The 72,089-nt window shown below is 37.9% G+C and overlaps 2 protein-coding genes across 2 annotated transcripts in view; one reads left to right on the top strand and one right to left on the bottom strand.

Annotated features, from left to right (window-relative positions):
- The window catches only part of UHMK1 (U2AF homology motif kinase 1), a 23,849-nt gene extending 13,747 nt beyond the window's left edge, over positions 1–10,102 (bottom strand). The window contains exons 1-7 of the mRNA XM_001363163.4: positions 9,600–10,102; positions 6,899–7,191; positions 5,751–5,942; positions 3,800–3,894; positions 2,213–2,289; positions 1,938–2,036; positions 1,026–1,114 (exon numbers count right to left, since the gene is read on the bottom strand). Of these exons, the coding sequence (XP_001363200.1) occupies positions 1,026–1,114; positions 1,938–2,036; positions 2,213–2,289; positions 3,800–3,894; positions 5,751–5,942; positions 6,899–7,191; positions 9,600–9,867 (1,113 nt within the window). The 5' untranslated portion in view covers positions 9,868–10,102. The remainder of the gene's footprint in view (positions 1–1,025; positions 1,115–1,937; positions 2,037–2,212; positions 2,290–3,799; positions 3,895–5,750; positions 5,943–6,898; positions 7,192–9,599) is intronic.
- Positions 10,103–31,220: 21,118 nt separating this feature from the next.
- On the top strand, positions 31,221–69,351 carry SH2D1B (SH2 domain containing 1B). Its single transcript, XM_001369689.5, has 4 exons — positions 31,221–32,119; positions 52,414–52,477; positions 66,293–66,452; positions 67,294–69,351. The coding sequence occupies exons 1-4, from the start codon at positions 31,986–31,988 to the stop codon at positions 67,332–67,334; spliced, it is 399 nt and encodes a 132-aa protein (XP_001369726.2). The 5' UTR covers positions 31,221–31,985; the 3' UTR covers positions 67,335–69,351.
- Positions 69,352–72,089: the final 2,738 nt, after the last annotated feature.

The following is a 72,089-nucleotide window of genomic DNA, read 5'->3' as shown; positions in this document are numbered from 1 at the left end:
AAATGAACATTATCTATGTTTTACTATGACTTTATTTATTATGTTAAACATCACCAATTAAACTTTTCATCTGGTTCATGTGGCACTCAGGAGTCTCATGACCTATCAATTTGATACCTCTGGCTTAAGGATCGTGCAGGATAAAATAGAACCATATCATCTTAGCTTTCAGACCTCTCTATAATATGTTTCTAACCTGTCTTTTCAGTCTTAACATTAATCTTCTCCAGAAACTCTATATTCCAACCAAACTGGATTACTTATTGCTTTTTAGGTTTTGGCAAATTGCAGATCTTCAATTCATACTATTTAAGCAGAGTTCAGATGGCCAATTGTTGAGTATGTTATTAGGAAAGATTCAACCGGATAGTCACCGAGGTATCTTCCAACTTCAAAATTCTGTGATTGACATTTGATTTCTATATTCAAAGTTCTATAATTCATTTCCCTGTCTTCACACTAACTCTCCCCACATGGCTAGAAGGCATCACCCCATTTCTGTCTTTCGGAATCCTAATGTTTCTTCTAGCCTCAGTTCCAGTGTTGTTTTTCTGATCTTTTCTCTCTCCTCAAGTTTGTGGGTATTGCTCCCTCAAACAACACTGAATTTATTATTAAACTATCTTGTGTTTATCTGCATACACAGTATTATAGATATGGAAGCTGAAGGGCCTGTAGAAGTCATTTAATCCAACCTCTTTATTTACAGATAAGCAAATTAAGCCCCAAGGAAGCCCAGTGATTTGCCCAAGTTTACCTGGTAGTAAGCATTAAAGAGAGAGGTTTAGAAGATCCTCTGACTCCAAAGCCAGTATTCTTCCCTTTCTATGCTCCCTCAGGAGAATGTTAGTGTCTTCAAAAAAGGGATCTTTGGCTCTGAATCTCTAGCACCAAATATGATGCCCTATCTTGCACAAGGGCTTAGTAAATGTCTAAATAAATTAACTAAAACAGGGAAAATATAAAAAAGTGCTCAGTGAATTCATTTGGACTATACCTCTTCTGCTCCCACACTACCTGCTTACCTGACCTCTGCCTGGATTCTCCTTTGGAACAAGCAGAGACACCACTGGCCCATACTTCTGACACTCTTCTTTCACATCTTCTACAACATCTGATTATTAAAACAAAATGACAGTAATTTCCTTCCTTATAATTAGCAAATTGTCTCTTATTAAAACAGTTTAATAATAGCTAACATTTATAAAGCACTCTGAGGAGGGCAAAGTATTTAGGACATGTAAATTCACTTGATTTAGATCAAATAGTACAGAAATGAGAAACCAAGGCACTTTCTCTAGTTCTTTATAAAGTACAGGGTAAGTATCAAATTATCATCTAATTTCTATAATGGCTTCTCATGGAACAAATAATTTGAACCCAGCAAATACTATCATATAATGGCACTGTCCTTCTGAAGTAACAAATACTTAAGTATGAGCTATTTCATTAAGAATTATTACTGTATTAAAGGAAACATAAAAACTGAAAATTTTTAATAATGTGAAAATCATTAATTCAGACATTTAAAGACTACTCACTGTGTTTCCAGCTCTACGGCTGACACAGAGCAGATATAAATAAAATGCTACACATACCCCTGCCCTTAAAGAACTTAGAAGATACCCACAAAAATAAAATGCAGACAAAAACACAGAGAGTTTATAACTAGTAATAGCTACTGGAATTGTACACATGGGTAAGTGTGAAGAAGTGAAGAAGGAAGAGTTCACTAAAGCTAGGTGGAGTTAGTCTAGGAAAGCTTGATGGAAAGATGAGTTTGAGGCAAAACTTTAAGTAAGAGGAGGGAAGGATGGCATTAAATGTGGAAAGGGGGTGAGAAAATGTGACAATCAGAACTGGAAGCTGGGATGCAGAGTACAATCAAACATAATAGAAAAAGGGACCTCAGCACAGCATGACTATTAAGGATTTACCTTCATATTCTTCCTCATTCTCGAGATAGTCATCATCCAATACATTGAGCAATCTTAGCACAGGCGTAGGAAGCATCACCAAATCTTCAATATGAGGGGCTATTAAAACAGATTTCATTGTTAAAATGAGAGCAGTCTGGAAAAATCTGAGATAGCAATAAAAGGACAAAAGGAAATCTAAGTAAACTGACTAAGAATATTCATTTACTCCAATCATTCAAATGATTTTCAACTGATCAGAAAAGAAAAATTTATACTTTTTAACCGTCACTTACCAAAAGGAATGCTAAAGAAGGGACTACATAGCGCCATGTCAGCTGGAATTCTTCTGCCTGGGTCATCATGAAGCATGCTAAAATAGGAAAGGATTTTTCTTTTGAATTCAATGTCTCTAAAATACAACCATTTTAAATAATATATTAAAAAGTTCCTGATTATATTGCAAAGTTAAGCTATGAAGTCTATATACTAACAGTGAGAAAGAGAAACTGAATCTAAAGTTAATAACTTAGTTGTATATTCATCAGCAATGATAACTATAATTTACAGAAATGTTAAAGAGGAGATCCAAAGGTTAGACAAGATCTTCAAGGAGGTGATAGCTGGGAAGGGGAGAGGAGCAGATAGGGTAAAACTCTCTTTTTAAGTATGTCCTTACTCTCCCCAGATGAGAGTTATTTATATGTTCTCCATACTCTGTCCCCTCCCCAATCAACAAGGAAGCTATGTGACAACAGGACCTGTCTTTCCTTTTGCCCAGGGCCAAGCACACACACTTGGAAGAGTAGAAACTTCATAAATGCTTGTTGAACTGAACTGAATTCTGCAGGGCCTTGAATGCCAATCAACTTTATTAAATAGGCTACAGCAAACTAAAGAAAACTAAATCAATCCCAGCTAATTTAAAATGAATATGAGTTAGTAAACCTGTGTCCAAAAAAATCTGTCAAACCGTAATTCAATTGAGACATCCCCTTTTCCACCACCTCCGTCTAACATGCTCATTTCTGCTCCATATGGCCAGAAACCAAAATGTCACCTTAATATTACATTTTATTGTTTTCTTAGAAACTATAAATGCTTCATTAGGATTTATCTAAAAGATCTCAGAAACATTTCTGCCCACAAAAGGCTTTTAAAAACAAAGAATTTTGTAAAATTTTGATATATAAAGCATCAGGCTTTTTATTTTAAATTTCATAGCCAATATTGTACTTCATTTTGCAACCTAGGAAAGTTCTCTAAGTGACCTTTAAAATGTTGTCCTTTTCACTAGTCTAAACATCTGCCCAAAGTTTCAAGAAGCCAAGGAAAAAGGGATTCAGTATTTTCCCAGTACTTAATAAACAGCTGCTAGGTCAAAGTTTTAGAAAGGGCTCAGCATATGGTTCTCAACGAAAATAATCTGCTAACTTTTGAAAACAACATTAATAATAATAATAATAATAATAATAATAATAATAATGACACTGAGATATCACTTCAAGATTCACAAAGCACTTTTATATAACTTTATCTGTTCCTCTCTGAGGCAGGTGCTATTTACTGACTATATTTCATAGTTAAGAAATCATTCCATGCAGACAGTTAACTGACTTGCATAGGGGAACTCACTCACTTACCAAGTGTTGGAGACAGGGATGCAAATCCAGGGCTCCTGGCCCTGAGAAGACCTAAGCATTAAGCCACACTAGCAGTTAAAAAATCTCGACTCTTAATACAAAGTAACTTCTATAGGATACACAAGTATTTCTTTGAGAACAAAAACTTAAGTGTTTAAAAATCATTCAACTATAAGTACTCACAGTAAAAGAAGGACTTCATTTACTAAATAGGGTCAATTTAAGAAGTATATAATGTACCTTTTGATAAGGTCTCTGAGGTGATAGGCTGGGATTGCAGAGGTCACCACAGCTTTACTGGCAAATATGTGATCAATGATAGCTGAACTGTTTACCTAAGAGAAGGATAAAGAGGTCATATTTTGATAACTTTTCAATTCTACTAAGATTCCTTATGCATTGAGTATTTCTTTGTAACAGCACATTAAGTGTCATGGGGATAAGAAAGAATATGAGACAGTGAATGACTCCAAGACCTTTTGACATAAATATAATTAGAGACAATTGATGTGTAAATAAACTAGCACAAAAGCAGCTACATAATGTTGTTACTATTGTTCAGTTGCATCTGACTCTTTGTGACCCCCCCGTTGGGGTGTTCCTAGCAGAGATACTGGAGCGATTTGCCATTTCCTTCTCTAGCTCATTTTACAGGTGAGGAAACAGAAGTCAAACAGTTAAATTAAATGACTTGTCTAGAGTCATACAACTAATAAATGTTTGAGGTCTGATTTGAACTCAGGAAAATGTCTTCCTGACTCCAGGATCAACACTATCCACTGCAGGGCTACCTAGTTGCCAGATGCATAATACTATAGTTCAAATGGAACATAGGAGCACCAAGTGCAAACTTGTCCAGTGCCTCTTAGGTTTCAGATGTTCTTTAGACTTCCCTCCTCCTCCTCTTCAGTAACTGGCCAACACCTGTGTTGGTAAATGCTGAATTAGCACAGAGAGACAGAAGGTAGAGATGTGATTTATGACTTTTTATGACTATTTAATAAAAAACCCTTAGGCAATGTTTTCTTTTGTAATTATTGGTTTGAAAATCCATATCTGTTATTTATTACCCTGAATGAACCTATACTGTACAAATGTTTGTGACATATGGTGAGAATCTGGGCTTTGTATAAGGTGTTTTTGGTACAGAAAGAATCTATGGAATTATATCAAATCTCTAGCTATGTACCATGGGTACAAAGAATGGAGTTGTACCTTTGTATATGTTCTTATACATATATATGTATAAGCATGGCTAGTTGGTATTTAAAACATGTATCTTTTTTCATATCAAACCTAAATATTCTGTGATTCCTCTCTGGTTTCTAGCGTAGTTCTCTCATGATTATATCTCTCTCATGCTGCATCTCCTTATTTACTGAAATGAGAATAGCAATGTACTTCCTTAGACACTATATTTGTTTTGTTACTGTGCCACTCACACACAACAGAAGGCAGAATCCTGTAGGGAAAAGAATATAGGATTTGGAGTTTGGTGGACTTGGGTTCAAATATTAGCTTTGCTCTGTACTACTTCATGAGACCTTGGGTAAATTCATTCTCCCCAAAAGTAAATGTCAATAATACACATGCCTTTCATGCCTTGTAATGCTAACAATAGAAGAAGAAGGAGTTGAAATTGACCCATGTTGTTGTGGTACAAAGTGCTGGATAAGGGACTCGATAAATACTTGTTAACAGATACCAAAAACAATATTCTAATATTGGCACACATTATCCAAATAATATCATGACTAACTTCCCTAAAGTATTGAAATTACAAAAATACCTTACATTTTATAGAATCTTACATTAAAAAAATATTTTATTGTTGCCTTTTGTTTTCATAGCATTCTCCTTAAACACTCAACCTTCTACTGGATAAGCCCTTATTAACAAAGAAAAACATTTCAAGGGATTTACATTTTTAAGCTTTTTACACACACACATATAAAATTTGATTCTCATATAGCTTTGTGAGGTAAGCAGGATTTACAAACATTAACCCCATTTTAGAGATGAATAAACTCAAGCTCAAAGTGACTTGTTCACAGTTGAATAATTAAGAGCAATGGGTAGGAGAAGAAAGGTCATGGAGTGACTATCCTTAAATAAGTGGCATCTTTACATAAGTCAATATGATGAAAATATCTATTAAAAAGTTCAAAATTAAAGCAATTGACCAGCTCACCTTCCATTCCTGAGATCTGATCGTATGTTTCAGTTTCATTCCTGAGAACATTTCCAGTAAGATGATTCCGAGGCTCCACAAATCAACAGCTGAGGTACATTCCGTTTCACTCTGTAGCCCAGCCTGGGCCAAACAATTCTGTATTTCTGCTTCTGGAGCCCGATACCCGTCTGTCTGGATATACTTTACATCCTAAAGAAGATAAGTGAAAACAGAACAATACAAACCAATTCAGAAGAAAAAAGTGCTTTTTTTTGCTATCTCATATTTCTCTATTATAAATATACTCTTTCCAATAGCTCACTGCCAAATCAGAAGTGTTGACAGCATCATGAAAGGACTTCTCTAATTTTTGGCACAGTAGTTAAGCTGTTCCTACAGTCAAGCATATTATATATATGCTCAGATTTCCAGGGGAATACATACACAAAAGTACATTTAGCTAGAACTTGCACACCCATGAAATATTACTAATAAATAAGAGTACTCTAACAGAGTCCCAATAAACCATGATGAAGGGAACCTGTTAGAACTATGAACTGAGTTCTGGTAGAAAGCATGCTCAGATCTTTAACAAATATCAGGACCATGGCAATCAGACAAATACTGCTGTAGAAATCTGTCAAATATTATCACAGAAAGCTGCCCTGCCCTTTAATTTTTCTTTTAGCATCAAATACTATGATATCTATGCATTTACAAACTTAAAAAAAAAACCAATAAACTTTACCTTCCTTCTTAGGATTGATACTAAGTATTATTTCCAAGGCAGAAGATCAACAAGGGCTAGGCAATTGGGGTTAAATGATTTGCCTAGGGTCACACAGCTAGAAAGTATCTGAGGACAAATATGAACCCAGGACCTTTCATCTCCAGGACTGGCTCTCTATCCACTGAGCAACCTTGCTATCCCTACAATCTTTTTTAAAAAGGTAGTGACGGTAGAAAAAATAAAAAGATTCCTCTATCAGTGCTCTCAGGAACCTTGCTGGACACAAAAGCAAAATGTTCACTTCTTCTCTGATACTTAATTATGTCAGATAAAAATGTCCCCAAATTCCAATTTAAACACCCCTGCTATAAAATATATTGGCTTAAATGACTCTAAATCTTGCTACTTTTAACTATGGAAAAAGGAGAGCCCATACCTGATTGCCTTCCTTGAAGCTAAGACCAAAGTCAATAAGTTTAAAGCATTCATTCTCTGCACTCCACAGTATGTTACGTGGCTTTAGGTCTGCATGGACATAACCCTCATGGTGAAGAAAAGCCAGGGCCTCTAAAACATCTCTGGCACAGTGTTGGATCATCCACATGGAACATCCTTGATGACTAGAATATAAAAGCAGTTCCGAAACACTGACATCCAGTAGTTCAAGAAGTAGACAGCGTGATGGCATATTTGGAGAAAATTGGATAGTAAATACTCCATACAGGGTCACTAAAACAAGAAACAAATTATAGATCCCAAAATCAATATGAGAAGTTACAGTGTGTCTTACTAGATCACAGAAGCTCTTGATAAGGATAATCCTGAAAGATAAAACAAATCTTCTAATAAGGAGTCTCTTGACAACAAGATCAAAATAAGCACATTAAATACATGTGATAATCTTTAAAAGTTGATTATAAAACACATTAACTATTACAAAGTTTCAAATTTCAACAAGCACTAGATAGTGATAGAATATATATGAATTTATAATGTGAAATAAAATTGATCTATAGACAAAATTAATATCACAAGACTTTGGGGGAGGAGCAGTAAGAATATATCTGATACCAAATATATTAGTTTATTATCTGCAATTTCAATAGGGATTACTGGTTACAACAGGAGAGTTAGGATGGCAGAGTAGATAAAAAGCAAAATCTTAAGGTCAAGAAGACATGGGTTTAAGTCTAGCCTCTGATACATACTAACTATGTGATCCTGGATATGTCACAACTTCTCAGGGCTACAGAGAAAATGTTAACTGGCATTGGAAGAGGGAGTTTCCTCAATGAGTTCTTTAGGCCAATGAAATCATAGGTCCAGTTCCTATCCCCTGAATTACTTAATTGGAGATCCAGAAATTCACTAGGTCTTTAGGACTGAAAAATGAATTTTACCACCTTAATATTTTTCATAAGTCATCTTATTTAATAGTGTCAGAGAGTCAGTAATATAAATAGCATCACAAATAGTATGAATTTCTTCTTGAAAAAGAAACTTGAAAAAATGTCAGCAAACTAAAAAGGAAAAGTGCTGCCTTTTCTTTGTTAAAATAGCACCAGATAATCCTACATTTATCATGAGCCTCAGACAATAAAGGAACACTATTTTAGTGGTCTATCTTCAATAACAACTACATTTCATACAACAGGAAATTGTATCACATTCTGTAATGCTACAATATTGACAAAAACATTAAAAACCTCTATTTTAAGGCTTATTTCATGATGATACCCTTGCAACACAAAGTAGTTTAGTTTTCTTTAAAGGATTCTTCATATCAAAACAGATCATCCAGAAAAAGGCAACCCATGTTAGGATTACAGATTTAGAGTTACAATGGTTCTTGGGGATCATCTAGTTTAACTTTTCACTTTACAAAATAGTAAACTGAAATCAGCATGGAGACTATATGATCCATTTTTTAGAATATAGGACCTGGAGTTATCAAGACCAGAGTTCAAAAGTCAACCTAAACACTAATTAGCTGTGTGACCCTTTAGGAGTCACTTAATTGGATAATAGCTTCCTGTTTGTTGTTGAAATAAAATGAGTAACTTTGTAAAGCACTTTGCAAACCTTAAAGTGTTTATATAAATAATAACTGTTATTGTAATAATAACTAATATAAGTAATAGCTATTAATGACTTGATCAAATCACATTTATTACAATAGCTATTACTTGCCCCAGGTCTTCCAACTTCATAATTTTATTAAGCACCTACTAGAGGTGAGGCGGTGCTCTTTCCACTTGTGTTAAATTCTTTGGGGATTCTGTTTATGGGCAACTCAAGCAACTCATATTCAGAGAACAGCGCTTAGGTAGGTTCTCCTTTTCTATAATTGAGCAAAGAGTCAATTAGCAAAGTCACAGATGGGTATGTATCCTTACTATCATGTAACTGAACAGTTTTCAAGTTATGGTCACTAGGATCATTTCCCTTTCTTTTCTAAAGCTTAGCACAGTGTCTGGCATGTAGTAGATGCTTAATAAATGTTTAGTGAATTGAATTAGCCTATTGGAGAGGGATGAATGGAGGAGCCCATATAAGAGGTTACCGAAGTAGCAAAACGAAGTCCCTTTCCGGTCCTGACAATAGTAGGGTGAAAACACATCCAAAACACTGACCCACTGACCCACAGTGGCAGAGGACTCCAGAAGACGCCTCTACCAATCTTTCTGGCTCGCGCGCGCGTTCTCTCTCTGTCTCTTGGTGCCTTCCCCCAAGCCCCCTCCTCGCAGGCAATTAACTAGGAATGGTGGGGGGAAGCCCACTCTGAAAGCTCACTGTGACCTCTTTGGGAAAAGGCCAACTAAAAGAGGGACATCAAGACTGTATGGGAGAGACCCTAGGGAGCAGAGACGCAGTGAACTGGGGTGCTCTGGAAGGTGACCCAGGAGCGAGAGACGGATGACCTGGGACGTAGGGATGGGGGTCAGGGAAGTGACAGTAAGAGTAAGTGACCTGGGTCGTGGGGGAGGAGAGGGTGACCGGGGCCGTTGGGGAGGGGGATGACCGGTACCGGTACGGGTATGGGGGGATGGGGACGCGCGAAGGGGGGAGGGGCTCGGCACCGCGGGGGGAGGGGGGAGCTCTGACCCTGGGCGCGGGGAGGAGGCGGCGGCCGTTACCGATGTTTCGGTGGCCTTGTAACTGTTCCAGCGCCGCCCTCTCCTTACGAAAGCCGTATTCGGCGGCCGAGGCTGCGGCCCCGGTGGTCCCGGGTGGTAGGAATTGTTTGAGGGCCCCGGGCGGCGATCCAGGAGTCCCGCAGCACCGTACCCGGTACACGGAGGCCGAGGAGCCGCTGCCCAGCCGGCTCTGTACCTGCCAGAGCCGTCCGAAGGCCTCCAGGAAGCGGGGCGGCTCCGCGCCCCACAGGCAGCCAGACCCCGCCATGGCGGGCAGAGGGGAAGGAGGGTGAAGGGCAGGAGAGCTGGCGCAGAGCCCGGGGACAGGCTGATGGGGCCCGCGGTCACATCCCCGTCCGCGGGGCCAGCGACTTCGCCGACGGACGGACGGACGGCCGCAGCGACCAGCGCGACGGCAGAGACCTCAGGCCACCATCACAGCGGAAGCCCCCGGGAATGCCGGAAGTCGAAGGAGAGCCAATCTTAAAGCGGAACAAACGAGGTGGGCGGGGCCAGCGCGGAAGGCGCATGCGTAGTAAGAACGCTTTGACAGGCATTTGATAACTGGAGGAGAAGGGAGTAGGGACTGGAGTCGACCGGAAGGGACGGGCAGGGGCCCCAGACCCCCAGACCCCCAGACCCCGGGGTAACCACCCTGGCTTTCCAGGAGGCCTCGTGACGACATATCTTCCTGTCTTTATTAGATTAAATTAAAGGAGATATTTGTAAAGCTCTCGGCACAGAGCCTGGCATGTAGCAGAGGCTTAATAAAGGCCTGTTCCCTTCCCTCACCCCCCATCTCTTTCGTTTTTGTTGGGGGGGGGGGGGTGGAGAGTCAGCCGTCTATAATGTTTTCATATCAGCTCCTAACACTTCTTTAAAAGCATATATTCTACTCTATTAAATAGAAGGCTTCAGATTAACTGTAATGGCCGATATTGACCTGAGAAGATCCATATGTTCATCCCCTGGTGGGGTGAGAGGGGTCTACAAATAGGAAATGTTACATTTGCTGTCGGATAGTTGTTTTTCTTTAGCTATTTTGGAAGGAAGGAAGGAGAAAAGAAGGGAATTTTAAAATTTTATTATGTGCTAGGCACCTTACAAAGCACTGGCAATACAAATACACAAAAAGAAAGGCAATTCCTGCTCTCTAGGAATTTATATTCTAATAGGGATAGACTGGGAGGAGAATGGAGACAGGTAGTCCTGGGCTCTTCCAGAAAATGGAGGCTCCAAGAGTAACTCATTAATAGGAAGGTGGGGTGGAGGCAGTACTTTCAGAAGGACAGTCCAAGATGAGAAAGGCTGTGGAGGTGGTAGGACATTCTGGAGTAAGCCATTGAGGAAAACTTAAGGATGAGCTAGCACTAGAGGAATCATGATTTTGAAGTCTAGAAAGTCAGAAACAGGGCATGGAGGAGAATGAGAAAAGGGGAATAATGTTAAGAGGGAGGACAGGTTATTGAGAAGCAGCAGTAGTGTGAAAAAAACACCAATTCATTTTTTAAAAAGCAGCCATTCTGGACAGTGATGCAGTTTTCCAAAAATTGCACTCTTCAAAAGAGCTAGAGTGAACAAAAGGAAACATGGTCTATTTCCTCCAGCATGTTGAAGTGAAAAATCTTGTTTTCCACCTTAAAACAGAAACAGAGAAGTGAATTCTGAAATGAGAACCTTTAGGAAACATGAGACTTATTTTCCTGGAAGAATATCTCAAGTAACTCTTTTCCTATAGTTGGAGAGAATTCCTTCCAGAACTCCAAAGGCAAGTTTTTTTCAGTCTGCCACTTTTCACTGGTAAAACCCCACCTCCTTTTACTACAATAAGTTTCAAGGAAATCAGACCTAAAAATAAAAAGTCACATAATCCATCAAGTTTATATTGAACAGTATGCTGTTGTTTTTTTTAAAAACCTTTATCTTCTTAGTATTAATTCTAAGACATAAGAGTGGCTAGAGCTAAGAAATTAGAGTTAAATGATTTGCCAAGGGTCACACAGCTAGGAAATAGATGAGACCAGATTGTAACCCAGATGTTCCTGACTCTAGCTCTGGCACTCTTATCTACTGTACTACTTAGCTACCCCAAATGCTATATCTTTTTTTAAAATTATATTTTCCCTAATTATTTATAAAAACAATTTTTAAACTTTCATTTTTAGAAATTGAGTTCCAAATTCTCTCCCTTCTCACAATCCCTCTTTTACAACTCAACCCTGTTTCTGAGACAGTAAACAGTCTGATACAAATTTTCCATGAGCAAAAATATATATATTCAATAAAAGTTATTTTTAAGAAGAGAAAACAAAAAAAATGAAAGTGAAATATAGTATGTCTTAGTCTGCATTCAGATGTTCTTTCTCTGGAGGTAGATGGCATTTTTCATCATGAATCCTTTGGGATTATCTTGGATCATTGTATTATTGAGAATCGCTAGGTCATTCACATTTGTTCATGATATAATACTTCTGTTACTGTGTTACAATGTTGTTTGTATTCACTTCACTTAGAATCAGTTCATGTAAGTCTTCCCAGATTTTTTTGAAAGCATCTCTCTCATCATTTCTTAGAGCACAAGTATTCCATCTCAATCATATACCAATTGTTCAATCTTTCCTCAACTTGTGGTCATCCTTTTTAGTTTCTAATTCTTTCCTGCTGCAAAACAACAAAAACAAAAACAAAAACAAAAAAACCCTGCAATAAATAGTTTCATACATTTAGGTCCTTTTTGCTTTAAAAAATGTTTTTGGGATACAGACCAAGTAGTGGCATTGCTGGATCAAAGAGTATGCATGCACAGTTTTAGAGACCTTTAGGCATAGTTCCAAATTGCTCTCTAGAATAGTTGGATCAGATTACAACTCCACCAACATGTTATGCATTAGTGTCTCAATTTTCATTCTTCCCCTCCAACATTTATCATTTTCTTTTTCTGTCATATTGGCTTATCTGATAGGTGTGAGATGATACCTCAGAGTTGTTTTAATTTGTATTTCTCTACTAAAGAGTAATTAAGAGCATTTTTTCCACATGACTATAGATAGTTTTGATTTCTTCATCTAAAAATTGCCTGTTCATATTTTTGACCATTTATCAATTGGAGAATGACAATTTTTTTTATAAATTTGATTTAGTTCTCTAAGTACTTGAGAAATGAAACCTTTACCAGAGATATTTTCTGTAAAAAAAATTTTCCCCATCTTTTTGCCTTCCTTCTAATCCTGGTTGCATTGGTTTTGCCTAACACCATCTTAATAAAATATATATATATATATATATATATATATATATATATATATATTTTCCTCCTATGTATCAAATATTGTGTTGGGCACTGGGAGATACAAATAAAATAAATGAAGTACCCCTACTTATAAGGAACTCATATTTGAAGTGGAGGACATCAAAAACAAATTTCATTCAGAATAGAAGTAAAGAGGACTAGGGACTAAAAGTGTAATTTTCATTGGTAAAAGAAACTCCTAGGTTAGGATACCGGTAACAATTCAGATTGGCACCTTCTTTACAACTTTTAGTCTTAGTTGTCTAGAGCAGTGGTGTCAATTTGATATGAAATGGGGGCTACTAACTGTACCTAAAGATCTCTGTTGGCTGCATATTAACTCAGTTTCAAAATGTATTATTATATATGTTTTAGTGTCTTTTTATCTTATTAAATATTTCTCAATTACATTTCATCTGATTTAGGAGGCACTCTGGAGTGTTGTGGGCTGCATGCATTCTAGATTGCCTCTAATAATCTATAGTCTACAGCACTAAGAGATTAGGTGTTCTGCCCGGGGTCAAACAGCTAATGTGTGTCAGTAGCAGAAATTGAATCCAGATCTTCTTGACTCCAATGCCTGCACTCATTTCTCTATACCACACTGTCTTTATAAAAGTACACAAGGGGGCAGCTGGGTATCTCAGTGGATTGTGAGCCAGGCCTAGAGATGGGAGGTCCTGGGTTCAAATCTAGCCTCAGACAATTCCTAGCTGTGTGACCCTGGACAAGTCACTTAACCCCCATTTCCTAGCCCTTACCACTCTTCTGCCTTAGAACCAATACCCAGTATTGATTCTAAGACAGAAGGTAAGAGTTTTTAAAAAATAAATAAATAAATAAAAGTAAATACCAAGTAGTAAAACACAAGATAGTTTGAAAGGAAAGCACTAGCTGTGTGTGTGGGGAGGGGGGGGGGGAAGGAAGGAGGATTAGTAAAGACTCCATGTGGAAAATTTTGCTTAAACTGCAGTGATATGAGGCAGAGGTGAAAAGATAGTGCATTGGACTCTAAGACTAAAAAAACACAAAATGGAACTATTAAATAGTAAAAAAAAAAAAGCCACTCTTTAATTAAGGAAAGGAATTTAGCATTCAAATTTGGGCCTCCTCACAGAGCTGTGCTCTAGCAACCCAGGCAGCAACCAAACTCCTAGAAGTGCTACCACACTAGATGACAACTCCCAAGAGCCATTAAAATGGGAAGCTTAAATACCTTTCTAGGGGAACATGGGGACTGAGGATGAGAGGGATAGTTGATTGGCTTTTCAGTGGTAGCAAAGGAAAATGAGGAGTCCCATACAGGAATAACAGTGAGGAGCTCATGCTTTATAATGGACACAAAAGGGGAAGATCCAGACAAATGCTGGGCAGCCTTGGTATAGGACTTGAGGAGAAACCATTAGGACCAAAAAAAAAAAAGAGAGAGATACTTAACACCTGATGGGATTAGCCCTCCCCACCAAACTACTTTAGGGTCTATTGTCAATCTGAAACTCTGAGGTTGTACTTTCCCTTCAGAGAGAAACTCTCATGTGACAAGGTCAAACTTGGAGCTTTTCACCTTTAAGCTAACTAAACTGGGGATCCTCGAATCTTACTAGGCTATTTTGTTTATATATATATATATAGTTTGGGGGCTTCTAGATCCCATGCTGACACAAGTCTGGAAGTGGGGATGGAGGGACCTGAATAAGGTTACAGAGATGGGAGTTGGAGTTTCATGTGTTAGAAACAGAGAGAATGCCAATTTGGCTGTATCACTGAATATTGGAGGGGAAATGCCATGAGACAGGTTAAGGTAAGGTTGTAAAGGGCTAAAAGCTAAATAGACGCATATGTATTTAATCTTAGAAGCAATAGGGAGGCCCTGAAGTTGATTTAGTAGGGAAATGACATGGTTGGATCTTCACTTATGGAAAATCACTTTGAAATGAAGAGGATATAATGGAATGGGGTAGATAGAGGCTTGAGGGAGAGACCAGTTAAGTAAGATGCCTTTGCAATGTTTTAAGGCAGAGGTAATAAGGGCCCAAACTAAAGTGGTAACTCTACTAGTAGAAAAAGGAATTGAATGTGAAAGATTTTGTAAAGGAAGAAACAGTAAGATTTTGTCAACTGATTAGATATGTGGGGTGAAGAAGAATATAAAGAGTCTAGAATTATGCCAAAATCATAAGCCTAGGAGATGGAAGAGCAATTCTAAACTCTTCTTCAAAAGAAAAAAGGAAGTTTAGAAAAGAAGTGGGTTTGGGAAAAAAGATAATGAATTCAGTTTTGGACATTTTAAGTCCAAGCCTCCCAAAAATGCAGTTTGAAATGCCTAATAGATCGTTGCCGATGGGGAATTAAAGCTCATGAGAGAGACTAGAACTAGATATAAATCTGTGAGTCACTGGCATAGAAATGATAATTAAATTCCTGGGACAGGATAAGGTTGTCTATAGTGAGTGTAGAGAAAAGAGTTGGGGGCTAGAACAGAGCACAGGGGAATAGCTACAGTTACTGATTACATCATTTTTAAAAAGAAGGAACTATCTTGTACAATTATGGTGAAGAGGGGATTCTCTCCAAGAGGATAAAGGAATTCATAAAAGTTCAAATAGGCAATTTGATTACATGAATTAAAAAGGGTTGATATGAACAAAATCAATGCAGCTAGGATAAGAAAGGAAATTGTCAATTGGGAAAAATATTCAATATCAAATATTTCATAACAGCCTGATATATAAGGCAAAGAAGCAATTAACAGAAACATATAAGATCAAGAGCCATTCCCTAATAGCTAAGCTGTCAAAAGATGTGAGTAAACACTTCTCAAAAAGATTGTAAACTATTAACAACCATATAAAATTTTGTTCCAAATTGCTAATAAGAAAAATGTAAATCTCAGCATCCAAGAGGTTTCATCTTATTCCCTGAAAATTGTCGACATGACAGAAGGTGAAAATAATTAATGTTGCAGAACCTATAGAAAGACAGATATATTAATATACTATTGGTGAAGCTTTGACTTGACCATATCTAGAATGATAAATCTCCTTCAGAGATTGAATTTCCTACAAAATAGCAAACAACTGTTTCTGTATCTCATACTACCTAGTTATTTTCATGTTATCTCCACCATTAGAATGCTAGTTCTTTGAGGGCAACAACTAACTTTTTCCTCTCACTAGTGGCTCCAAGAAGCTCTGGCATGCACAGAGGCCTCTCCCTGGTAAACAATCTGAGCAAATGGATTAAATTAGGTTAAGGGTAACTGATAGGTCACAAACCCATTGGTGAGTTAGGGAATAGTCTACTTTAGACTTTCCTAAGCAGAAAAGGCAGATGAAAACTATTTGTCCCAGGGACCATGGCTTACCTTAGATGCTGAGGAGTGCTTAGAATCTGGTCAGAATTGGCAGTCATAATGGTCATCCACTGTACCGCAGGCCATAGTAGACATCTTGATTTTTGTCTTCCACTGGACTTGAGTGACTCTAGAAGAGAGGATGAAGCTGATGACTTTTTGCCACTCTGCCTCATTTAGATCCAATTTATATGTTGCTTGGTTGGAGTTTTTTATAGGGATGGAGGAAAGAGAACATTAGTTATTCAATGGACTAGGAAAAATCTCATAGAGAAAATGACACAGGCTGAGTCTGGGAGGAAACTTTGGATTCTAAGAAGTGAGAGCAAGAAGAGAGTACATTCCAGGCATGAGGAACATCCCTTCTATCATTGTTTCAAAAATAAAGTGTGCTCTCCAGGAAATAAAAGCTAGTATCCTCAAGAGTCATTTCTTCTTAGCTTATATAATTTTTTAAGGTGTTTCATCAACTATTCCTACTCTTGATAAGTCATCCAAGAACAACTGAGTTAGTCATCAAGCATGTGTCAAGCATTATACTATAAATGTTATATGATATGTATAGAATTTTTGTTTTCTTGTATTTTACTGTTGTTGAGGTCTTTATGTTTTGATTCATTGGAAATTTGGGAAATGTGTCATATACAGTTAAAAAGTATTTAAATTCCTTTCTATTCAAATAATTATCAGAGACCTAGCACTAATTTCCCTAAAGTTCTATTTTAGGTTCTTAAATTATTTCTTGTTTCTCTTTTGATTTTTCTAGGTCTGAAAGGAGTACCTTGAAAAGAGTATTTTAATTTATTTACTATTTCTCCTGGCAGTTTGATCTCCCTCCCCACTCTTTGTCTCCTCCTATTTCCCTTTTGAATGTAATGGATATCCATGACATGATCTTCATGTGTGTATGTGTTTAATTTCAGATGAGAATGAGGTTTGTGGGATGCCCCTTTTCCCTACTCCTTCTTCCATTTTAAAATATTCCTCATATTATTACCTTCTGTTTTATTGTACTAATTTTCTTCCCCCTTTCCTTCCTTTATACCCCACTATAGTCTTCTATCACTACCATTTTTGTCTTCTAACACAATCAAAACAGAACAAAATCATATGAAGGCCTTTTATCTGTCTTAAGTTCTTTTCTTTAAGACCCTTGAAAATATTAAGATTTTGAGAAGACATTTGTTTCTGATTCCCCATTAGTATATAAGCTATTCTTTCCCACACAACACCAATTGAACAAAAGTGGTAACTTTCTATGTTTCTTATGGTTCTTATGTTTCAGAATGTCTGCTCAGTTCTGGTCTTTTCCTCAGGAATGCTTGGAAATATTTGGAATATATGATTCCATTAGAAATTCATTTTCCCCTCTGTAGATTATACTTAGCTTTACTAGATAGATGATTCTTGGTTGTCAGCCATTATCTTTTACTTGTTGAAATGCCACATTTCAATCTTCACATTGAAGTGGTGGTCAGAGTTCTTTCCAAAACAATGGGAGTTTGAGAGGAGAAGAGAGAGAGATAGCAAGGCATTCCCTATCAATAGAACAACCATGATCACCATTGGCTAGCACATCTGCAGTTCTTTTTCAAGACCATGAGAGATAACTTTTACCTATGCAAGAATACAAGTAAATGACCATGATTTTGTGGTTCTTATTATCATCACTCACTCAGGGGGTTGCTGGGAGAGAAAAAAAAGACCTGAGGAACTACTAGAACTAAAGGTCCTCAAACCTTGCCTTGTAACCAGCCTCCTCTGGTGAGAACAGCTAAAGTTCCTTTGGCCTTGAACCTTATACCTTCTGTTTCCTGTTGGGCTCAGTGCATCCTATGAGAAAGGGTGGCAAGGGTCTAGGCCAGACATCTTTTAACTGCCCCAAACCAACAACTTCCATCTGTACCAGCACAAGGCAAATTCCACCTCTACTGAATGTGGTGAATCTCAGGAAAAAAGAGGAGCAATATTCCCTTTGACCTCAGGCTTTCCATTTCCTGTTGTGCCTTTCCCTTGAGGGGAGAGAAAGAAGGTTGATGGGTAATGGGATTACTTTTTCCTTCTATGTAGGTTCAACTTCCATCTTTTGCTATTATTTTTCTGCTTAATCTCCAATGAAGGAAGAAGAATAGTGAATCAGGGTCTTGCATTTGACCATCTGACCACGTGTCTCCTATCTCATACTGTAAAAATGGAGACTTGAACTTGGGACTCCATTTCCCAGAAGTTCTTGCTTACTTCCCAAAATGCCTTGTAACCTCACCTGGGCCAAGAGCGAGATGGGGTATTTAACTTGGCTGTAAAGGCTACTGGCTCTCTTTCCTACTTCTTCTTCCCAGGAGACTCATCTCTTTCATGATGTAGGTGAGGTTGTCTAGGCTCCTCTGGGCCTAGACACATGCTTTCTTATTCTGTATTTTCTTTCATCCTTAACCTTTAATAAACCTCATAAAAACATAATATTCCTTGCAGAGAGAAACTAATTGCTACCTGCCTCAGTTTCCCCCTAAATTTTAATCATAACAGTTGAATTTTAACTGTTACAATACTGAGAATGCTTATGGCATCATCAGGGACCGTAGTGCATAGAATACTAGGTCTAGAATTAGAAAGAACTGAGTTCAAAATCTATGTGACCCTGAGTAAGTCTCTTAGGCTCAGTTTGCCTCAGTTTCATCCACTGTTAAATGAGGATAATAACAGCACTTGCCTCTCAAGGTTATTGTGAGGGTCAAATGATATCATATTTTTAAAGTGCCCAGTATCTGGCACATAGTAGGCATTATATAAATGCTTATTCCTCCTCTTGCTTGTGCATACAAAAGACTTAAACAAAGGAAAGTGCTTTCTCTAAATCCCTCTGTCTTAGATAGAAATTCCAAATCACTAATTTGAGAGATGTAAATTAAAACAACTCTGAAGTTCCACCTCGCACTCATCTAATTGAAAAAGGTAACCAAAAAAAGAATAATTCTTTAAAGAGTGGTAGAAAGACAAGTATACTGATAGTGTGAATAGGTCCAACTATTCTAGAAAGTCACCTGGAACTTTATCCAAAAGTATATAACAAATAGGGTATACCCCCCCCCCCAATAAAAACCCTTACCTTCTATCTTGGAATCAATACTGTGTATTGGTTCCAAGACAGAAAAGCAGTAAGGGCTAGACAATGGGGGCTAAGTGACTTGCACTTAGTCACTTAGCTAGGAAATATCTGAGCTAGTCACACAGCTAGGAAATATCTGAGACCAGATTTGAACCTAAGACCTCCCATCTCTAGGCCTGGCTCTCAATCCACTGAGCTACCCAGCTGCCCCCAGTGTATACCTTTTAATCTAGCAATACCTTTCCTGGGCATATAACCAAAAGAGATCAAAATGGGAGAGGACTTTTATGTACACAAATTTTATAAGAATACTTTCATTGTGACAGAGAAGTGGAACAAATGGTAGCATGTAAATGTTATGTGGAATAGTGTTATATCTTTGTTGTACTATAAAAGGCAGGTTTGTTGAATATAGTGTCATCTGGTGGATAAATTATATATTACACTCCCCTGATAAACAACTACAAAGCGACAGACATCCTGCCTTCTGATGGGCCTAAGAAAGGCAGGACTTGAACTTACATGAACTGTTAGAGTTGCTACAGTACCTGAAGAGTCTCTTGGAATACTTAGTATATATACATACAGCCTCCACTAGTGTTACATATCTAAATAATCTCTCGAGTTCTATTCTATATTTAGTATTTTGATAGATTAATTCCTAGATAGTCAATGTCTTTTATAGCTGTTTTGGTTACAGTTTTTCTTTCTGTCTTTTCCTTCTGGTTGGTGTTACAAATATACAGAAACACAAATAACTTTTGCGTATTTATTTCCTGACCACCTTGTTCAAGACATTGTTTTTAGTTTCTTTGTTGGTTTTCTAGAGTTTTTAAACAGGTAAACACTCATAATGACTGGCTGAAGAGATAATTTTGGCTTATTCTTTTAGTCATTTTTTTCTATATTATTACTATAATAATAATTTTTAATGCAATTTCAAAACATAACAGAGGCAGGCAATATCTTTACTTCACCTCTGCTCTTTTGCGGAAGGCTTCTAGTGTTTCTCCAGCTAGCCACTAGCATTTGTTAAATACTTTCTGTGTGCCAAGTACTATACTAATTGCTGGGAGTACAAAACAAAAACAAAAACAAAAGAAAATCTCTGCTCTCAAAAAGATCACAGTCCAATGGAAGAGACACCATATAAACAGCCATGTGATAGGATACATTGGAAATAATCAACAGAGGAAAAACACTAGAATTAAGGGCATTGGGAAAGGCTTCCTATAGAAGGAGAGTTTTAGCTAGGAATTAAAAGAAATTAGGAGACCAAGGAGGTCAAGACGACTTAGAACTCCCAACAGAAGATTGCATATTTGAACCTAGAGTTGATGGGAACTGACTGGAATTTATTTCATTTGGAATTGGGGGTTATCACATGATCAGATCTGTTCTTTAAGAAGATCAGTGACAGCTGAGTGGAGGATGGATTGGCTTGGGGAAAGACTTGTGTCAAGGAGACCAGCCAGCAAGCTATTGCAATAATCCAAGTAGTTTTAGATAAAAATTTTGGTTCATGTTAAGGAAAAATCTGTCTATTCCTCTCCTTGTTAGTCCTTGAAAAATCAAAATGTAAATGAGTGCTGCAAATCCTGGACTATTTTAAATTAGTTCATAGACATTCACATTTGAATCAGCATCACTGTGATAATAAATATGCATAAATATTTAGTTAATGTCTATTGAATTACTGATACAATGGAAAGAGATTAAAGTGCAGCCTATCCTTTTGAGGAAAGACCTCAGAAGACATTCAGAAAGAAAATGAACATCTCCTCATGCCAATATTGTGCAAGTGATTTCTTTACCTCAACGTTAGTTTAAAGGGTGCTCATCTTCCCATTTTCAAACAATCCACTAATTCAGACATCTTAAATTCAACACATCTAAAACAGAACTCATTATTTCCCTCTTCAAAGCCTCCCCTTTTCCTAATATCCTTATAACTGCCCACGTTACCTCTATCCTCCCAATTACCAAGCCTCACAACTTAGGTGTCTCTCAATTCTTCAGTCTCTCTCACTCCCTCATATCTAATCAAAATGTCAAGCCTTCTAGATTCTATTCATGTAACATCTCTTGCATATGCTCCGTTCTGTCTTCTGACACAGCTACCAAGCTGGTAGAGGTTCTTATCACCTAATGGATGAACTATAACCAAAGCCTGCCTCCTCTTTCTTTGCTTTCATTCAGGTTACACTCATCTGTCAAACTTGTGAATCTTGAAATTTCTCAGACTTGTGAATGTTAAAAAAAATTCCCCATTAGGGAATTCTCCATTGGGACAATTCCCTATTGGGACCACTCCCCATTTGGAAAGTGAGAACTCTACTTAGATCAGAAATGGGAAGACCTCTACTCCACCGGTACTTAAGACTGCTTTAGGGGAGAAAATTCCTTTTCTGAACAATGAAAAGTACTTAGACCCATACTTATGGTAGGGCAAAGAGTTCTTAAGATGGGTACCTATAAAGGTCAGGCAACTTGTGAATTTAGAAGGAGCAAATAGCTGAGAAACTTACTCAGAGCTTTCCTGGTGTGAATTACTCAAGGGTTCACACCTTCTTAGGTGTGAACTAGGAATGGTCTGTCCTTTGAAAAATGTCAACTGTGATTGGTAGATGTAAGAATTTAGGGGAGGTGACAAAGGAGAAAATGACCTTTAAAAGGAGACAAAAAGCTCTCTCTAAGAACAGTCAGCTGGGAAAGGCTGCCTTGAAGGGTCTCTCTCTTGAGACACACAGTCTGAAACATTCATATTGAGGATTGAGTTGGTGAAAGCAGCTGAGATGATGCTGGGATGGTGTCACTAGAATCCTTGCTTCGCAGATCTTGTGGTGAGTGATTAAAGACTGACTGATCTCTCTATTAAGACTCAGGTCTAGGCCATGTTGGCTTAAGGCCCTTCATACTTATTCCTTTCTTACTCTTTCTCTCTTTCTTTAATTCCTCATTGTATTATTAATTAAAGTCTCTATAAAACCCAGTTGACTTGGGTATATTCATAATTTGGAATATTTCCCTGGCGACCACCTTAAATATTGATTTAAACAAGACACTGTAGTGAAAACATATTTTCTGCGGTCACAATTTACTCACCCACTCTTATATCTATCACAATTTATATCTTCAACTCTTTTACCTCACTACAGTTTATAACCTCAACCATTTTAACTCTTACAGTTTATGGCTCCCACTATTTTAAATGTAACAAACTGATCTTCCTAAACAGCAGTTCTCAGAATGCCATCTCCCCACCCCTCATTCAGTAAACATCAGTAACTCCCTGACACCTTCAGAAGAAAATATAAAATTCTTTATTTGGTGTATGAAACCCTTCATAATCTGATCCCTTCCTCATCTCACCTTACTCCAGAGTTACTACCAACACTCCCACCCCAACCCCACTCTGCAATCTGGCTTTTTTCTGTTCCCATGAGGCCTTTTCACTGACTGTCCCCAATGCTGGACATTTTCTTCATTTATCCCCTCTGGTCTCCCTAGATTCCTTCAAGTCCTACTAAAATTTCACAGTTGGCCTTAATGCTAGTGTCTCCCCTCTAGTGATTATCTCCAATGTGGCCTTCTCTCATTTGCACATAGTTGTTTCTCCCACGAGGCTGTGAGCTACTCAAGGGCAGAGATTCTATTGCTTTTCTTCCTGTCCCTAAAACTTAGCACACTGTTTGGCACATAGTAAAGGCCAGTGACTAATTTTCATTTTGAAAGAGAAATGGGGGTTGGAGCATAGTCAGGAACTATGATATGAAAGCCGCCAAATAGGAATTAAACAGTCTTGAGGATACTACAAGCAAAAGGTTAGAGGAAGGAATGGAGGTAATTGGGAGAAGGAAAGTCTGCTTTTGAGTATTGGAAGCCTACCTTGAGGTCTTAGGATTTGGGAAGGGTGCTGAAAGACCACAAAGCCTCAAGTCCTTTCACAGTTACTCCACAGGATTTTCTGTGGACTGCTAGATCACAAGAACAACTAAGAAGGCAAAAAAATAAATAAATAAAGATACTCCTCAAGTTCAATTCAAATTCAAAAAGAATTCAATTCAAAAGAAATACTGAGGTTTACTTAGAGGGCTTAAATTTTTTAAGCTTATTTATTTATTTTTTTACATTAGAATTCCCAGGCATCTCCCTCCCTTCCCTGCACCACAGAAGGCATGATTTGATGGGGATATATATATATATATATGTGTGTGTGTGTGTGTGTGTGTGTGTGTATATATATATATATATGTCTTGCTTGTTCCTATTTATCTATTCATATTTCTAAATGACATTTTATAGTGATTTCCATAATTCAATTTGGGCAATCATCAAGCATTTATTATGTACCTACTATGTACTGGTGCTAAGTATTGGTTCCTGCCTTGGAAGAGCTTACTTTCCAATGGAGGAAACAACATTCAAGCCCTAGGTATAAGCAAGAGAGATATAGAATCAATGGAGGGTCATTTCAGAGAGAAGGAACTAATTCAATCTAATAAGCACCTACTATGTGTTGGGTACTTTGAAAGGTGATGGGGGTTTGCCTTTGAGAAACTTGTATTCTATTGGAGGGAGCCAACTTGTACAGAGATATAATATATATATATATATATTTCTTAAAAATCAAGAAATATAAAGGGCAGTAGAGAGCTGTGACAACTAAAGAAAATCAGGAAAGACTTTTTGTAGAAGTTACCTGAATCATAAAGACAGTTGGGGATTCTAAGAGGCCAAAGTTTGGAAAGAACATCCCAGGCATAGAGGAGAGTCCATGTAATTCCATGGAAGCTGGGGATGAAATGTTGTGTATAAGAAGAGCAGCTCGGTATGGCTGGGATGCAGAATGTGTGAAAGGGGAATCGTTTGAAAAATGACAGGTATATGGTATATCTCGAAGGGCTATCTCTATGTTCCTTCACAATGTGCTATTTAGATGGCTTATTGTGGCCTACAGGTGATTGCTTATACAACATTATGACACTGGGTGTTAAGCTCTGGCAGGCTCTACTGGGCTTTTAGGGCTTTAGTCTACTTCTGCTTTCTGAGGACCAGACTAGATAAATATGGAGAAACTTATCAATAGTTTGCTGGCCATTTGGCGATTAATTCTTGGGCTACTTCAGCTCATGATCAAACAAAATAATATACAAACTTGGTCTCAGTACTGTTCAAATCATTTTTGCTTCTTCAGTGATAGTGCCAGTGATGGAAAGAAGGGTGCTAAAAATCGCTTAGTATTTAGATTGCTGTGAATGGAAAAAATAAACTACACTGATGGGCACAAGCTTGCCAGAAACACAATTATTAAATTAATCTTATTATAAGCACCTTCTTCTTAGAAAGAGATCCAAGCAGCAGCTGGGTGGCTCAGTGGATTGAGAGCCAAGACTAGAGACAGGAGGTCCTGGGTTAAAATCTGGCCTCAGGTACTTCTTAGCTATGTGACCCTGGGCAAGTCATTTAACCCCCATTGCGTAACCCTTGCTGCTCTTCTGCTTTGGAACTAATACATAGTATTGATTCTAAGACAGAAGGTAAGGGTTTTAGAAAGAGAAAGAAAGAAAGAAAGAAAGAAAGAAAGAAAGAAAGAAAGAAAGAAAGAAAGAAAGAAAGAAAGAAAGAAAGAAAGAAAGAAAGAAAGAAAGAAAGAAAGAAAGAAAGAAAGAAAGAAAGAAAGAAAGAAAGAGTGACAGAAAGAAAGAAAAGAAAAGAAAGGAAGGAAGGAAGAAGGAAGAAAAAAAAGAAAGATATCTAAAATAGGCAGAGTACCTCATGCATAAGTGTAAAAATGGAGATTTGAAACCCAGACTTCAATCCCCAGAAGTCCTTGGCACTTCCCAGAATGCCCTATAATCTCACCTGAGATCCCCACCTAAGCCAAGAACAAAATTTGTATTTAAACTGACTGTACCACCTACTTGGTCTCTTTGCTTCTGCTTCTAAGCACGCGTGTCTCTCAAGATGTAGTGAGTGAAATTGAATGGGCTTATCAGCCCTAGAAACATGGCTTATTGATTTGTATCTTTGATTTCTAATAATCTTTAATAAACCTCTAAAAATATAATACTTTTAGTAGAGAAACTAATTTAGCTGTTACAGTTAATGGTGACCAAACAGGAAAAACTCTCAATTAAAAAAAAAAAAGATAGCCTAGATAATGATTTCTAAGCCACATTTCTCCAAGGCTTTTTAGCAAGCCTCTTGACTCATCTTGCTCCTGCCTGCAATCTGGACCCAGATTGTGCTCACCTGGTCCCAGCCCTGCTCACCTGGGCTCCGGCTCCTGCTCCTGGTCTCTCTCTCCCTCACCTGGCCCAGCTGATCCCTGGCCCCAGCAACTCTGGCCTTCGATCCAGATGGCTCATTGCCCTAGGCCCAGCCCCAGGACCCAGGCTGCTAGTAGCTGCTGTGTCTTCAGAATCAGATTTTATGTAACTCAGAACTATAGTAAAAGTTGATACCTCTTAGAGAATAATTTTTCCTAAAACTATTCCCTCCCACTTTTATTACTTTTTCCAAGGATTCTCCATTGCACTTGTTTGAATGTAGACTCAAGATATACTTCTTTTAAATTAAGTGACCAAAAGTAATCTTTCTTCTCTCAGTCTCATCATTATCCTTATTACCCTAGGCAAGAGTCCATCCTGGCCTGAACAAGAATCTTTAGAATATAGTTAGACCTTCATTAAGGATGATGTAAGACTATTTCAATGTAGGACATTGTTTTCCATGAAATTTGATAAAGTATTATATAATTGAAAATCTGTTACCCTAAAAAGGAACTACATTTCCCAGGAACCCACTGACTTCCTGTCATTATATACTTCCTATACACAGGGGATATTAGGCAGTGACATGGAGGGTCCCAACCTCTTTTTGGCTTGATTTCACAAGCTTGGTGGTGGTAAGCGTGGTGGTTTTGAACAGGCTAAGTAGCCATGGGCATGCAGTTTTTATTTTGTATCCCTTTTATTCTTTTATTTCTAATGATCATTAATAAATTTCCTAAAATATAATATTTTTACTATTGCACATTAATCTTATTTTTTACAGTATCAACAAGGTTTTTTTTCTTTTATTTGGGTAAGTCTGGAAATAATTTTAGATGAAAGCATAGTCTTAAAACTATTTGTTATATTTAGCCTAAAGACAATGTTGATGGAGGAACAAGAGATGCTCAGTGTCCTATACTATCAGAATATGTGACTATGAGACATAGAATTCAAGTCTTCAAAGAATTGGAGATGTTTCACACTGAAAGCAACAGAAAGGTACATAGTAGATGTAACCTGACTGTAACTTATAACTAGTAAAGAGCTTCAAAGAAAACTGGAAGTAAAAGTATCATCAGAGAAATGTACAATTGAAAAAAGAAAATGGCTTGTTTACAGTGTTTAGGGAAAAAGATAAATTCTGGGTACTGTGCTGGTAGCCTCATGATATTGGGAGAAATTGATTAAGGCACACAGTAAAAGGGCTGGGCTCTCTTTGTGTGCCAGACTCATGGCAGAACCTGAATCCATGTTACCCAAGATGGGTAGGAATGGACGAATTGAATTCTACATCACTGGAAGAAGCATCAAAACCAATAATACCACAGATTCACTTATGTTTTTACATATTCTGTCTAGTCTGGTTTTCAGAATAGATCTATTTTCATCAGGTGGTATGAGAATTATCCTCATTTTATAGAGGAGGAAGGAAAGGCACACCTTAGTGATTTGATTTGCCCAAGGTCACACAGCTAGTAAATAAAAGTCAGGGTTCAAAGCTCAGACCTTCTGACACTAGATCCAGAATTTCCCCTCTGTTGCAGCAAATGGCCACTCTTTTAAAAAAGTGTCTAAATATGTCCAGTCATCTGATAGTTGAGGTAATTGTTGTTTCACTAGTTCTGAATTCTTATCTTTCAGGAACTAAATAAGCAGCAGCTATACAGAAGTCAGATGAGATAGGTGGCATAGTAGATAAAGTACCAGGCTTTGAGTCAGGCAGATCTGACTTCAAATATTAAAATTTTTCTTCTAAGAAGCATCAGTATTATAGAATCTTAGACTCACATCACATCTTAACAAGATTCACCTTAGGGAGTCGCACGAGGATTCCAGGGACTAAAAAGACATCGAGTTTCTGTAGTACAGAAGCAATTTGCTTTGATCAAATGTGTCCACTGCATGGGTGCCACATTTCCATTATACTCTAAATTTATACTCACTCTTTACTCCGATGTTGTGTATTTTGTGGCAGAATGTATCCTAGGTTTGTGGAGGGAATATTTGGTAGTTACTGTTCCAAAGAAGTTAATAGATGTGGAAAAAAGGAAGCCCCTTCTCACCAGAGGCCAAATTGCCAAGGACTAAACTCAGTCCAAATTGCATGTACGGAAAGAGAAATGCTGTTACACACCAGCTCTCATGGGTCCAGCAGTGGTCTCTCAATACTAGCTGTTCAAAATAATCCAGCTTCCATTTCTTCTTCTCTCCTCATGTCCTCCTTCTTCTCAAAACAAAAATGTTATTAATCCAGTGGAAAGGCCATTCAGATTCCTCTTTTCTCATTCTTCAAAACAATTTAACAAAGATTTTTTGAAGGTAGAGGAGGTAATATAAAATTTTGAAATTTCTTCACTCAAAATCAATGAAGACAGAATTAGCAGAGAAAAATTGAATGGCAAAAATCTTTTCTCCCCCAGTATTTTTGAATGTTCAAATGATTCTGATCATTTATAGTATATCCTTCATGGAGTCTCCTGATCTTGGTCCCAGAGAAGCAGTTAGAAATAAAGGAGAGCCGAAGGCCCCTCCTTTTAGAGTATTCTGCAGGACTCTCTCTATCATCAGTCTCTTCCCCTATAGTTTTGTGGACAACATAACTGAAACACTGAAAACTGAGCTCAGTCAATAATTTGTTTTATTAAGGTCCTACTGTGTACTGCTAACTACTAGGGATACAAAAGAAGCAAAAGACAGTCTCTACTCTCAAGGATCTCCCCAGAGATAGGTGTGCAGGGGTTCACAACATACACCTGCCTCCTTCTGCTCCCCTAACCCCAGGAAATCCAGCCACCTTCATTCTCCAGAAGTAGCCACTCCTGTTGGGGTCTCAGTTCAGGCCTGGGGTAAAGAAAGAATATTAGAGTATTTATGCAAAGCTATGGCTAGCAATCCATTGATGTGGATTCTCCTAGGAAAAGGCCTGCTCTTCCCCAGGCAATATGCTAAGGCTCTCAGATTCCTCCAGAAACATGGAGAGGAGACAAGCCTTAGTATGTGGAAGGAAATGTAAACCAACTTGATTCCACAGCAGAAGATGGGGGCCTTCCTGCTGTTGTTATTTCCTATTTATCTCGTATATACCGTATAAACCCATAACAAACTTCAGGTAACTATTTTGGATTGAAACTGAAAAAAAAAATCTGCTCTTTAGGGTCTTTTTTTTTTATTTTAACTTTTAGGGGAAACACTGACATGTTCAGTTTCCATCCCAAGTGATGCTTTTCATGATCTCTTTTCATCAAGGCGCCTTTCCTATATGGTTCAACTGTGAATGTAGAAGGGGGGGAGTGGGGGGAGGTGGGGAATGACAACTCTGATTAGAGGATATAGGAAAAATGAGATTGTCAAAAACAGACTTCAGACAACCCATAACCCAAACCAAAATTTAAATGCTCAGAATTGGCAGCACAAAGGGAAAGCTCTCTCCTGACTTGTACTGTGACAGTCTGAACGCCCCAAAAATTGTGCCAAAGAATAAAAAAAAAGAAAAAAGAAAAAAACAATGCTTGCATATCCCATTAGATAATTAGATAATGGGATATTGCATACCCCATTCGATTGTAAGCTCCTCCAGGGCAGATGTCTTTTGTATCTTTTTATATCCCTAGAGCTTAGCAAGGTACCTGGCACATAGGAGATACTTAATCAATGTTGACTGAAGACAAGGTGCTTTTTCTGGCTCTTCCATTAAATATATGTATGATCATGTGTAAATTACTTCCTTTCTCTGCTTCTCTATTTATCTATAAAATGAGGGTATTTGGACAAAAGTGCCCTCAAGTGTGTACATTTTATAAGTTGGATAAGGATTTCTAGGAAGTTGAACAAGGAAGCAAAACTCTAAGATAATTTAAGTCTGATCCACTGAGGATCTTAATCCTAAAGAGGTTTAAACTGACCCACGTCCTTCAGCCTGGTATAATCCCTAACTCATCCCTTCTATGCAAGTCTGTGACTCTATAGTCTAACCCACAATAAATGTGTAGGATATTTTGCTAAAGGGTGAGGGTAACGGAGATGGGCTCTGTAGTTATATGGTTCTATAAGAACCTTCATTTTCCATTCTCAGCTTATTCATCTATAGGAAGAAATCTGAACCAAGGAAATTTACTTGGTTCACATAAAGTGGGTCAGACACTTGAATAATAAGTTATCTTTCTATTATTATTTAATGACAATAAAACTGTGTCCCCCCTTTAGTAGATTTCATTCTTTAAAAAAAAAAACACCACCTTACCTCTTGTCTCATTATCAGTTCTAAAACAGAAGAATGGCAAGGGTGGGGAAATTAGGGTTAAATCACTTGTCCAGGGTCACACAAACCAGGACACCAAAGAAAATCAGACAATAGAGTAAAACTTTCTTCTGCTTAACATTTCCAGGGGAAGGACAACTAATTTCCCCAAGGACCGAATCAGCATCACTGGGACTGGATTGCTTCTTGAGATTCCTGGGGGGGGGGGGGGGGGGCGGGGAAGGAAACCACAAGAGTTAGAACTTCTAGAGTCTTTCCATACAACCAGTTACCTAACCATCTTGGTCTCAGCTTCTCTCTGAAGGCAGTGAAGTTGGGATGAGGATCAGGGGAAGGTCCCATTGCTTCCTCCTCTATCTCAGCTATTTCTCCCATTTGTTCCTTGTTTTGTCCTAAGGTATAGTTTACTCCTTTGCCCAAGAAATGTGTTTTATGAACTTTAAAGCACATTCTAAGCTGAGCTAACTTGGAAGTGGTACCGTAAATTCTGGGCCTGAATTCAGGAAGAACTAAGGTCAGATCAGGCTTCAGACATGTCATGATCCTTAAAGGGATATTAAAAAGTGGAAAGAAAAAAGAAAAGAACTAGAACTTAAGTGGGTACCTTAGCTTGCCTCTTGGACATTAGAGAGTGGTTGAACAAATTGTAGCATTTGAGTATAATGGAAAATTATTGCACTGTAAGAAATGACAGGAGATCATTTCAGGGAATCCTGAGAACACATTTATCTCAGAGCCAAAAATGACTGAATTCAAGTACTGTTCCTGATATATTTCATTAAAATGAAATCTACTAGAGGCAGCTAGGTAGCACAGTACATAGAGCTCCAGGCCTGGAATTGGGTGGATCTGAATTCAAATTTGACCTTGGATATTTACTAGATGTGTGACCTTGGGCAAGTCACTTGACCCTAACTGTCAAGCCCTTGCCATTTTTCTGTCTTATAATTGATAATAAGACAGAAGGTAAGTTTTTAAAAGTCTACTATAGGAGAGATACTGTATTATTATAATCTTGAATCCCTTAACTTCTCCATATCCCAGGCAACTCTCTGAGTTTCAGAGAAAGAGATGGCCTGCATTAATAAAGGTGGTCTCTTCATTTGGTAGTTCCCTATACAAATGAGATCACGGTTCTGGACACTATCAAATATATAAAGCCACTATAAATATTTTTGCACAGATAAATGCTTAGTTTTTGAAAACTATATTTTGGGGATAGTTTTAATTGTGAGAATTGCTGAGTTAAAGAGCAGAATCAACTCAGTATCTCTTCTTGTATGTTGGTAGATTTAGTTCCAAAAAGACCATACTAATTCCTCACTCTACTGTACCATCACTTGACAAGTAAAATTTTATTATTTTTTATTTATTTTTGTCAATTTAGATTCATAAAATTGACAAAAATAAATAAAAAATAATTAGAATCATAAATTGAAAGGAAACTTCGAGGTCTTGTATTCAAGTTCAGATTCTGTCTCAGCCTTTTACTAGTTGGGGTAGCCTGTTCAAGCCACTTAACACCTCTAGACATCAGTTTCCTCATCTGTAAAATTAAGAGGCTTGGATCAGATGACTTCTAAGATCTATTTCAGCTCTAAATCTGTGATCCTCTGATGATTTGTCTATAACAGCTATGCACAAAGTATCCCATAATGTTCTAATGACAGAATAACAGTGATTTCTGGGAATGAGTATGAGCAAGGAGAAGGATATGGTCATTAGTAGCCATGGCTGTTCTGGTATCCTTGGCCTTTGTGATTCTCTCCCCAGGGTCAAAACCCTCCAACCACATACTGAACAATAAAGAAGCATTTTAGAGTTCTATGATTGATTTTTTTTTTATAAGTCAACACAGTCTATTCTTTAGAGCTATTTATTTGCTAAAATCTTATGAAATCTTTTCCTGTATGACAAAGTAGTGGTCACTTTATCACCCTTAGTTTCTGCATTTCCTGTATCAGGCCAGTTTTCACCCTCCTCAAATTCAGTTCACACGTACATACACAGTTGCTGTTATACATCTGAGACTTTTCAGGTGCCTGCTTCAAAACTTTTTGTAGGGTCAACGCTCCTTGCCGCAGAGACCACCAAGCTCCTTTCATGGACCTACCCTTTTACCATGGCCCTCTGTCTAAACGAGCCTGTGAGAGATTATTGCTCCAAGAAGGGAAAGATGGCAAATTTCTCCTAAGGGACAGTGAGTCGCTGCCAGGAGTCCTGTGCCTCTGTGTCTTGTAAGTAAACTGGTCTCTGCTCTTTGCTTCTATTAAAATGTATTTCACGTTCTGTATAAGGTGTCTTTTAGCCCTAGCATCCTATGTTTTTCTAAGATTGACCAAGTAAGAACAGGATGGAGAGAGGGAAATGGCTAAAGACCATCAGAAAGAAATTGGAGGGAAAACAGAACGCTCCATCATAGTGGATTATCATCATAGGAAATTTATAATTTTGTAAATATTTATCCATTTCACTGAGATTGTCAGATTTATTGGCATATAATCTCCCAATAATTGCTTTAATTTCATTTCATTGATGGTGAATTCACTCTGTTCATTTTTGATGTGATTTGGTTTTCTTTAAAAAAAAAATTAACCAATGGTGCATCTATTTTATTGTTATTGTTTCCCCCATAAAACCAGCTTCTAGGCTAACTTAAAGTTCACCATTTTTTCAATCTTATTAATCTCTCCCTTGATTTTCAGGATTTCCAAGTTGGTGTTTAATTGAGGATTTTTAATTTGTCTGTTTTCCATTTTTTCCCCACAATTGTATGCCCAATTTATTGACCTGTTCTTTCTTTATTTTATTGATGTAAGTATTTGGTGCTATGAATTTTTCTTTAAGTTTTGCTTTGACTCCATCCCATAAATTTTGGTATGTTGTCTCACTATTGTCATTTTGTTTAATGAAATTATTTCTTATTCTATGATTTGTTATTTGGCCCACTCATTCTTTAGGCTCAGATTAATTTTTTATCTGTTTTTCTGTAGTCCTTTCTTGAATATAATTCTGATTGCATTATTTTCTGAAAAGAATGCATTTAATATTTCTGCTTTTCTGCATTTGATTGTGAGATTTTTGTGCCCTAATACATGGTCAATTTTTGCGTTGGTGCCATGTTCCATTGGGGAAAAGGCATATTCTTTTCTATTCCCATTCAGTTTTCTCCAGAGATCTCATAGACAGATTTTCAGGGCAGATAGAGTCTTTTTTTTTGAGATAGCCAATGCATGATTTTGTTTTGCTTAACTATAAATGTTTATTATAGGGTCTTTGTTTTTTTTGTTTTTTATTTTTTAACAACTGAATGGGAGGGGAGGTAGAAGGGAAGGAAGATAATTTCTGTTTGAAAATATAATTTAATTTTAAAATTTAATAAAATACAATTTAATTTTAAAAGAGTATTATAGAAAGGGAGTGCAAAAACACTCCTCCTTCTGTATCTATATCTGTTCCTCTCATATGACTCAGCCAAGATAGCCTTCTCAAACAAAGAAATGTTATATATCTTCATCAAGCATATTGTATCTACCCAGTGTCTCTACCCCATACTCATTTCTGCCCAGGTATTAGTTCATCTACACATTCTCATAGTCTCTTTGTCTACATTTAGTCAACTTTCCTAGAAGCAAGATCCATAGCTAATATTTATTTCTGTAAAACCAAGACTAGGGAAAACATGAACATGACTATCTTTGATATTAAAATGTCTTTCCTTGGCAAGTGTCTTTTATTCCTCCTTCAGAGCTAGGTGGTCCCAGCACAAGTCCCTTAGTTGTAGTTGTGGGTTGAGAGAACCAAAGTTGTTTATCGCATATTGTGGTAGGTTACACAGGTTCTTTATCATCTTCACCAGGATGCTGGACCTTATCAGCTTCACCTTATTGTTATTTTCAGAGGAAACTTTGACTGGGTCCTGCTCCTCTGTGTTCATCTCCAGCTATGAGTGTAGCCTTTAATTTGTTTGCTCTTATATGTTTTCCTAAGGAAGTTAGGGTTTTAGGGGCCTGGGTAGCTCCTACCTCCGTTTATTTTCTTTTTTTGCATTGATATATTTTGTTTCAACATGTCAGTTCCTAATTCACTTTCATATCACCTTGAAACAAGTTCTAATCACTGCCATGTCAAAGACAAGATTCCTGCATTGGAACATTCTGCTTACTTGTGTCAGTCTATCCTACTGCTATGACAGAAACTAATAATAATAAGTGGCGTTTATATAATGCTTTAAAGTTTAATAAACACATGAAAAATATTATCTTGATTTATCCTCACAACAACCCTGGGAGGTATATGCTATTATTACTCCCATTTTCAATATTGGCCCAATAAAGAAGCAGAATTGGATAGAGATTAAATGACTTGTTCAGGATCACACACCTAATAAGCATCTGAGACTGGATATTTGAACCTTGATCTTCTTGAATCCAGATCCAGAACTTTACATCCAGGACATAGTGTAGGAGGTGAATAAATCCTCCCATTCCAAGTAGATTTGAGTAAGGGGGACAGTGGCTTACTAGACTGCTCCCCTTTCACTTATGGCCTATGTTTATTGAGCTAGATAAATGTGCTTTCCTTTTATATGCTTTTAAATACTTGTCTATTTACTTGACATATTTAATCAACCCTAGAAAATTAAGGAACCTAGTCCCTCTTTTCCCCTAACTAAAATTTTCAAGCATGGCTTTATTACCCTACAGCTAGTCTTCCCTTTATTATTACCTTCTGTTATATTCCCTGTCTTGGAATTGTTTTACTTTCTTCCTAACAAATTCTTAGAAAATTAATGTAAATGTTGCCACTTTGCACATCCCAGAAAATCTACTCACTCTTCCTGGAAACCCGTTGTTACAAATAGGATGGCATGTTCCTAAGGTGCACCTTCTGTGTAAGTACTCACGAATTTCTGATCCTCTTCAATGAACCTTTCAATATCTGGTCCATGGCATTCTGGCATGGTGAATGAGAAAGGAAAACATAAGCCCAACTGAATACAGAATTCCAGAAAATAGCAAGGAGAAAGAAGGTTTTCTTAAATGAGCAATGCAAAGAAATAGAAGAAAACAATAAAATAAAAAATTCATTTCTTCAAGAAAAGTAGAGATATCAGAAGGATGCTTCATACAAAAATGGGCATGATAGACAAAAAATATAGAGAAGTAGACTAGACTAAGAAGAGATGGCAATAATGTGTAGAAGAGCTATATAAGAACAATCTTAAACATCTCTGATAATCCCAATGGTGTGGTTACTTATCTAGAGTCATATATCCTGGAGAATGAAGTCAGGTGGGTTTTAGGAAACAAATGCTAACCATAAAGCTAGTGGAGGCGACATTCCATCTATTTAAAATCCTAAAAGATGAAGCTGTTAAAGGGCTGCACTCAATACGATAACACATTTTGAAAATATAAAAGTGGTCACTGGATTGGAAAAGATCCATTTACATCCTAATCCTAATTATTATAATCCTAATGCCAAAGAAAGTTCAAATTACCCAACCACTATGCTCACTTCACACACTAGCAAGGTCATGTTTAAGATTCTGTAAGCTAATCTTCAGCAATCTGTGAACCAAGAATTGCCAGAAGCACAAACTGGTTTTCAAAAAGGCAGAAGAAAGAGACTAAATTGCCAATATTTCCTGGATTATGGAGAGAGCAAGGAAGTTAAGGAAAACTTCTACTTCTGCTTCATTGGCTACAGTAAAATCTTTGACCATGTGGAACAAAATGTGACCACTGATCAAAAAGAGGAGAACACCAGATGACCTCACTTGTCTCCTGAGCGACCCATATGTGAGTCAAGAAGCAATAGCTGGAATCAAACATGGGATAACTGATTGGTTTAAAATTGGAAAAGGAGCATAAGAAGGCCTTATGTTATCACCTTACTTATTTAACTTATAATGCATAGTTCCTCATGCAAAATGCCAGGCTGGAAGAACCAAAAGTCAGAATTATGGTTTCTAGCAGAAATGTCAACAATCTCAGATATAGAGATGATGGCGCTCTGATGGCAGAAATTAAAGAAGAATTTAAAAAGCCTCTTGATGAGGATAAAAGAGGAGAGTGTAAAAGTTGGCCTGAAGTTTAATTAACATTAAAAAAAACTAAATTGAGAGATCCTGGGTTCAAATTTGGCTTGACACTTCCTAGCTGTATGACACTGGGCAAGTCCCATAACCTCCATTGCTAGTCTTTATGACTGTTCTGACCAATATACAGTACGGACGTTAAGGTAAAGGTTTATAAAAACAATTTTTTTTAAAGTTAAGATCAGGACAACTAGTATCAGCAATTTCTAGCAAGCAGAGGGAGAAGAAATGGAAGCACTGTCAAATTTTATATTCTTGGGCTTAAAGATCACTCTAGATGCCAACTGTACATATGAAATTAAAAGGCACTTGCTTCCTAGAAGGAAAGCTATGGAAAAATAAGGACAGCATACTAAAAAGCATAGCTATAATCTTGCCAACAAAGGTCCATATAATCAAAGCAATTGTTTTTCTAGTAATAGAGTATGGCTGTGAGAATTGGATTGTAAACTGAACACTGCAGAATCGATGCTTTCAAATTGGAGTGCTAAAGAAGACTTTTGAGAGTTCCTTTTATAGCAAACAGAACAAATCAGTTAATACTTGAAAGAAATTAATTCAGGAAGGACAGATACTGAAGCTGAAGCTTAAATATTTTGACCACATAATGAGAAGGCAGGGCTCATTGGAAAAGACTGGTGTTGAGAAAAATAAAAGGCAAAAGGAGAAGAGGATGGCAGAGGACAAGATGAATAGGCAGAGTCATGAAAACAATGAACAGACTTCAGAAGATAGTGGAGGAAAGAAAAAAAGCCTGGCATATCATGGTCCAAAGGGTTATAAAGAGTCAGATATGACTCAATGACCAAAGAACAATACAATTTTGGCACTATTCCAGGAAGCTGCACAGGTCAGTTTTCTAATTCCTCTTCTCCTTGTAAGACCACTATTGCCTTAAGATTTTAGATTTTCCCAAGGAAAGAACAGTATCCTTTTCCAAATATGATTTCATTAGTACTCTGCACGTAGTTGTAGTTTAATTATTATTTTTATTTTATATTCTATTCTATTTTATATATAGTATATATTATTATTGAATTATCAGTTATTGTTGCAATCAGATGGACCTGCATGTCCTCCTTGGTTCCAGTGAGAATCCTTGGATCCTAAAATATACTGTTGATGGTGAGAAAATGAGGCAGTAGGCTCTCTCCTTCATCCCTTGTGTATATGTATGGTTCAATTTACATCCTACTTTTATGGGCATTTCAGAGCATCCTTTGTGCTCCAGCCAGACTGGCCTCTGTGTATCCTCTGAACTCAACATCCCATCTCCCACTCCTACATCTTTGCATAAGCTGTGCCATGGGATGAATTTCTTCCTCACTTTTAATTCTTAGACACTTTAGCTTCTTTCAAGACTCAGTTTACATGTCACATCCTTCAGGAAGCCTTTCCCAACTGCTTTAGTTGTTGGCTCTTTCAACCTTTTTCACATTAATTGGCTTACCTTTGTAAATATTGTATTTCCTCTAGTAGAACATAAGTTCCATGAAGCAAGAGACTGATTTTCATTTTGTTTTTTAATTCCTTGCACCCAACTAAGTGCCTTTATTAAGCATTATGTTTCTGGTACTATACTAACTGCTGGGGATACAAAGACAGAAGACAAATTGTCTTTGCTTTCAAGGAGCTCACAGTCTTATGCATTTACTAGGCACTTAATTTAATCATATCAATGGATCTGTAATCTGGTTCCTACTGGCCCCCATAGCTACATTTAGGGTGGGCAACCCGTGTAGAGAGGACCTGGCAGTTTCCTCTCTAGGTGCTAACTTCTCAGCAGTTACACCTACTTAAGATCCAAACAAGAAAGTTCTCACCCTTAAAGCTCTTGGTACTGTCAATGGTTCAACATCAGAAATGCCTGTGGTTTTATTAGTGAAAATGACATTAAAGATGCCTTTCCCTCTGCTTTTCTTTCATGGCTAAAGGAACATATGATCTTTCCATTTGATTTAAAATATAGCAGCTGGATAGATGGCATAGTAGAGAAATGACTCAATAATAGTGAAAATAGAAATGATGCTGATAATATTTACAGTGCTTTAAGGTTTATGAAGTACTTCATTTGGTCTTCACAACTCTGAGGAAGGTGTTATTTTTCATCTCCATTTTATAGATGAGAAAACTAAGCTCAGAGAAATTGTGATGTGCTCAGGGTTATACAGCTAGTAGGTGGCTGAGGCAGACCACATAATTCATAGACGTATTGATCATTAACCTTTAACAAGTTAAGTATCTGGGTGTTACTAGTTTACTCTCTAACTTTAGAGCATTTAGCTAAAGAAAATGACACCGTAAAAGTGGGGGCAGATGGTTGATCACCCTAATAATCTGAAAAAAGTGTTCTCTGAGAAATCCCTCGTAAGCTGGAGGAGACAGAGAATGCATTGGGCAGTGTACCTAGGGTCCAAAACCATCTCAATACCTTGGAATTATTGATTAAATATTATGAGATAAAGTTCAATAAAAATAAGTGCAGAGTTCAAAAAAAATCAACTTTGTAAGTACTGGATGGAAAGAGGTTTACCTAGACAATCGTTCTTAAGAAAAACACGCAGTAGTTTTAATGGATGACAGGTTCAGAATAAGTCAGCATTGTGACATGGCAATAAAGAAAGTGCATGCTGTCTTAAATTACATTGAGGGAGAAAATGTCTCCTTTGAGGGTGGTGTTGGTCCCATTGAACTCTGCCACTTTCAAATCACATCACAAGTATTGTTTTCAATTTAATTGCCACAGTTTAGAAAGGGTTAATGGATAGCCATTAGGATGATGAGGAAAATGGAGACCATGCCATATGGAAATCAGTGGAAGCAGCTGGAATTGTTTTGTCTGGAGAGAATAAAAAGAGTTAAGGAAGATAGTTTTTGAAGGGATGATGCAAGGAAAAGATAGGACTAATTGCTCCTAGAGCATAGAAGTAGGAGCAGTGGGTAGAAGCTACAGATAAGGTAGATTTCATACTGATGAAAGGAAACTATTCTTTAAAATTAAATCTATCCACCCAGGGGTGGAGCTACATGGCTCAGTGAATTGAGGACCAGGACTCAATTCTGGGTTCAGATCTGACTTCAAAACACTTCCTAGCTCTGTGACCTTAATCTGTCACTTAATCTCCATTGCCTAGCCCTTACTGCTCTTCTACCTTGGGAAAAAAATATACAATATTGATTCTAAGATGAAAAATAAGGATTTAAAAAATTAGAGCAGGTAGAATTAGCATTAATGGAGAAGGGGAAGCTAGGTGTAGTGCAGATAACTATGTTAACAGGTTGCTCAACTCCATTTTGTGATTGAAGAATTATTATTAAGTTCTTCTATAATACGATAAGGACTTCAGTAGCATAGTTTGGCAATGCCACATGTGTCTTGAATTGTGCAAACAATTACTGATTGCACAGTACCAGAAATTATTTACTGGAATTTGGGAAATAATTAACAAATACTTGCTAATGATGTTAGGAAACTAAAACTAGCATTAATTAATTAATTAATCTAAAATTTCCCTTCATCATAAGCTTCAGGAATCGATCACAGATCAGAATTTATTTGTAACTTGTAAACTTCCTAAGACTTAAAAACCCACTAGAGGCCCTAGCCATTGATCTGCTTCTTCTTGGCTAACAGATGTGATGCCTGCATGCTCCACGATGAGAAATTTGAGAATCCATTTTTGATCAAGAGGTGTGCTGATTGATGGAGATTGGCCAAAACACCACCTCGGAGGGGGAGGCCCTTGGCCCCTGGGTAGAGAGGAAACCACATCATGAACCCCGAGCCCCTTACTGAGATCTTGAGGGATCATTCTTATCCCTAATGCTTAGCATCATCCCAGGATATAGAAAGTATTAACTTAGTGCTTATTGACTGACTGACTGGATTTAACAGTAGACAAGTCATGTTTCTTGGGAATAAACACATATAAGGGAGCAGCATGGAAGCCTGGAAAAACTCTTGGTCTTGTTCTTAAAATGTGGACCTAATCTGACATTAAATGGTATTGTGGACAAATCACCTTATCTTTTTGGGTGTCAGTTCCTTATCTAAACATCAGGTCATTTTTTGCCTCACTTTACTGAATTTAGTATAAGAGAACGTCCTCGTAAAACTAAAGAAATGTTAGTCATCACCAAGAATGTATTGGTAAATGTTTAACAATCAGCTCTCCAGATAAGAAAAAATATATGCCCGACACACTTATAAGTTGAATCTGAATTATTAACCTCTTTTCCATTATTTTCTAAAATCCAGAAGCCAATAAAATAATAAATTAAGTTTGATTTGTATCATGTGCGGATTTCTGAGCTGTAAATGTTCATACTGAAAATTAAACAATTGTCCCTGATTCTCTGATTCAAGGAGGATCCAGTATGCCCCTGGTCACCACTATTATTTTAAATACCCAATGTAGTATAATTTCTGGGTGTAGTTTTCCCCTTCCCCTATTTCTAAAGGGTGTTCTACTATAATGGTGATCCCAGACTGGGTCTTGGGAGCCTGATGGTGACCCTTCTTTATGGAACATTAGTAATATGGCTCATGGAAATGATGAAGCGTGGAATGAAAAAGAAGCTGTTGGTGGCATTACCAATATTACCTGTGCTTTCACAATGAGGGTGATGGAGAAGATTAAGCAGAGATGCAGGAAATGAAATAATTAGATTTTGACCAGGAACATATGGTAGTGGTCTGTTATATGTAGATGTGGTAAACAGTAGACAGGAAATATTAGTTGGTATGGAAAAAATGACAGAACTGTGAGAGAAGAAAAAAAAAGAGCCAACCTCAGTACATAACAAGACTGGATCTTTCTTGTGGGGTTAGAAGCATTCTAGAAGAATGACTGGGGCCAATGGAATGGAAGTCTCTTCCCTAAGGTCAAACTCCCAGGCACACACCTGTGAATTTGTTCTCCCCTGCCCTAGGATGGAAGAATGAGGAAGGATTGGCACTAGTGGCTAGGGGATGGGGGTGGGTAAGGAGGCTGAGGAAGCCCTCTAGCTCTTTAAATTCTTGTTGTTAATTCATTAGATTTCTACTTTTTTAGGATCATCATGTCATGTTCCCCTAACCATAGCCTTCTATCGTGGGCATCCATCTTTCTTCCCTAATTTCTGGTAAATATAATTATTCTCTATAAAGATGATTTCCACATCTATTTAGCTATTCTAAGTTTCTATCCTTAATTCTAGTCCCAAACAAAAATCAGACATTTCAAACCTGTACACATCTCAAATTTAATATCTCTAAATTACAATTAATTACATTTATCTCAGTGATACCCCTCTCTTCCAAATTCCCCTATTTCTGTTCAAGGTATTCTTAGTCTTTCAGTAAACTAGGCTCACAACCTCAGTTTCATCCTTGATTCCCTCCTCTCCTACATCCTACACACACCAAAGCTTGTCATTTGTACCTTTATTTTTTTATTTGAAAAAAATTTTATTTCATTAATTAATTTAGAATATTTTTTCCATGGTTATACGATTCATGTTCTTTCCCTCTGTAACAGTTAAAATTTAGGGGAGACTGAGGCAGGTAGAAATTAGTTTCTCTCTGCAAGGAGTATTATATTTTTTAGAGGTTTATTAAAGGTTAAAGATTAAAGAAAATACAGAATAAGAAAAAACACGTGCCTAGGCCAGAGGCCTAGGCAAGATAACCTCACATCACAGAAGAGATCTGTCTGCTCCAAAACGGAAGTCCAAAAGAACCCAAAAGCCTTTGCCATCAGCTTAAATCCTTTCTCGATCTCGGCCCACCTCAGAATTGATGAGATTACATAGCATTCTGGGGAAGTGAAGCAAGGGCTTGTGGGGATTGAAGTCCAGAGTTCAAACCTCAATTTTACATTCCACCATTTGATCCTCTGGGAAGAAGTCCTTCCCCAAAGGATCATAAAAACATAATCAATTTAAAGATTGCAATAATTTGAGGATAAGAGAAAAAAAAGAACAAAATCAATAATTACTGGACACATTGACAGAAAGCCAGTTAGGGGGCAGTCCCCTTTGGCATGAAAGTGTACATACAAATAAATGTTCAATCAACCACACCCAAAGTTCAATTTTGTGCAACTTGTAGTCTGGAGGCTTCTTCATGGTGGCTTCTCCAACAGTTCGGTTCTGGATTCAGAGAGGTAGCATCTTCTTTACCTAAAAGTGTTCTCAAAAGGAATTTAAACTTTGCAATTTAAATAATGATATTTTTACATTCCCCCCATTAAGAAGGTGATTGACAAAAAAAAAAAAACAAAAGGATCACTTAGGGATGCATGGCTGAGGTATGAGGTATATGAATTAATTGGTAAGAGAAATGAAAAAGATATCAGAAAAATCCAAATAAAAGAAAAATTTTCTGGATGAAAATAAAGACTATCAAAGTCTTATGTGTAAAAATTCCAAGTAAAAGAAAAATAAATCTATAACAGGTTCTTCAATCAGGGCCCAATCAAAATGATCTAAGCAATGATGCATTTACCCAGTCAATAGCCAGGACTACAGAAAGGTACCACACTATGAGAGGCAGAAAAGAAAGGGACCAGATTATAGAAGCCAAGTAGGAGCCAAGGTTTTGGGGATACTCGTCTGTGAGTATCTTCAGGGTGAGTGTGGATACAAGGAAAGCCTATGTCTTAACACATGTTAAACATAGTAAACTCGAGTCTTCACACTAGGTTCAAGACCTTTGTATTGGCCTAGAAGTGCATCAATCCATCCTGGATTGGCCTTTCTTTGGCTCTGTGCAATGGCTCTTGTGTGTATATCTTGTCCTGGAATCAGACAGAATCATTAATCAAAGTCCCATAATTTATTTAAATAATTAGTGGCATCATTTTTATAGTCACAAGCTTTTTGGGCATGCTCTGACAAATGTATTTCAAACTTGTAGTACTGAAAAATCAAAACCTTAATGCTGGTGACATGTGCTTTAAATATAAAAAAGAGAGAAAAAAACTGAAAAAGTATATTGCACATGCAAGAGAAATATAATAATAAAAGAGCTTTAAAATTCAAAAATATAGCTTATAATCATTGACACTCTGTGTCAGTAAAGAAAATATAAAATGCAAGGCTTTCTCACCAAAAATGAGATCCATTTCCTCTTAATATCTGGCCATGTTCACTGTGAGTAGAAGACAAATGAATTGAACAAGTTTAACAATTTTTCATTTTTTAAAATACAGTAGTACAAATATGTAGATATCAATATCCCCAAAATTCTCAATAGCCCAGTTAATTACAATAGCAAACAAACACACTATCATATTTCACATAAGTTGCTGCATGGCATTTTTTAAAAGCCTATGAATTGATGGACATTTGTCACAAGTTTTTACAAACGTAGCAATCTTTCAACCTTGGTATTTAAACATATTTTTAAACAAAGTAAAACTCATCTTGGGTTAAGAACATAATCAAGAAATCTATATATCATTCTGGTAGAAGTAAAATAGTGAGTTGAAAAGCATAAATAAAGGGGTGCTCCTTTATCTTGGAGGCTTATAGGGATACAAATGCCCTGAGATTAACTGCCCCAACTTCCATTCACATACTCAGAAATGTGGGAAGGTTGGGGGTTATAAAATATATTTCACTTCAGCTACTATTGGTCTTACCTCGTGGTAGGGGCAGGTAAAATAACCAGAGATTGTTAAAAAAAATTCCAAAAATCATATTTAAAAAACCCTTAAAATCTTTTGAGATATTTAGCACATTAAATTTTCCAAAGGTTTTATACAATTGTAACCAGTTCTGAAGTCCATCTATCCTCTATGTGAATTTTACAAAGGCAAAATAGAAAGGCTGTTTTTTTTTTTCATATGGGCTTAATTACAATAATATTTGTTCAATAGTTATAGGGGAAAAGCAACAGAATTTTAAAACTCAGTATATTCAAAATAAATTCAATCAACCTTCAGTGTAACATAATAATATTGAATCCAGTAATATATGAACTTAAAATCACAAAGTTAAACCATAACAAAAAATGCAGTAGAATAGAGATTTTTATAAACCATTGGAGTCTGAAATACCTCAAAATTTCCAGTCTTTAAGTTCCTTGGGTTCTTATCCATTTAAATGTCTATTGTCCGAAGGCAGAGTGGTAAGGGCTAAGCAATGGGGTCTGAGCGATCTGCCTGGGGCCACACAGCTGGGGAATATCTGAGGCCAGATTTTAACCCAGGACCGCATGTCTTTATGTCTGGCTCTCAGTCCGTTGAGCTACCCAGCTGCCCCCAGTCTGCTCCCTGACAGGCAGGTGAAGTCAATGAAATTACCAGAAGAGTCAAAAGGTATCCTTTTAAACAGCCCATTGCTATTAAGTTCCTGCTTGAAGAGGTCTGTTTCTTCTCTCTCCCTTTCTCTCTCTCCCCTGCTCTGATACCTCCTCCTGCCCCAGTCCACGTGGAGCCCAGGCCGCCCACATGGAGTCAATACCCCAGTCCACTCGGAGGCTTAGCCTAAGGGAAAATTACCCGTTCTCCTTTCCCTCTCGTCTCTCCCCTCCACCCACGTGGCCAATACTGTTACCAGCTGCTCGCTATGAGTCCTGAGCTATCTGCTCCAAGGATCTGGCTGATGAGCCGGCTGGGGTCACGCTCGTGGGTCTGGGTCTGGGGTGATGAGCCGTCTGGGTTGGGGGCCAGATGGGTGAGACAGACCGCCGGGGTGGGTAGGTCCAGGAGCTGGAGCGCAGACAAGTAGGGCTGGGAGCTGGTGCACAGACAAGCAGGGCCGGGAGCTCGGGCACCAGGTGAGAGGTCAGGAGCAGAAGCAGGAGCCGGAGAGGGCCACAGGAAGGATCTGATCAAGATGGTTTTCTAAAGAGCATCTTGGAGAAATGTGGCTTAAAAAAAATCATTATCTAGGCTAAAAAATTTGAGCAGTTCTCATCCAATCTAGTGGTCGCCATCTGTAACAGTTAAAATTTAGGGGAGACTGAGGCAGGTAGAAATTAGTTTCTCTTTGCAAGGAGTATTATATTTTTTAGAGGTTTATTAAAGGTTAAAGATTAAAGAAAACACAGAATAAGAAAAAACATGTGCCTAGGCCAGAGGCCTAGGCAAGATAACCTCACATCATGGAAGAGACGCGTCTGCTCCAAAATGGAAGTCCAAAAGAGAGAGAGACTCCGCCTAAGGGGAAGACCCTTTAAATAAAATTTTGTTCTCATCCCAGGTGAGAATTCAGTGAGATTAGAGGGCATTCTGGGAGTTAGCAAGGACTCCTGGGGAATGGAGTCCAGAGTTCAAATCTCAATTTTACACCTCCCCCCCACCCCTGTAGCCAAGAAGCAAGTCCACTGGGTTTTATATGTGTCATTGATCAAGACCTATTTCCATATTATTAATATGTGCATTAGGGTGATCGCTTAGAGTCTACATCCCCAAACATATCTCCATCGACCGATGTGATCAAGCAGTTGTTTTTCTTCCATGTTTCTACTCCCACAGTTCTTTCTCTGGATGTGGATAGCGTTCTTTCTCACAAATCCCTCAGAATTGTCCTGGATCATTGGATTGCTGCTGGTAGAGAAGTCTGTTACATTCAAATGTGCCACAGTGTATCGGTCTCTTTTTATAATGTTCTCCTGGTTCTGCTCCTCTCACTCTGCATCAATTCCTGGAGGTTGTTCCAGTTCACATGGAATTCCTCCAGTTCATTATTCCTTTGAGCACAACAGTATTCCATCACCAAAGATTCCACTGTTTGTTCAGCCATTTCCCAATTGAAGGGCATCCCTTCATTTTCCAATTTTTTGCCAGCACAAAGAGCATGGTTGTAAATATTTTTTGTACAGGTCTTTTTCCTCATTATACCTTTATCATAAACATGAAATTCTTGCACCTGACTCTTTCTTTTTACCCCCATTTTTACCCTCATGCTGGGGGCCACCATGACCTCTTACCTGGCCTATTTCAATAATCTCCAACTTTGATCTGCCTGACCAAATCTGTCCTCACTCCACCCATCTTTGACATACCTGCCAAAATGATTTTCCCAAGGTTGAAGTCTAACCATCTCACTTCCCTAGTTTTCCCACTGACTCCCTGCTCCCAACCAGATCAAATTTAGAGTCCATGATTTGGTATTTAGAGTTCTTTATAACCTGAACCCTGTTTTTCTACATTTTCTGCCCTTCGCACATGCTACAGTCCAGTAACACTGCCTTCCTACTATTCTTTTTAAGTGTAACTTGTGGCTTGCAGGCACATAGACATGTGATCAGAGATTTGATCTGGTTCATTCTGTCTCTGAGGGAACTACTTTCCTCCTCTGTGAATTTTGAGAGAAAAGCCATAGCAGGGGTAAGTACAAGAAAAGGTCAGGATTATAAGAAGGTGAGTGATCTCTCCTTTCTACAACTTGTACCAGAATTATATCTTTTTCTTCTCAAATATTTCAAGTCTCTGTTCAGAATGAGGACTTCTTCCTCTATTGCTCTTAAAAGGTGAAGGTAGCCTTCAACTTTCATTTCCCAGCTGGACCTCTTCCACCAAAAGACTATCACATGTAATTAATAGTGAATCTCAGACAATAAATTATCTTTAGTTTTTAGTGTCCTATCTGCAAGGACCAGTGTATATGCTCAGGCTCCACAGGGAGAGACCCCTCAGATGTGTCCAAAGGCCACCAAATCCACCCTCCTATACTGTACACATAAAGATGAGGACTTTGAGGTCTAGAATAATTGAATAAATTGCCCAAGCTTATACACATAGTAAGTAGCAGAACTAAAAACTAAATACAGGCCTATTAACTCCAAAATTAGAACCCTTTACCCTTGTCTACAAATGTGATTCCTTTTGACTTCCCCCAAAGAATTGTATTTTGTAAAGTCTTGCTCTTTACGTTATTTATAATGACGATAATCTTCTTATGTTGTTCTGTTACCATCTATCTCACTTGGAAAATATTTTTGGTTGTTTTTCTCTGTTCATCTTGCCCTCCTCCATGTACAGTTATCTTGAAAAAGTTCAAACAACTCCACAAAATTCTTTTTTATACGTCTTCACGAGACATACAGCATTCCTAGCTAAGAAATTTATTAGAAGCTGTGGTTCTGATAGCCAAATCCCAATTATCTTCTTAACCAGCTATCTCCTATGCAAATCCACATTTCTCTTGAGAAATGAGAAATTCCAACTTTCAGTTGGTAGCATCGAGGAAAATACAAGCTGTATCCCTATGGTTATCAGTTTCTAGTCTAGCAGTTCATAATTTTAAAGGTGCTGAAAGAAAGAATGAATGAAACAGTATATGTCCTTGGCCAAAATATAGACTCTCTGATAACAAAGATATTGTCTAAAATTCAAATCCAACAACCATTTAAGCATCTTCTATGTTCAAAGATAAAGGAGACAAAATACCTATCCTCAAGGAGTCAGTTACTCAGTTTATCAGCAGAGAACTAAGGAGGGAGCAGCTGTGATGAGATGTGAATAGCACAGAGTTATGAGATCCTGCTAAACTATCAGTTCAGCTGACAGTGATGTAGGGAAATATGAGTTGTAACAATTTATGGAATGGCTCTATTGCTAGTCTCATTAATAATGCCAATCTCATTGACCTTTCCAGTGTGGTGCCATGTGCACTGGCCTTGGAATTAGAGGTTGTGAGTCCCAGCTCTTCTACTTATTAATATGACTTTTGGGCAATTATGGAAAATCACAAAGAGACAGTGAACCTTTACAGAGAGATATCACAACAATCCAAGTTTTATTTAAGGTGGTATATAGTGAGAGAGGAAAAAAAAAGAGGGTTGGGTCAACTCAAAATCAAGCCAAAGACTTAAGAGCTTTCCCAATAGAAGTGAGAATTCACTGTAGGAGTGAGATATACTTTGTTCCAAGAATTCTTCTTTTATAGAGTATCTACAGATATAATTTGGGAGCTTCTAAGGAAATTTTGAAAAGTCAATGACAGGGGAAATCTGGAGTTCAGAGGTTGTCAGTGCTGAGATTGGGTTTCAGAGGTTATCAGCCAAGAGTGGGAAGGTCTGGAGTTCTTCAACTGTTCAAGATATCTTGGCTGGGCTTTGTAGCTTATTCTTATCAGCCTTGGTAACCTCTCAACAGAAACCATGGACTTCTGCCACCAGAATTTTGCATTCTATTTCATTACAATTAAACTTTATATAAGGATGTCTATTTGATATATTTTTAATATCTAAAGTCTACAGTTATATTTTTCCACACAACCCATTTTACTTCTCAAAATTGGTTTCCTTTTACTTGTGAAAATGGGTGATGAGGGGCAATGAAACTTGGACCATCTAGCTTGTGGAGTTCTTATTTAGAAAGCACTTTATAAATTTTAAAGTTCAATCAAATGTTCCCTGTGAGTTTGCCTCTTTAGTGCTTCTGTTTCTGGCATTCCCTCTCCTGTCTCCCCTGCTTTTGCACAAGCTGTCCCTCATTCCTAGAATTCCATATACCAATCTTGTTTTAGGTTTTTGCTTGCTTTCTCCTCCAATGCCTGGCAACTAGTAGGCACTTAATAAATTAACTTGAATTCAATTGAATGTGAACTGAGTAATTATAGCCCTGGAGAGCAGTGAGTGATAGGTGAGGTTTATTTTGTGTGTTCCGTCTCTTTCCTCACCACTTAATACCTTTGAATCCAATCCACCCCCACTAGCATTTATTTTATCATCCAGCCTCTCCAGATTCAATGGCTCCATGCTGTCTCATCCCTGACGTCCAAAAACCAAGGCACCTCTGTGTGGAACACAGATTACTTTCTTGGTCCCCTTTTCACTTTTCCCCACCAACATTTCCTTTCAGAGGGAGGGTTATCTAGTGGAAATAGCAATGAATGTAGAGTCAGAAGAAATAAGTTTACTTCACCTTTGTTAGCTCTTGACTTTCATAAACTGGGGCACTCAGAATTGAATACTCAAGGTGTGAACCAACAAGGACAGAGAACAGGGGAACTATCATCTCCCTATTTCTGGAATCTCTGGCTCTCTTAATGAAAGCCCAGTTCATATTAGCCTTTTTTGTCTTCCACATCACACTCATGACTAATATTAAGCTTGTAATCCACAAAAAAATCCCAGATCTTTTTTAGAACAGCCACTGTCTCTTCACGCTTCCCCATCTTATGTTTATGAAGCTTTTTTCTTACACTCACGTACAAGACTATATATTTATTTTTATTAGTTTTTCAACTCATTATATTCAGCCCAATTTTTGAACCTATCAAGATTCTTTTGGATCTTGATTCTATCATCCAATATGTCTTGTGCAGATTTGAGGAGCATATTATCTCTGGCTTTGTTGGTATCATTAAATTGTGAGCTCCTTGAGAATAGGGACTATTTTTTACTTCTCTTAGTATCCCCAGGGCTTAGCACAATATTGTAGGTGATTAATACATGTTTAGTTATTAACTGACTGAAAGGGGTAGAGGTTAGCCTATGATTTCATTGATACATGGAGATCCCAGGTGAGGAAATTCTATCTACCAATGAAGGTCAATACCTTTTCTGAAATTTATGGAAATTTGTCTACAGCTCTGAGAAGTCCATTTACATAGTCAGTAACTGTCAGAGATAGACCTTAAACACAGATCTTCCTGGATCTGAGGCCATTTCTAACTATCCTAGTACATTGCCTCTCACTCACTTATGGCCATGTTGACAGTACAGGACCAAGCATAGGTACCTGAGGTAATTCACTGGAAATCTCCTGCCACGTTAACACATTAATACCATTAATAGTTACTCTTTGAACTTCTGGGTAAACATGGCAGCAGGCTAGATGCAGGACTCTTCCTCTCTTCATCACCTACCGATACAGACTACCTCGAAAAGTCAAAAAATCCCAAATTCATATGAACGAAGGGACTCTACAGTAGGGTGCAGCATTGAAGGAATGTGGTATTTGAGCATTTCCACACTAGAAGTGGGTGGTGAAAAAGTTTCCACCAAAACATGAGCTGATCCACCCTCCCCCACCCCACCTACAGAGCCAGAGTCGGAGCCAGCACACACTAGAATCAGTGAGTGAGTGAGGGTCACCTCTTAAGCGAGTGAGGGGCACTGCTGGGTCCTTGGCAGCTGACTGAGACCTCTGAGGACCTACCCCTGAGAGCAGATAGACCTGAGGCCCCAGCAGGCTGAGGAGCACAGATCTGGGCACCGGCAGGGAGAGAGCACAGAGGGACAGCAAACAGCAGAAGGTGAAGAGACTTGAGAGCTGGCCTCAGCCAAAATCCTTGCTCCTGAGCTCCATACATAGAGATCCTGCCCATCTCACTCATATTTTGAACTGGAAAGGGAAGGAAAAACCACCATGGTAATGGCAAACAGTGCCCAGGAACAACTCCCCAACACCAAGAAAAACAAGAAGAAGGTGTTGACCCTGGATAATTTTTACCCAGGCTATAGAGGAAATAGAAGAGGAAATGCAAATAAATGCACCAAAACCTTCCAAAAAAAAATGAAAATTGTCCACAAGCTCTTGAAGAATTTAAATTGGAGTTTATAAGAAAGATAAACTTGCCTTCTGGCAAGAAAAGTGGGAAATAGTTCAAAAAGAAAATAACAGTTTAAAGGACAAGAACTTTCAATTGGAGAAACAGCTGGAAGCCACAGAAAGCAGGATAGACCAAACCGAAAAGGAAAACCAGTCCTTAAAGACCAGAATTAGTCAACTGGAAACCAATAGTCTTGCAAAACAGCAAGAATTAATAAAGCAAAGCTAAAAGACTGACAAAATAGAAGAAAATATAAAATATCTCACTGAAAAACTATGGGAGTAGAAACACTGAAGAAAAACAACTCCTTGACTACATGGGTTGAGGGGATATGATTGGGGATGTAGACTCTAAATGAACATCCTAGTGCAAACATCAACAACATGAAAATAGGTTCTGATCAAGGACACATGTAATACCCAGTGGAATTGCATGTGGGTTACGGGAAGGGTGGGAATAGGGGAGGGAGGGACAGAATATGATTCTTGTAACCAGGGAATAATGTTCTAAATTGGCTAAATAAAATTTTTTAAAAATTTATTTTAAAACATGGAACCCTCCATAAGCTGTGGAAACAATTAAAAAGGAATTCTCAGCCAAAGCAAAATTCACTGGGCATATTTAATGATTTAAAATCTGAAACAAGCCAACAAAATACAATTTATATAGATGAAGTCAGGGAAAGCAAAGAAATATGACCAGTGCTATTTGAAAGATTGGAACTTTTAATTAATGTCTTCAGACATGTTTCTCTATTGTTCAAAATTACATCTTTGAGATATATCATCGTCTAGAAAAAAGTAGCCAAGGAAAAGGTGACAATATAATGCACTATCACAGTAACTTGAACATTTTCTTCCTTAGGTTAGAGAATTGTTCCTCAACTTTATTCACCAAGACTAGAAAGCTAGAAAGAGGAGGCTTCCTTTGGTTGACTGTGAGGAAAAGGACATATTCAAATCCTGCTCAGACAAAAAGAGTCTATGTGATCCTGAACAAATGACTTAACTTCTCAGTGCCACAGACATCTAAGACTAAATTTCAGAGAATTGAGCCACTTAGCTGCTCTGATTAGCTTTTAGAAAGGACATTTGCTATGTTAGTATAGTAAGAACCATCATACATAACAGCCTCCCCTAAAGTCTTTGATATTCTGTCTCCAAAATACATTCCTAGTCCAAAGGAAAGCAGGGTTAGGGTTAGAGAATTCATGTACCAAAGGGACAACATGGTTGTTAGAAGAAAAAAAAATAGTTACTCTTTGAGTTTGCCTCACCAATCATTCTGATTCTATTTAAATATAATATCATCAAATCCATTTTTCTCCATCTTTTCTAGAAGAATGTAATGGGATCCTTTTATCAAAAACAATGCCAAAAAACCAGGTTAGCTATATCCTAATCTAGTTTAGCAATCCTGAGAAAAAAGAAAGGAAGAGGGGAAAGAAAGATGTAAATGAGATTAATTTGAAATGAACTGGTTTTGATAAAACCATGTGGTCTTCCAGCTGTTTTCTAATATCTTTGTAGTGACTCCTCCTAGAATTTTGCCATAATTCAAAGAATTCAAACTTACTGGCCAAGGAAATGTATACCTTATTCTCTCAAGAATATGGAGGGATGGAGGCACCTAATGGATGCCTTAGTGGGCTGACAGCCAGGCCTAGAGACAATAGGTTCTGTGCTCAAATATAACCTCAGACACTTTCTAGCCATGTGACCCTGGGCAAATCGTTTAATCCCCATTCCCTAGCCTTTACCACTCTTCTGCCTTGGAACCATTTTTTTTTAAAGAAATATGGAGGGACTCAAAATTGGGACTTCCAATTTCTGGATGCTAATACAGCAAAAGTCTTGTCAGGAAAGCACTGTGGGATTGGACAGTATGTTCACTGGATTCTGGTACAGTGTAATTCACTCAGTTATTTTTCTACAGGTTTCATAAGAAGATCTACACATACCGAATCAGAAGAGAAAAATATGGATACTACACCATAGAGGCAAGAAAAATCCCTTAATGCCATAATGCAAAGCCTGGAATAGAGATTAGAAATTAAATGTTTGTGTTATATACATGCTTTATGTGTGCATTCTTCCATGTGGTAATGTTAGGATAAGGCTCCAATCCAAATTCAGAGCATTAGCCTAGTCCCCAGTGACCCAATCATTTCTTCTTCCTTTGAACCTAGAGGCTGTGAACTCGAAGAGATTCTGAGTCTCCGGGCGTCAGAGACAGTAAGGGGCCACGTGTTCATGATCTATCTTTATAGGACTCTAGAGGATGAGGTTATTTGTTAATTGGTCATTCTCTTTGCCATGGAGGGCAAATGCAGTCATTTTCCCTCCTATATCTTTGCATACTGTTATTGTTCCCCCCAAGTCCATACTTTCCTATGCCCTTGCCTTTCCACTGTAACCCCTGGAACGTCTAACCTATTGTTAGTGAGCTCGTCCTTTACCCTAGATTTACTCATTTGTCACTTATTCTGTCTTTTTGTCCTAACACAAACATAGCTCTCTGCATAAGGCCAGGCATCACTGACCACACTCTCAAGTACTCCTTTCTTCATACCCCATGAAGAAATGGGCTACAAGGAGGAAGAGGAGGAAGGAAGAGGAGGAAGAAGAGGAGATGACTTACTCTTTGCTTCTCACTATTACTCACAGCCTGTTCCTTTCCCATCTTTATTCAGCAATTTGTCTTTTTAGGGTCACTCTTTTCATTTTTATCACCTGGTCCACCTGTTTGTCCTAATGATTTATTGACCTCTAAGTCATATCTCCTCCTTCGTTAAGCAGTTTAATTTCAGGTTTACAGTTATCTTTTTCACTCCCATCCTTATTTGGCTACTTAAATATGCATATGCATAGATATCCTCATGAATACTCTGGCCTTTTATCTTATCAAGTTTCTAAATTTCTAGAACCTCCATCTTCACTTTACATCAATCACACTATGGGATAGTAATATCTTTAGGTTTATCATCACTCACTGTTCAATAGCCATAATCTGGGAATCTGAACGTCCTTCCTCTAATTTTAACTTTTTAGCTCCTGATTTAATCTTTCTAAACTTAATCATCTTAGTGTCCCCCCCCCTCTTTTTTCCTAGGATAATTTATTTAATTACATGTATTTTACTTAGTTTCTGAATTTGTTTACTTCTCTTGTATTTCTCTAATTTGGAGTATTTATAAAGCAATAAGTATTTTCAGGTCTGGTTTTCTTTGTAGGAATACTTCAAATGTCTTTTTAAAAATTGAATTTCTGTCCTTTTTCATTACTGGTTAGGCTCAAGTTTGCAGGTGGTTACCTTGGTTTGTATTTTAAGCTCCTTTGCTCTTCAGAACACATCATTCCATTCCCTCCTATGATTTCTAATGAATGCATAATAGTTTAGTGCTTCTCAAATTTCCTCTCTTTTATATTTGAAGGTCTTTTTCCTGGTCTGTAATAAATGATATTTGAGGGGTATATTTGATGCTATGCTAAATAACTAATGGATCAGGTAGTTATCTTCTATTTGCCTACCCTCCTCTCTTTTATACCTCCTTTCCTTCTCTCTTCCAATCGCCCTTCCTCCCCTCTTATTCTCTTCAGTTTCCCTTTTCCCCTTCTTCTTCAGCCTCCTTCTAAGTCACTCAGGGTGAGCTAAGATGTTTCAGAGGAAATATTCTTTTCTTTGTCTCAAGTAAAGGTTTATTGGGGAAAACAGGAAAGATGGAGGATAAGGTAAGAGGGGTGGGATTCCCCTATTCTCTACAGGGAGTGTTAGGTTGGAGGATATTGAGAGAAATGGCAATTCAGTCACTAGCATGAAACAGAACCAGTCAGAGAAATATATGGACTATTGTCCTTCTTCTGCCTTCAAATCAGCCAGGCCGCCTCCAACTTGATTATCCCAAGTCCCAGAGATAAGCCCAGCTTCTTCCTTCCAAGTCACCATCAGCCCCAAAGCCTCCAAATCAGTCACCATTGGCTTGGCTACAAACTGCTTTTCCCGGTAACATTCCAAATGGAATTTTCCTTTGATTAACAGCTGATCCATCACCAGCTTCTGTCCTTTGCATGCATTTTCTTATTATTTCTCTCTTCTCCACAGTCCTTTATAGAACTTATTTGTATCTCATTGGAATTATTAAGACATTATATATCTTGGAGTTTGCAGAATAGTTTGTTGTTGTTGTTGTTTTTTTCTGGAGGCAACTCTTGAATTCTTTTGCTTGGTACTTTGTTTTCTGTGACCAAAAGTTCTGGGAAGTTTTCTTATGCTATTTCTTGCATTGTGGTGTTCAAGTTTTTTGACTTATGTGCTTTTGGAAGTTCTCTAATTCTTAAGTTGTCTATGTATCCTGTCTTCAAGGTCAGTATGTTTTGCTGGCACAAAGATCATGTTATCTTTTAATGTTGCTTCTTTTATTCCAAATTGTTCTTTACTCCTTTGCATTTTCATTTACCATCAGTTGTTCTTTTTTTTGTTTCTTTTGTAAGGTTTGTCACTGGGGATTCAAGGTTTTCCATTCTGCCAACTGTTACTGCTGTTTAGACCATAAATGCTGCTTTCATAATATCTTTTTTTCCTTCTTAAACCATTAAGGCACATCCTGATGTACTTTCATGCTCTCATGGGAATCCATAGGATATTTTGCCTCAATAGGTGTTGATTTTTGTTCCTTTGTCCTGAAAAAAATTATTCATAGATATATGAACTTATTTAGATGATCTAGAAACCATATATCTTCTGTTATTACCACCTTTGCTGCTGATTTACCTGCTTATCCTCAGTCTTTAAATTTCCTTCTTGAGATCTTTAGCAAGTTTAATGTCTTTTTAAAAATATTTTCCTATTTCTTACTTTTTGTCTCTTACCTTTTTGGTGACAGTTTCCCCAAGGGTTAAACTTCAACATTCTCCGACACCGAATAATTCACATTTTGGCTGCTTTAATCTCTTCTCCAAGTGGCTCCTGTGGGGGCATCAATAGCCTCAGCTGGATGTGTGAATCACACAGATGTTGGCTTCCTACCCCAGTTTCTTCTGTTCCTCAATTCTCTGGCTAAGTATTCTTATAGTGTGGCTGCAGTTATGTCTCAGACAGAACAAACTTCTGGCTTTTGGCTTTCCACAGTGCAGAGAAAGGAGGTTAGAGCTGAATTCTTTTTCAGGCCCACAAATTAGCTTGCACAGCCATGACTGATGGGGGAGGAGGTTTTGAGAGAGCATTAAGGATTAGAAATCTGCCTTTGCTAATGTTAGTTCATCATATTGTTACCTCATTAAATTTCTTGTTGTCATAGATTATGGAGAGAGTTGAAATGGCTTTATCTTTTGCATGTGATTCTTATTTTGGAGAGGTCTGAGAGTTTGCTGGTAAACATGCTCTAAACTTGATATTTTTATTCCCCTATGAACTCCTTCTTTCCACCTCTCACTTTTCTCACTGCAGTTCTCTTACCTTGACCTTTTGAAATCTTGACCCTGTGGTTGAACAATTCAACCATACTCTATCTGTTATTTTTAAATTCTTTTCTCTCATCTTATTTCTGTTCATACCTTATGAACTTTTTACCCCAGGCTACCACCAGCATCTGCTATCTCTGTTCTTATTCAATATATTATTGTTGTGACCACATGAATAGGACCATTTTTTGTCTTTAAAATCATTGTAAATGTCTGTATGCACTTTGCTTTTTATTAAAATTAATCCAAAGTGAACAGTGATCTTTTAGTAGTGCTAAGGCAAAATGTACACTAAGAGCAGCATGAATCTTGTTTTTTCCAATTTGTTTGAAATGTGAGCCAAGTAATAGTTTAAGTCTGCTGTGAAGTTAACATTATCAGGACTAATTTTTTTATTTCAGTTTTTAGTAAAAGTAGTAAAAAGTATTAATACGTTAATGGTAATACATTTCTGGGTTGAAATAAATTAAGGATATGGTCCCTAAATGCTTTTAGAAATAGAAACCACAGTAGCAAATAGGATACAACACTCCACAGTAGTGTCAAGAAGACTCGTTTAAGGATATCCTCGTTTGAGGATAAAGAGTAACAAACCAATGATTGCTAGACACATTGACAAAAAGCCAGTTAGGGGGCAGTCCCTTTTGGCATAAGTGTATACATACAAAACAAATGCATTCAACCCCAAACAGTTCAAATCACCACATCCCAAAGTTCACTCTGGATCTTCTGGTGCAGCCTGTGGTCTATAGAGGCATCTTCATGGTGTCTTCTTCAAAGAGTTCATTTTCTGGATTCGGAGAGGTTGCATGTTTCTTAACCTAAAATTAATCTCAAAAAGAATTTAAACTTTTCAATTTAGAATAATTATACATTCCCTCCTGAAGAGGGTGTTTAAAAACACAGGGATCACTTAGGGATGCATGGCTGAGTTATGAGGTATATGAATCAATTGGCAAGAGAAATCAAAAATATTTTTAAAAATCCAAATAAAAGAGAAAAGATAACTTCTGGATGAAATATAGGCTACCAAAGTCTTATATGTAAAAAATTAAAGTAAAAGAAAATAAATCTATAACAGGTCCTTGAATCAGGGCCCAATTAAAGTGATTTCTATCCCACAAGTCTGTAGAACAAAATGCAGTCATATTTCACTTAAGCATTTGCAGCCAAGATTACAGGAAGTTGCCATACTATAAAAGAGAAAAGGGACTAGATTATAGGAGTAAATGGGAGTCAGGATGGAGCCAGAATAATTGACATCATGTATTTTATATAGAGTGTGGGGTACAAGGAAGACCTGCATTTAACACATGTTAAATAGTCATAACCTTAAGTCTCACACATGATTCAAATCCTTTCCATATTGGCTTAGAAGTTCATCAATCCTACCTGGATTGGTTTGGTCTTTTTTGACTTTGTGCTCAATTGGCACTATGCAAGTAGCTTTGTGCTTTTTTGGCACTGCACAATACTCTTTTTGTATTTTCTTCTCCTAGAATCAGACAGAATCATTAAGCAAAGTCCCATACATTTTTTAAACAATCAATGGCATCATTTTTATAGTCTAAAGCTTTTTGGGTATGCATTGTTATTATAGCAAAATATATTTTAAACTTATACTACTACAAAATCAAAAAAGTTAAAGAAAATCTCAGTACTGGTGATGTGCTTCAAATACAAAAAGAAGAGAAAAAATAAAAATAGTATATTGAGATAGTATACTGAAATAGTTTATTGCATATGAAAGCAAAAACAATAATAAAAAGTTTTAAAAATAAAAAACACATAGCTTATAATCATTGACACACTATGTCAGCTAAGGAAAGGTAGAATACAAAGGTTTCTCACCAAGCCTTTTTTTTTCAAATAAAGTTTTTTATAAAGAAAATTAGTACAGCATGTAATGAACTTTCTTTTTTTTAAAAACCCTTACCTTCCGTCTTGGAATCAATACTGTGTATTGGTTCCACAGCAGAAGAGTGATAAGGGCTAGGCAATGGGGGCCAAGTGACTTACCCAGGGTCACACAGATATGAAGTGTATGAGGGCAGATTTGAACCTAGGACCACCCGTCTCTAGGTCTGGCTCTCAATCCACTGAGCTACCCAACTGCCCCTTAATGCACTTTCAAAAAGCATAAAAATCCCCAAAGTTATAATAGCCTATTTAATGACAATAGTAAACAAACCTACTGTCATATTTTACATGAGTGCTGTATAACATTTAAAGCTAATGGATACTTGTGACAAGCTTTTTAGGTGTAGCAATGTTTGAACCTTGGCTGAGATATTTTTTAAAAATCTATTACCATCATCATTACAAAAATGTGGCAAAGTAGTCTAGAAAAAACAAACCTCTGTACTATTGCTGTTGAGTCTAAAAATGTCACCAAGAATCTAGAGATCATTCTGGTGAAAGGGTAAAGTGAGCTGAGGAGTTACAAATGAGAGGTGCGCCTCTTGGGAGCCATCCATGGTACCATGCCCTGGGATCAACTTCCCAGGTCCTTTGGTATGAGGTTGTAATGTCCCATCCATTCACATTTTTACAAATGCAAGATGTGGGGATTATAATCATACTTTTCTTCAGCTACTAAAATGGACCTTACTTCTTGTTTCAAATAATTCACGAGGCAGGCAAAATGGTCAGTCGGAGTTGAGAAGAAAGAAAAAAATTCTAAAAATCATGTCTAAATCAATTTGAGATATTTAGCTCATTAAACTTTCCAAAGGTTGTTATACAATTGTAACCAGTTTTGATAAAGTCCATCCATCCTCTATGTGACAATCTACAAAGCCAAAATTAAAAAAAAAAAAAAGGACTGGTCTTTTACAATATTTTACAATATTTTGTTCAGTAGTCATAGGGAAAAGGTAACAGAATATAACACTAAATTAAAATGATTCAGTGTAACAAAATAGTATTGAATACATTAATATATGAACTTGAAACAACAAAATTAAATCTTAAACAAAACAATCAGCAAAATGCAATGAAATAGAGACTCATTAAAGAAAAATAGAGTCCAAAAAGGCTTAAAATTTCACCTCCAGACTCTTTCAAGTTCCTTTTTTCTATCCATTCAGATTCCTATTGTCAGCACTCTTGGATCTCCCATAGTGAGGGAGAACTCCTTGCTGAGCATAGTGTGAAGGAATCCCAAATTGAATGAATCTTAGAGACTGGGCAGGCCAGGATGGCAAAGGGTTGATTCTTTCCTGAATCTCAAGCAAGATAAGTGAAAGGATCAGTGTACTCATGAATGGTAGAAACTGAAATAGTCAAGTTACTGCTCTTTCATAGAGTACATCATGCTTATAATCAACTTCCTTCTTCCCTCACCCCCCAACTACCCCCCCAGGTCCCCTGCCACATGGAGGCTAATTGTTGCCTAAGGAAGGAACATCCCAGTTTTTACCAGTTGGTTTGTGATTCCAAAGACACAGTGGCAGCTACCAGCAGCCTGGGACCTGGGACTGGGTCTGGGGTTGGATTAGTGATCTGGGTCAGGGGCTGGAGGAAGCAGTATCAGCAACACCAGAGTCAGCAGTGAGGAACATGGGCTCAAGCAATTGGGTGAGAGAAGTGGCTTATCTCTTCTTCGCCAAGACTGCAAGAGAACTCAAACTGAAAATGGCCAGGCCTATAGGGAGGTCAACCAAGCAAAAAGAAAAAAGAAAAAAAAACAATAAACAAATAACAAACATACAAACTGGCAGGAGCACGGCAGCAGCTCAGGTAGAGAGTTTGGAGTCCTCTCAGAGTTTGTGGGGAATGGAGAGGTAGGAGGGCTCAAAGCCTTGGCAGGCTTAAACATTTATATAGGCTACCTTAAAAAAATTGAGCTTTTCTCATCCATTCATGATTGCCAACTGTAGAAATTAAAATGGAATCTTAACAGTAAAAATATTATATTTTAGGAGGTTTATTAAATGATCATTAGAAATCAAGGAATAAAGAGGATACAAAATAAAAACCATGTGTCCATGGCTGGTTAGCTATTTTCAAAATCTCCACTCACCACCAATACCCCTGGCTGCATGCCAAAAAAGAGGCAGGCTGTACTCCTCACTGGATATTTATTCCCATTCTACAGGAAGTATATAATGACAAGAAGTCAGTGGGCTCCTGGGAAATGTAGTTCTTTTTTTTTAGGGTAACAAATTTTCAATTATACAGAGGTGAACCTCAGATGCTTCCAACCAAGTCACTTAACTTCTGACAGCATAGTGTTAAATTGGATAGAGCACTAGACAAGGAATCAGGATGACCCAGGATTAAGTCCTGCCTTTCCTACTTGCTAGCTGTGTCCTAGGGTACCTTTATCTTCACAGAGAGATAATAGCACCCTCCTCCCAAGGTTGTGTGGGTCAAAGGAGATAATATATGTAAAATATTTTGTAAACCTTAAAGTAATATTAAAATGCAATATAATATTATTATAATTCTTTTCAGCAGAAGAGTTTCACCTTCTATTTAATTGAGAAAATCAAGGGCACCTGTTTCAACTGCTTTTTCCCTTAGATTACATTTCAAGAAACCTCTCTATCATCCTCTATTCTTTCCTCTTCTGCTCACATCTCTGATGTAATGAGCTTCAGATGTTTACTAGCTGTGCAACCCCAATTAAGTCACTTAACCTCTGACTGCCTCAGTGCCCTCATTTATAAAGGAGGAATAAACATGGTACCTACCTCCAAGTGTTCTTGTAAAGACAAAATAAGGTAATATTTCTAACGTGTTTTGCCACCCTTAAAGAGATATGCCTATGCTAGCTATTATTACCAAGGCCAAGTTCTCCATTTGTACTCTTGATTTCATTCTCTTTTCTCTTCTTTGTTAATCATTCCTTCTCTTTTCTCTTTATATTCTTCTTTTTTTATTATTATTTTTATTTTTTAAAACCCTTACCCCTCTATCTTGGAATCAATACTATGTATTGTTTCCAAGGCTGAAGAGTGGTAAGGGCTAGGCAATGGGGGTCAAGTGACTTGCCCAGGGTTACACAGTTAGGAAGTGGCTGAGGTCAGATTTGAACCTAGGACCTCCCATCTCTAGGCTCTTCAGATTCTTCTTGACCACTGGCTCTTTCTGACTGCCTACATATGTGCATCACTAAAAACTTTCACTTGCTTCTACTATCTCTTAAAGTTATCATCATTTATTTCTCCTCCCTGTCAGAGTCAAACTACCAGAAATTCAGGCCCATACTTGTTTTTGTTATTTTTTCACCTCTTACTCTCTTCTAAATCTCTTGTAAATAGGATTTGAGATCTACCATTCAATTAAAATTTATTTCTCAAAAATGATCAATAATCTCAACTCCAGTGTCCAGTGGTCTTTTCTCTGATCTAATTTTCCTTGACTTCTCTCTGGTTTTTAGAGCTGCTGACTAACCCTGCTTTCTAGATGCTTTCTTTTGTTGGTTTCTATTTAATGCTTGTCATGTTTCTTTTATGAAAAACCTGACCCCTATTTCTCAGTCTCCTCTGTAGGATTACCATGTCACCCATATCCATTAAGCTCCAACTCCCCCAAAGGCTCCATCTTGGACCCTCTTTTCTCTCTATACTCAGTAACCTCTTCAGCTTCCATAGGTTTAATCATCATCTCTATATAGAAGACTCTATAAATCTACATGTCCAGTCCCATCTCCTGAATTCTAGCTCTCCATTATCATCTTCCTGCCAGATGATTCCCATGGAATCTCAAGTCAAATAATAATTAACTCAACAAGCATTTATTAAATACCTATTATGTGCCAGACACTGTGGTAGATTCTGCATATATAAGGAAGCAGTTTCTGACCCCTAAGAGCTTTTGATCTAGCTGGGGAGACAACTGTCCACATGTAAGTATATATAAAGTAGATTGGTTCTTGTTTAGTCCTGTCTGACTCTTTGTGACTCCATTGACCATACTGTCCATGGAGTTTTCCATATCCTCACAAATGGAGAAAGGCAAAAAGAGAGGTTGAGTGACTTATCCAAGGTTATATGGCTGATAATTCTGGATTTGAGGCTGGATTGAACTCAGGTCTTCCTGATTCTAGACCCAGCATTTTATCCTCTGAGCCATAGAGTTTCTTCCTATAAAACTGATACAAAATGGTTAAAGGTTATTTTGGTAGGAAAATAGGAGCAGATCAAAAAAGCTTGATACAGAAGGTAATGTTTGAGCTGGAACTTGAAGGTAACTAGGGATATGAGGAAACAGTCATGGTGTGGGGGTGCATTATTGGCCTAGGGCCTGCCATGATTATAGGATATGGAGCACCATGTTTGAGAAACACTAAGATGGTCAGTTTTATCTATAGAAGTACTTCTCTGAAGAAAAAGTACATTGTAAGGTTGGAACAGAATATATTTGTGAAGGGCATCAACTGTTTCACAGAGGAGTTTCTATTTGACCATAAAGGTCCAGTAGTGTCAAGTGGTGTAACTAGACCTGTACTCTATGTAAGGAAATAAATGTTCTTTAATCTGCACTCTGAGCCCATCAGTTCTCTCTCTGGAGGAGGAGAACATAGTTTATCATTGTAAGAGTTAAATTACTGTCTAATACCTCAACTATTATTTTTATAAAGTTTATTATCTGACAAAACAGAACCATGTGACTAAATTTTCTACCTGCTCTAAAATCCCTGGTCCATCAAAGTCATGACAGGAAGTAAGGGAACTCCACATAAATTATATCCTGTCTATGTCAACATATAAGGACAGGAAGTGAGTGGAGTTCTGGGAACTGTAGTTTTTAAGGTAACTGATTCAAATTACACAACACCCCTGGGATCCTTTGGGAGACTTGTCTCCCCAGTGGATCAGTTATAAGTTACAATAATTTGAGGATAAAAAGGAAAGAGAACAAAACCAATGATTGCTAGACTAGTCTTCCAAAGGATCTCAGTGTGGGTTGTGAAATTAGAATCTGTTACCCTAAAAACTATGATTCCCAGCAAAACTATAATCCCCAGAAAAAATACAATTCCCTGAACCCCACTCATTTCCTGTCATTATGTGCTAACATAGATAATATATAAATTGACTGGAGTTCTGTGTCTAGACCTCTTTCATCAGCTTTGGTGGAGCAGGCATTTTGAGTAGGTAGAAAACTTAGTCATGTGGTTCTATTTTGTCAGATAATAAACTTTAAAAATATAATACTTGAAGTATTGGATATTAATTTAACTCTTAACCCATGAGTCCTTTGGAACTGTGGTGGGCCATTGTTGACCACAGTTACTAAGTCTTCCCAAACTGATTATCTTTACATTATTACTATTATTGTATAAATTGTTCTCCTCGTTTTACACACTTCTCTTTGCACCTGTTCATACATGTCTTCTCAGATTTTTCTGAAACTATCCCATCATCATTTCATATAGCACCCTCTTGTAGAGGAATGCTATTACTATTCTATCAAATTCATATACCATGACTTGTTCAGCAATTCCCTAATTGATGGGTGTTTCCTCAGTTTCCATTTCTTGGCCACCTGCTGTAAATGTTTTTGTATATATGGGTATTTCTCCTCTTTTTAAAAATATCTTTCAGATATAGACCTAGTGGCATTGCTGGGTCAAAAGAATACACAATTTAATAGCTTTGGGGTCATAGTTCCAGAATACTTTCTAGAATAATCAGACTAGTTTACAGGTTCAGCAAGAGTATGTTAGTGTGTATCCCACATCTCCTCCAACATTAGGGATGTACCTTGAGGAATTTGAACTTCCATCATCAGGTGGACAGCTTCACTGACCCTGATTCTACTCAAGTCAAAGCAATGAAGGGGTGAAAAATGATTCATAACAGGGTCAATAATCAATAATAGTCAATAAATATTTATTAAGAATCCACTATGTGATAGGTATTGTGCTAAGTGTACAAATTAGAAAAAGATTTGAGTGGTCATCTCTGTGCAGATAATTTCTAGTTCAGTAGCTCCAGTATTTAATCTCCCATCTAAACTCCTGTTTCGTATCATTAATTCTCTGTTGAATATCTCTACCCGGATGTCTGATAGAGATCTCAAACACTGGAAGTTTAAAAAGGGAACTCATTTCTCATCCCACCTCCATCCCCAACCTCTCCTCCTATAAACTTTCCTTTTACTGTTAAAGGTACAACCAGTACATTCCAGTCACCCATGATGGCAACTTTGAAGGTAGTATAACTCTTCCTTTTCCTATACTGCCATATCCAACCAATTACCATGTCTATTGTAAGGTATTAAAATTAAGGGTCTGACTATAAAATATGTGAGGATTCTAAAATAATCCCGTGGTTGCCAATTTAAAATATTATAGCTCAAGTCAAAATGACTTAATAGCTTTTATTTACAAAAAGGGTGGAAAGAGTGAAAGTAGAGAAATACAAAAAGAAGGTAAAGAAGATGTCTACCCCATCACACTAAATATTGCTCTGGTGCTCGGCTCAGCCCAGCAGGGCTTATTAACCCTTGACCAGAGGACCTGGAGTTCCACCCACATGACCTCTTCCAAGAAGGGAAGGCCTTTCTGAAACTAATCTCTCTCCAGACACCAGGAAAGGAAGGCCAGCTACTCACTCACTCAAGAGGCAGTCCAAATCCCAAGTTATCTCCAAGAGGCAGGGTCACCAGTAAAAGATGACTATGGAAGATCAGGACTTTTATAGTCCTTTTAGTCCCTTCCTGTGGAAGATGCATGAAGAAAGAGAGGATTTGCAGGACAAGCCAGGCATGCAGACCAAGCTGGGGACCTGATCTGCAAAATCAAGGTGCAGATTTCAAACGGAATGTTCCCAGGAGGAGGTAATTGAAGCTGGCCAGGGGAGAGGATCTGACTTTGGCTCTCTGGAGTGACTGACCAAGAGAGAAATCTCTTCTCTGGGTTTCTGATCAAGAGAGACTGGATTTTTCCTGACTTAGGTAGAGAGAGAGACCTTTGTGGCTTTGACAGAGTCTGGACTTGAATTACTCAAGCAGAGATTATCTGACTGAAGAAGAAAGAAGATTTAACAGTTGTCCTCCATCTCTCTGGCTGTCTCTGTGTCACAGCTGTGACAAGACTGACAATTTCCATAATCCTCATAACCCTTACTTGTAGATTAGGGACAAACCTCGTCCCTCTCATCCTCAATCCCCATCCTGTTGTTCCCAATAAACCCCTTTACTTGAGAAAGGAAGAGTGAAGAATATTTCTCTGAAATCTCATAGTTTCCCTGAGTTACTTAGAAGGTGGCTGACTAAGATTGGGGAAGGGGAAAGGGTGGAGACTGGGAGGTGAAGGGAAGAGAAGGGTAGGAAATATCTTGATTTATTAGCCATTAATGATCAATAGGCAGCTCCAGAGCAACCCCTCTAGCAGTTTCTCTCTCTATATCTCTATCTCTCAGAAGCACTTCTATCTCCATAGCAAATAGGCATCCCTGAAGGTTCCCCTAGTCGCTCTCTAGTCTCAAGCCAGAGTATCCAGTCATTGCAATCAGAAATAGTTTCCACAGATAGTATCTATTTTATTACATTCCCTTCTTCACAGGTGCCAATAACAGCTTACAAATTGCTTCGAACTGCCCAGTGACTACGGGATTCACACCGTTCATCCTCTGAAGGTGTTAACTCTCATCATAGAATTCACGAGTTTCTGATTGATTGATTAAAGGGTTGAGCTCTCCAACTATGTGACTTGTGAATTCTCTTACTTGATGGCTTACAAAATGCTAAAGAGGGGTATTTTCAGTTTGGGTTGATCATTTTAAAAGATGCTGATGATAGACAAAGAAAGTCTGATTTACACTTCACACTATCCAACCCAACCTACACAATATGTCTCTCATCGGTCTCCTTTTTTCCACTCATATATCAACCATTGTAGTTCAGCTCTCTAGCTCTTAGCTGGACTCTTGTTATTGTCTTCCAATTGGTCTTCCTCCTTCCATTTTTAACTCCCTCCAAGACATCATCCACACAATTGCAAAAATGGATGACTACATTAGCTAATATTAGACAGTGAATGGTTTTTCCTATTCAATTCAACGAAACATTGTGAAACACCTGTTGTGTTCAGAGGATCGTGCTAGGCATTGGGGAGACATACAAAATTTGGATGGAACACTATTAGTCAGTTCCTTTATGAAACTTTCAGTCTAAGAGGAGCGTATAGGACGGAAAACCTTTCCTGAATGGTTTATTGGTTGATAACTGTTGACTGTTTACTTCTCCCATGGCCACGTTAGGGCTTTAATCTTAAATATATGTGCTTTAATATAGGCACAATTCTGCTGGCTCCTTGCCCTCTTTCCAATCTGTTTCCCCTTAGAGGGGACCATTCAGTAGTGTGACAGCACTGATGGCTCTGTTCTCTATCCTTACAGACAGCAGAAGGTGTCAGAAGGGAATTATTTCCAAATCTAAATGAACTCATCTCCAAATACCAGAAACCAAATCAAGGACTAGTGATTCGTCTCTGTTACCCAGTAGAGAAAAACAATGTATATCAGAGTAGTACCAATCTACAGGCTGCTTCAGTTTATGGTAAGAACCCTTGTGGTGAAAAAAACAAAAAAACGAAAATCCCCACTTAAAACAAATAATCTCTTGGATATTGAGAGAATTGCTCCAGGCTCTGGTAAATTTTAAAAGAGTTGCCATTTCCTCAATTCAAAATGAAGATGATAGCCTCACGAGCAGGTCACAGGCTCCATGGAGGAAGGCTAAGAGGTGGAAGGTCCTGGGTTCAAATTTGATCTCAGACACTTTCTAGATCTGTGACTGTGGGCAAGTCACGCAATCTTAATTGTCTAACTGACTGCTCTTCTGCCTTAGAACCAATACTTAGTCTTAATTCTAAAACAGAAAGGAAGTGTATTAAAAAATTGATAATAGTCTCATTTCCTGGGGATTAGTTAGGTCTGTGTTTGTTTCAAGAAGGTCCCATCCTTGGAAAGAAGGAAACACTCATTTATGAAGTGTTTTCTGTGTGACTGTGTTAAGTGCTTTATAAATATTATCATTTGATCCTCATAACAACCCTCAGAGGCAGGTACTATTCTCTTCCCCAATTTTCAGTTGAAGAAACTGAGGCACAACAACCCTTAGAGGCAGGTACTATTATTTTCCCCATTTTACAGTTGAGGAAACTGCAGAAGTTAAGGGACTTGCTCAGGGCCTCACAACTAGGGAGGGTCTGAGGCTAAATTTGACCTCACTTCTTCTTGACTCTAGGTCCATTACTTTATCCATCATTCATCTCACTGCTTCTAAAAGGTAATCTACCCCAGGCTGCTAAAGTCTAGGAAGGAAGAAGCCAACACTTTTGTTTGGGGGCCTTGGGATGGCTGTAAACCCTCACAATTTACTTTCCATTTCTTTTCAGCAAATTCCAGTAGTGACGATTATGTGGAACCTTTGCCTTGAATTCTAACTAAGTGAGCATGAAGAAAGGCAACCTACAAACAACTTGGCAGCGTATAGGATAAAGTCTCACAAACCTCAAGGATTCGCAGCTCCTCCTGAAATCTGAACAATCACCTTCCAGCACTGAACTCTGACCTTCCTACCAATCAGAGAACTGGGCAGTCCATGGTGGTTAACTTTGCCTTTTTATACAGTTAAGCTAAAAGAAAGGAAACTCTACCTGTATACCAGAAATAGAAATGTAACCTCAAAACTCTGTCCCCTCCACCCCAAGAAAATCTGCCCAGGATCCCTGCAATGCTAAAATGGGTAGCCAGAGTTCATCCTGAGAGTTTAAAACAGAATGATGGCCAAAATAGCCCTCCTCCATCCTTATATACCCCCGAGTCCTCACGAATAATATAAGGCCCTTGAAAACTCTGATCTTAGAACTCGGACCCTGGAGCCCCAGAATCAGTGTAGTTATTTTGTTGTTTAAAAAAAAAAAACTCTTACCTTCTGCCTTAGAATCAATACTCTGTATTAGTTCCAAGGCAGAAGAGTGATAAGGACTGGGCAATGGGAGTTCAGTGACTTGCCCAGGGTCACACAGCTAGGAAGTATCTGAGACTGGATTTGAACCCAGGACCTCTTGTCTATAGGCTTGGTTATCAATCCAATGAGCCAGAAGCTCCCTTAGTGTGGTTATTTTTAAGAATTCAAATGTGATAAAGATTGTCCCATTCTTTCATATAGTCCAACATTCTCTATTGCCAGACCATTCAAGAGAAATCCATCCCAAATGTGAAGATGGGATTAACTCTTCCTTGCCCATTTTTTTATTTATATACCCCCACTTATCCTTAAGTGTGGAGAGGTCTGTGACCCATGTGTGCAATAGTGGGTGATGAATCAGAATTGACTGACTGACCTCTGGGCAGTCGTAAGCAAAGCTAAAAGCTGTCATTGGTCCACATAAAGTAGAAGGAAAGCACAGGAAGTGATGAAAGCAAGGGTCTTTAAAAGTGGCAAGAACTTCCTATGACCAGCTCTTTCACCTTCAACTTGATATTGAAGGAGCTTCAGCTTGGGACTTGGGACTGCTCTTAAATTTTCCCTTAGGACTACCACATGTGATGAGTGAAAAAGACTGATTCCTTTTCTTGGTTTTCCTGGAGGTACTAACCTCTGTAGAGGCACCTCATCTTGGAGGAGGCCTCATGGCTAGCACCCTTGTTTAATTTACCTTGGGGCCCCCTTTGCTAGGGCCTCTCAAGCCCTGCCTAGTTCAGACCAGGCCAGAGTAATTACCTACTCTCTCTCTCTCTCTCTCTCTCTCTCTCTCTGATTTTCCTACTTTTACTCTTTCTCCTTTTGTATCATAAAATGTCATTCTGACTTGAGTAACAATTTCTGGTGACTACACTCATATCCAACCCTTTAATATTTTACCCCTTGCACAAAGCAGTCAATTAAGCTTTTTTTTTTTTAAATGCATTGGGGGTTAAGTGACTTGCCCAGGGTCACACAGCTGGGAAGTGTCTGAGACCAGATTTGAACCTAGGACCTCCCATCTCTAGGCCTGGCTCTCAATCTACTGAGCTACCCAGCTGCCCCCTCAGTTAAGCTTTAAAGGTAATGTAAATAACAAGAAAGGAAACAGAATCATCCTCTGCCTTCCCTATACAATTAAGAAAAATCCTTTGGTTCCTTGCATGATCCAGGGGTATCTAAATCCCTTCTTAATTCCTACTAATAATTCCAGTGTGGAAGAAGGACAAAAGTGCTCCTGAGCCCATCATCCTTTGTTAGGGTTTGAGAAGGTCTATCTCTGGGAATTTTATGGATGGGTCTCAGGGTAGGCTTAGAGAACTGCTGAAGGCAAGGGTCAGGCTAGAGCTACATGGCATTTCTTGCCTTAATTCCAACTCTTTTACTAGGTTAAATTTACTATGTTTGTAAAAAATGATTAAATCTCATGTACAGTCCTCTTTTCTGTTCCTTATATATTGATGCATTATTCATGTTTGTTGATGTCTAAGTTCATAATAAAAAATAAAAATTATTTTTAAAGAAATGATGTCTTAGAGACTCTTGATTTTGCTAGTGTGGCCCCAGCAGAATGTCCTTCTTTTGGGGCATACACCCCTATGCTGGGCATTTCTCACATAGAACTTTGATCACTTCTTCCTGTGGGTTTTAAAATTAATAATCAATAACTAAATATTATATTTTATAAAGTTTTATTAATAATAACTAAAACAAAAGAGCTGCCTGACTTCAGGCAGGTCACAGGTCCAAGAGAGGAAGAGGGAGGAGTTACAGCCACTTAAATACAATCATGCAGAATGTAGGGACACAGGAAAAGAGAATTTTGGGAAATACTAAGGGACTTCTGGGGAATGAAGTCCAAAGGCTCAAAATCTCCATTTATACATTACCTTATATCATTCTTCTTTCTCCCCTCCTCTTTGGACTCCACATCTCCCTTCTCTCCACTTTATAGCCTAAAAACAGTTGTATTATTGTAGATTCCCCATTTCCATGGAACACTAATGAACTAATCCTAACTCCCACTCTATAGTCCTAGACTTCAAATGCATATCTCTGTGTACTCACTGTGATACCTTTGAAAGTAATTATACGGAGGTTTATAGGTTCATGCTGTGCAGCGGACAGAGTGTTGGACCTGGAGTCAGGAAGACCAGAGTCTCACATGAGACTGAGGACCAGGGAATCAGAGCAACTTGCCCAAAGACATATAGAAATTATTGGCAGAGCTGGGCAGTGCAGTTGATAGAACATTGAGCCTGGAAGTCGGATGACCTGACAGTTCAAATCCATCCTCAGACATTTCCTAGCTGTGTGACCCTGGGCAAGTAATTTTACTCTGTTGACCTCAGTTTCCTCATCTGTAAAATGAGGTGGAGAAGAAAATGGCAAATTGCTCCAGTATCTTTTCCAAGAAAACACCAAATGGGGTCATGAAAAGTTTGATGCATTTAGTTATTTTAGACAAAATGGTTCAAAAAGTAACATCAACATTCCAGTGGTTCAAGTCAACCTAAAAAGAAACCAGCACATTGTAGTAGAAAGAATAGTGGACTGAGATTGAGGAGAATTTGATTGTAACTTGGGCTAGCTAGAATTCCTTGGCCTTTTTGGATCTCATTTTTCTTATCTGTAAAATGGCGTGTAAGTAGGAATGTGTTGATTAAAGTTAGAAAAGAAAGCACCAATGACACACTTTTAAGTTTAATCTGCATTATTAAAACTTTAAGTCTAAACAATTAACAAATGATACATCAAGTTCTAGTTTGTACAGTCTGATGGTTTTTGAGGCATAAATCCTTACATTAAAAATTCAACAATGACTCTCCTGAGAACATTTGAGTGGGCACTTATTGAGAGTCATGTCTATATGGTACTTTCCAGTTAAAAATTATGAATGTGTTAATTCTTAGATTATGTCTACAGCAATTTAGCCGCCAACAAATGGAAGAGATAAACATTTCTTGAAAATGATGCATTCATAAAAGCACGTGAACTAAGGCAGAGAATCACACAAAGAGAAGAGACCTCAATGGCTATCAAGACCAACTAGATTTTAAATTTCTACTTCTATAATAATGACTAATGATTTGTTAATAACAAATTGGGGGGTTTTTGTAGGTTCTGGAATCAATTTTATAGTGTAATGGGAAAAAATTAGTAATTGAGAAAAAATTTTTTTAAAATTAAATATAAAAGAGAGAGAGAAAGAAACAGAGTGTTGAGAGCCATCAAACCCTCACTGGCTGACAAAGTCACCATTTGGGAAATAGGAGCTGCAAGGCAGCCCCCCCACCCCCTGAAAATGAGGCCCCTACTGATCCCCCTCTGTAACTTCTCTCTCTTTAACTTCTTTCACTAATGAATGATTATTGTTCTCTCTCCAACACAAAAGAAATAATATGAGAGCAAATACTTATATGGTGTTAAGGGTAAAATTTAGGCTTGAGACTGAATATATTATTTAATCATCACCAGGGATTTTAATTCTAAATCCCAATAAAATACTCAAGTCAGAATAGAATTTTATGGTGGTTTATTTACAATAGAAGGAAGAAATTAAGAATGAGGGAGAAAGAGGGAAAAGAGTAGAAGATCTGCTCTGACCTGGCCTGAGCCATGAGGAGTTCAGAGGCCTCAGCCAAGGGGCCTTCCCAGAAGGTTAAATCTAGCTTGGCTTCCAGCCATGAGGCCTCCTCCAAGATGAGGGGCCTCCTCAGAGGCTGGTGCCTTCAGAAAACCAGGGAAAGATGATTCAGCCTTAACACTCACCACATGGTAGACTAAGGGAAGCAGTCTCAGGCCTCCATGCTCCAGCCCTCCAAGTCAAGAACCACCACAAAAGTCCGCAAAAGCTGCAAAAGTCACAAAAGCTCACCTCACAGGGAGTGACACGAAATATTAAGGCAGTTCTTTATATCACTTCCTGTGTCTCACATGTACTTAGCCACTAAGGTGGCTTAAACTTGGTCTAGGACAGCCCAGTCAGTAGTCTCCAATTTGTCATTTGCTAGCACACACAGGCCACAGATCATCCTCCCCTACAGTTTATTCTTAAGTGGGGGTGTATACATTCCTAGGTTGCTAAAATTCTAAAGACTAAGCAGGGTGGAGTAAAACTAAAATTCACAATTCACCCCCTGATGATGATTGGGGGACTAGTCTCCCCAATTGATCACTAAGTATAATCATCTTGTACCTCTGAATCTTCTAACTACAGGTGTA

The sequence above is a fragment of the Monodelphis domestica genome, chromosome 2 (assembly GCF_027887165.1).
Source record: "Monodelphis domestica isolate mMonDom1 chromosome 2, mMonDom1.pri, whole genome shotgun sequence".
Classification (NCBI taxonomy): Eukaryota; Metazoa; Chordata; class Mammalia; order Didelphimorphia; family Didelphidae; genus Monodelphis; species Monodelphis domestica.
Note: the sequence above shows the minus strand (reverse complement) of the source record. Positions and strands in the feature narration are given on the sequence as shown.

Bases quoted from the DNA above. Each gene is read 5' to 3' on its own strand.
- SH2D1B (XM_001369689.5), top strand. From the start codon at position 31,986: ATGGACCTACCCTTTTACCATGGCCCTCTGTCTAAACGAGCCTGTGAG. The intron at 32,120-52,413 runs GTAAGTAAACTG...ATTTTTCTACAG, and splicing joins GTCCTGTGCCTCTGTGTCTT to GTTTCATAAGAAGATCTACA. The intron at 52,478-66,292 runs GCAAGAAAAATC...CTATCCTTACAG, and splicing joins ATGGATACTACACCATAGAG to ACAGCAGAAGGTGTCAGAAG.